General features: G+C 34.4%; 2 protein-coding genes across 4 annotated transcripts in view; one reads left to right on the top strand and one right to left on the bottom strand.

Annotated features, from left to right (window-relative positions):
- LOC101898011 (probable cytochrome P450 28d1) overlaps positions 1 to 4,559 on the bottom strand; it is a 9,465-nt gene extending 4,906 nt beyond the window's left edge. The window contains exons 1-5 of one of the 2 annotated variants that reach the window (XM_011292925.3): positions 4,299 to 4,559; positions 4,004 to 4,142; positions 766 to 966; positions 289 to 699; positions 94 to 217 (exon numbers count right to left, since the gene is read on the bottom strand). In XM_011292925.3, the coding sequence (XP_011291227.1) occupies positions 94 to 217; positions 289 to 699; positions 766 to 966; positions 4,004 to 4,142; positions 4,299 to 4,486 (1,063 nt within the window). In that variant the 5' untranslated portion in view covers positions 4,487 to 4,559. Of the gene's footprint in view, positions 1 to 93; positions 218 to 288; positions 700 to 765; positions 967 to 4,003; positions 4,143 to 4,278 lie in introns of both variants that reach the window. The other variant, XM_059119159.1, reaches the window with a different exon arrangement.
- A 12,529-nt stretch (positions 4,560 to 17,088) lies between these two features.
- Positions 17,089 to 47,876, top strand: LOC101897279 (probable cytochrome P450 28d1-like). Of its 2 annotated transcripts, XM_059118992.1 has the most exons (16): positions 17,089 to 17,501; positions 22,670 to 22,808; positions 22,876 to 22,983; positions 23,050 to 23,154; positions 28,136 to 28,549; positions 28,621 to 28,744; positions 30,829 to 31,098; positions 31,166 to 31,326; positions 38,296 to 38,507; positions 40,902 to 41,040; positions 41,110 to 41,217; positions 41,283 to 41,387; positions 44,217 to 44,633; positions 44,764 to 44,887; positions 47,356 to 47,625; positions 47,692 to 47,876. In XM_059118992.1, the coding sequence occupies exons 1-16, from the start codon at positions 17,308 to 17,310 to the stop codon at positions 47,859 to 47,861; spliced, it is 3,060 nt and encodes a 1,019-aa protein (XP_058974975.1). In that variant the 5' UTR covers positions 17,089 to 17,307; the 3' UTR covers positions 47,862 to 47,876.
- The last annotated feature ends 24,213 nt before the right edge of the window (positions 47,877 to 72,089 follow it).

Here is a 72,089-nt window from a genome sequence, read left to right as displayed (position 1 = left end):
ATCAACCACTTTTGCTATATACCTTTTTGGGAAGGATAGTAAAAAGTCAAGCGGTCAAGTCGTACCGAACGTATTTTTACTGATTTTACTTACCATGAATGCATGCGTCCAAATATGGCATTTCATTTAATGTTGTAAAAGGTAAATCACCCTTATTGTCGGCAGATCGACAAACTTCTTGAAATAATTTGTCCTGGCACAGGGGTTCCAAAGCTAACTGCAATTGTAGAAAAAAAAAAAAACAAAAATTATATTTTTTTCAAAATTCCAACTCCTTCCACAACTTACCATAAGCAAACAATGACTTATTACAGTTGCCGTTGTATCCAGACCATCTATTAAAAATGTCATTGTATGCGAATATACATCCAGATTGCTGAGATTTTCTATTTCTTTTGCCTTTATCAAATGATCCAGAATATCATTTCTGGCAAAATGTTCGGAGGCGCGATATTTATAAGCACGCTCCATGAGATCTATGAAAAAATTCTCACAATCTTTGGGAAAGAATTTCATTCGGTAATATTTTAAAATCTCCGGTGCCAAACCGGCAAGTAGAGTAAAAATTGTAAAAGCAACATTTTCGGAGGCAAACTTATTAACATTTTCCGAAATTGGTAGGCGGCTAGGGGTGAAACTGTTTGCTTTTATACCCAAAACACAGCTACTTAGGCTTTCCGATGTAAAGCGCAAAGCTAGCTATGATATATGAACATATATATTTTGATGACAACAGTCCTGAATATTATTTGAGATGATACATACGTCTTTTCCATTGATCCCCAGGCAACCATATTCAATAATAAATTTAGCCATTTCTCGACATATCTCCGGAATATCTTGATAGGACTGCTTTATACGAGAGCTGGTTAACGCTGGTGTTACAAAGGAACGCTGCAAAATCCATTCTTTGCCGCTCAATATGAAGGGGTTCTTGGCTATCAGTGGGTCCTTTGATGTGTCTATCTGAAAAGAAATAAATTAAGTTAGGAATTTAAGAAATGACAGAACATCTTCTTTATCAGAAATATCAATAATATGCAATGCGACTCTTTATTGAAATATAGGATGAGATAATAAACTAAACTATAACAAAGTCAAACGCCATAATTTTTAAATTTATTTTATTTTATTTTTTTTTTTTTTTGAAATTAAAGCAAACAAGTAAACGAACATTAAGTTCGGCCGGGCCAAACTTTTAATACCCTCCACCTTACGTTAAATTAAACATTAGAGCCCATTATAACCCACATATACCAATTTTTAGACATATTCATGGGAAAATGTGCCAAAAATCATCAAAATTTCGAATATCGGGAAATACGGCTATATGAGGCTATACAAAAACCCGGAACTATATATACAGTGTTTCGCCAAAAGAGCTAGAACCCATTAAGACCAACAAATACCAATTTCTAGACAAATCCGTGAATAAATGTGGCAAAAACCATTAAAATGCCGAATATCGGGAGGTACCAATATATATGGGGGCTATACCAAATCGTGGACCTATACATGCAATGTTTCGCCAAAAGGAACTAGCACCCATTATTACCTACAAATGCCAATTTTCAGACAAATCTGTGAAAAAAATGTGGCAAAAATCAACAAAATACCGAATATCGGGAGGTACCGTTGAACCGATATATCTCATTTTCAATACCAACCATCCTAGATCCAATACAAATTGCTGTGCTAAGTTTTGGCGCTCTACGTCAAATAATGTGGGCTGTATCGTGATTTCAACAGACAGACAGACGGACGGACACCGTTAAATCGACTTAGAATTTTATGCTGATTATGAATATATAAACTTTATGGGGTCTACGACGAATATTTAAGGATGTTACAAACGGAATGACAAAGTTAATATACCCTCCTTTCCAAGGTGGAGGGTATAAAAATGTCGGAAATAGCATTAAATTTTAGAATAAGTCTACATTTGTCCGAATTGGTCACCTTTGGCTCGAATTATATCCTTCAAACGGCCAATGAAACCGTCACACGCTGCCCGAATGTTGCTCTGCGGTATTTTGGCCCATTGCCGGCGAAGCGCTTGTTTGAGGTGATCGCCATTTTGGCATATTTTAGTGCCAACCCTGCTTTCCAAAATACTCCAGACACAATAGTCCAACGGATTGGTATTCGAAGATTTTGGTGGCCATTGTGCGCTATTCTGATGCCACGGTCGATTAATACGAGTGGAGAGCGACCAACGCCTGTTATGCCGGCCCACACCATCACCATGGCCGGCGCTTGAGTTCTGGTGGCCAACCGAAGGTGCACGTTTTCAGCTGACCTATTTGGCAAGTAAACACGATCATATTGTTTGTTTACAAACCTCTGGGCAACGAATATTTTCACATCGGAGAAAACCAAATTCGGCAGTTCACCACTTTCGGGCAAGCGAAGCAACTCTTTAGCTCTTCTGAGTCTTGTTTCTTTATGTTGCGGTGTAAGTTCTTTCACTTTCAACGGCCCGAGCTAATTTTTCAATATTTGCCGAATGGAATATTGCGATATGTTCAGCTCACGAGCCATTTTTCGGCCACTGCGACACGGGTTTCGATCAAGTAGCTTCTTTACTTTTCGAAGCATTTCTGCTGATGTTGCTGTTTTCTTCCGTCCACTTCCTTGACGTCGGGATACGCTACCAGCATCACGGTAACGAGCGATGGTACAAGACAGAAAAGATTTATTAACATTTAAATGCTGGATAACGATAGCCACTTGCGGTTTTCTAGCCAAATATAAATAAATCACACTATCACGCTTAAATTCCATCACGAATAACTTTTTTCTGGAAAATTCTCGCCAAAATGCTTTTATACGCTTGTAAACAATGTAATGATCTGTCACTGAAATAATTTTAACACCTGTCAGACGAGTAGCCTAGAAATGACAGCAGTCTGATGTTGGTTGCAGTTTTTTTTATCTCACCCTGTATATTAGTTCCTTATGAAACTAAATTATAACTCCTCTAAAGCAAAAGGTTGATACGTGGTACCATCTACTTCAAATAAATTCCCCCCATCAATTATTTTGTTACGTGAGCTCTACTAATTATGCATAGTTTTGTACTGTATCATGTAGTCAGCCCCGCCCGACTTTTAACTTTTCCTTACTGGTATTTTATTGGAAAAGGAAACCTCTGGCCGAGGTGACCGGTGAAAAAAAATGTTATAATGAAGAATGTTTCATTTGGATGACGGAATTCTTCATTTGTTACTCAGAAATTACATTTGATATTCAGAATATATAATTTGAAATTTAAAAGAAACTGTTTTGGAAATGTGCCGACATTAATAGTCATCAAATCTAAAATGCCAACCTCATTGTATTTACCTCCAACTGGACAAAATATTTACCACTGTTTTCAAATATATATCTTACAGATTGCTATAGACATTTGTTTTATTTAAAAAAAATATTTGGAATTATTTCAATTGAAGTTTTTTTAAATTTAAATTGATTATCTGAATTTTAAATGAAATTTCTGAACTTAAATAACATTATATCGAATTTTCCGAATTTTTTTATTGGTATTTTCCAAAGTTTTTGAAAATGCTTAGTGTTAAGTTATAAATAGGTATTTAAGCCTCCTCGAACAACTCAATATTTGTACGTACTTCGATGTAGCACCCATTAAATTATCACACCGTTTAATGTATTTTTAAACTTTGTAAAGCTAATTTGTACTATCGTTTTCTTTCAAATAAATTGTAGCTTGGGATTTCTGGTTGGCATTGGCAAGAACATTCTTCACCTTCTTATTTCAGTATACTGCATTAACGAGGGGTTAAAATATTCCTTCTAATCAAGCAAAACACTTATATTCAATAAAAATTTAACAATAAATATAAAAAAAAATATTTATAAAATTATATCCTGATCACGCAAATATTTCAATATATTCACAACTATAAAATAAATAATAAAACAATTGAAATAAAGTAACAGCCATGCTAAACGCAAAACGCTTATCCAATTATTTGTTACTCACCAATTTGCCTACATCATTATCGTCGAAATGCTTGAATGCCGTAACGAAAATTTCATGCACAATTTGTGGATCGGTAATCAGCAGAGTTGGCGTGCGCATCAAATAGGTTCCCACGTAGTTTTGAGACGTTTTGTAAAATCTAAAACACCAAACAAAAAAGGTATCCAGTGATGATATTATTAGGCGAATAAAATTAAGCACTCAATTGTAACAAATTCAATTGGACATTAATACAGATATCCAGATTCATTTGTTTGTTTATCAACACCTATCACACACATAGCTGCCACTCAACTTGTAAATATCTTGCAAATCATCACCAAAATGCTGACGACGTAACAACAGATTTGGATATGAGCCGAGCAGAGGGTAGGGTTTCGGACCGCATACATTTCTCTTTTGCCAATGATCGTAGTTCCAAATGAGAAAGTAATAAATGAGAGTGCCTAACACTAAGAGAGCTATTAAGAGATAGTATAACATTTTTATGGATCGTATTCTGATATTCTGGTAATAGATGTTCTTCCGTTACTGCGGCTTTGAACAGGGTTTTGCAGTAACTGTTTAGTTTTAGTGTTTGCATGCACTTTCCTATATTAAATGAAAATAAACCTGGCTATGAATACCCTACATTTGGTAATATGTGAATGAACGAAGAAGCTTCATAATTAGTAAACCAGTAAAGAATGTCCTAAAGTCGGGCGGGGCCGACTTTTTGATACCCTACACCACTTTGATAATTTAGTAGAGCTCCACATAACAATTAAAAGTTTTTATGGGAGAATTCAATCATACACGCTATGATTATAATTATAAATTAAAGTTCAAAGGAGTAAATATACCGAAGCATTTGTGTCTTTTAAATTCGGACTTGTATTGCCCATTTGGTGAACAATTAATTTGAAATCGGAAGAAGATATATATGGGAGATTTATCCCAATCTGAACCGATCTCGATAAAATTTGGCAAAGATATTCCTGAGCTGTATTTGATATATTTCCCTGAATATCGTTGTTACGGAGTGCATATTACGGTTGTGGGTAACAAATATAACAAATCGGATGAATAATATATATGAAAGCTATAGCTATATCTGAACCGATCTTCACCAAATTTGACATACTAGCTTCTAGACTCAATTCGTTCGTAAGTGCCAAATTCCATCCCATTTGGACATATATTAGACGTTTGGTGCACAATAAAAAGTAAATCGGACGAAGTTATATATGGAAGCTATATCCAAATCTGAACCGATCTCGATAAAATTTAGCAAATGTATTTCTGAGCTGTATTTGATATATTTCCCCAAATATTGTTGTTGCAGAGTGCATATTACGGCGGCGGTGGACAAAAATAACAAATCGGATGAACAATATATATGGGAGCTATAGCTATATCTGAACCGATTTCGATCAAATTTGGCATACTTATTTTAAGGCCTAATTTGGTTGTATGTGCAATAAAAGGCAAATCGGACGAACATATATATGGGAGCTATATCTAAAATTTGACCGATTATTTCCAATTTCAATAGGGTTCGTTCTTGGGTCAAACAAATGATATGTGCAAAATTTCATCTCAATCGGATAATAGATGCATTTTGTTCACAAGAATACATGGACAAACGGACGGATTGACATGCATAAATCAACTCAGAAAGTGATTCTATGGATATCCTCAAATGTAACTATGGGTCTATCTCGCTTCCTTCTCCATGTTACAAACAAATGCACAAAGACATAATACCCTTACCACTATGTGGTGTAGGGTATAAAAATAATGTAATCATAACAAGTAAAAAAGGAGTAAGCTCGGCCGGGCCGAACTTTGAATACCCTCCACCATTTGGAATGAATTTGGAAATTTTCAAAAAAGATAACATTTGCCAAAAATTCTGTTAACATCTTAAAAATACCGAATATAGCTGTTATATTAGGGTCTGTACGACGTGAACCTACATAGGCATTGTTTGTCATAAGCCATTACCATATTCAAATTCGAAAGTTGAAATAAACAGTGAATAATGTACCTAAAATCATCAAAATATCGTATATAGGGAGGTACCGTTATATCGGAGCTTTACGAAGACCTGGACCTGCATAAATAATTTTCTGTCACATGATGTAGCTTCTATTACTAACTTCTAATACGACATCTCAAACAATTTCGGTGAGTATTGTATCTAAAATCGTTAAAATACCCAATATAGGGAGGTACTGGTATATGGGGGCTATACAAAGACCTGGACCTTCATAGACAATTTGCTGTCACAGACTGTAGTTCCCATTACAACCTCTAAATGCGTAATTTGAAACTACTACAGTGAATAATGACGTTAAAATCATCAAATTACCAAATCTTGGGAGGTACCGTTATATGGGGGCTATACGAAGACGTGGACCTGCACAGAAAGTTTTCTGTCTTAGGCTGTAGTATCCATTACGAACTTCAAATACCAAATTTGAAACAATTCCGGTAAATAATGTCGCTAAAATCATCAAAATACCGACTATCGGGAGGTACCGTTATATGGCGGCTATACGAAGACGTGGAGCTGCACACACAATTCTCTGTCTTAGGCTGTAGCATCCATTTATTACTTCAAATACCAAATTTAAAACAATAATACACATTTGAGTAAAATTTTATCAAACTACTTCATTTCGTTCGGAAGCTAGAGTGATTTCCACAGAAGAACAGACGGATAGACGGACGGACATTGCTAAAGCGACATAGAATTTTATGCTGATCAAGAATATATATACTTTTTGGGTCTAAAATGTATATTTATCGGTGTTACAAACGGAATGACAAACTTAATATACCCTCCATACTATGGTGGAGGGTGTAATGATGTAATCATAAAAATGTGAAAATGGGTCCACGATTAGGCGAAGTCCCCATACACAATACTCTCCGACTTAATGAAATTTAAGGATTTTAGGTACATTTTTCATTGAAATGGAGTTTGATACCTGATTTCCTCACAGAAAAAATGTTAATATGGATCCACAACTTGATATAGCACGCATGGAATCCTAACCCCGATTTTAATTCTTTGAAGGTGGTTTACCGTATTTTTGTACCCCCTGGTACCTCCCCCACAAAAGGTCGAAATTTAAAAAAAAAAATATTTTTCTGCACATAATCCGATTTTACTCCAACTTTGCAAATCCTAATAATTGCATCATTCCTAGGTCAGGTGTGAAAATGGGCAATATCAAGTACCTCCCCCACAGAGGGTAAACATTTTGAATAATTATAGCTTTTCTAAAATAAGATGTGAGAGTCCGATTATCAAGAGTCAAATTATACACATCAGAATATTTTTATTAACCCACGTTCTGGTGTGAAGATGGGATATATCGGTTCGAATATGTGCGAAATTCATAAAACGCAAAATTTACATAAATCCATTCAGACTTGGCAAATATCAATATTTAAATCAATACAAGATCTGTTATAAAAATGGTAGAGATCGGACCACAAAGGGTCAAAGTTTTGAATAACCAAAACGATCATACAATAAGCATCCGGTTCTCTTCATATTTCAAACATCTTATTATTTCTACTAACACAAGATCTGCTGTAAAGATGGGCTATATCGGTCCACTCCTTCGGTACCTCCACCACAAAAGAGTGTAAATTTTGAATATCCATGACTCTCATAAAACGCGAAATTAACATCCGGTTCCATTCAGACTTGGTACACCTCAATATTTCCATCAACACAAGATCTGTTATAGAAATGGTACAGATCGGACCATTTCATCTTGTACCTCTCCCATACAGGATTCAGGATTTTGAAAAAAAAAAAACGGCAAAAGAAATTAAAATAAGCATCCAACACTCTTCAAATTTCACACATACAAACATTTTTGGTAAACCAAGATCTGTTGCGGAAATGATATATATCTGCCAACCCTTTCTGGTACCTCAACCAAAAAGGGTCACAATTTTCAGTACTTTTATCTGTCATAAATTGGGACTTCTTTAAAATTTGCTGTATGTCAATTTGGGCATCGTAACATTACGTTTGGTTCATCCAGCAGCGCCAGTTCTGCTTACCAAAAGTGGCCCACTGGCACAATATATTACAACTACACCTTCATACCAAGAAGGGTGTGGTTCTTACCCATTTAAAGTTTGAGAATAGGTTAAGGTGAATATGAAATTTGTCGGAATTTATGATTTTAAATTTAAATTAAATTTAAATTAGATATAAATGTTCAATTTTCTTGTAATTTTGTAGATACCAATATTTTTATTTGAATAAGATAAAGTATGAAAATGGAATACTTCGGTCGACTATATCTGGTACCTCACGAACATTTCAACATTTTCCAATATAGTCCAAACTTGACACGTTACAATATTTATATCATATTTATTTAGGTCCGATACGAATTGGACAATATAGGCCCATTACTTCGGAACCTACTCCATAGAGGGTCAATACTTTGAATAATAATAACAGAAGCCAAAATATATTTAAATAATCGAACATTGGCTGAGGGTATATATCTGTCGGTAAAACCTACCGGTTCTTTTTAATTTGTTTTTGGAAAATGTTGAAACTTTGTGATAGAGGTACCAGAAAAGTAGACCGATTTATTCCATATTCACACTTCATATAATACTGATAAAAATATCGGAAATGGTAAATTTTAAGAAAATCGGACACATATTTCGAACTTAATGTATTATTAAACAAAATATTGATTTTTTGTGCGGAGGTTCTAAAAGAAGTGGATCGACAATGTTGAGATATTCCATCGCTAATGTTGGTGAAATTATTTACTTGTGCAACATTAAAATACACTTCGGCTAATTATTTTCCTTTTTGCAAAATTTAACATTATTCAAAAGTAGTGGGCCATTTCAAATATTATATGGCCCGTTCCAGAACTGCAAGATTGTAAACATTTTTACTACGATAACCAATTTTCCCTTTATGACATCATAAACAATTTTCAAAAATAGTATACCCTGGTACCACGATTTTACCTCTCTAAGTTTTACACCATCAAATTCAACAACAATTTTCAATCGATTTACCCGTTCAAGGTATTTCGGATTAAACATTTTCATTTGTTTTAGTTTACTTTAGGGTGTGACAAAAGTTTGCTTATCATTCTGGCGTTGGTAAGGTTGCGTGTTTCCATGTATTTATAGTTTGATAACGCTAGCACTTAATGACCCCTTTCACTTTAACACTCCGCAAGAAAAAAAAAACGTGATAAATCAATCGGAAATGACATATTAGCGAACTGAGCGAACTAAGGTCGGTCTGATTACTTTACCTGCAGGAATTGTCCAGCAACTGATTTCTGTGAGTGTTAGGCAGTTTGATTCTATTTGGCAAGAAAATTGTAGAATGTAAAGATACTGAAAAAATCTGCAAGCAATCATCTGATTTGAGTGCTCAGAAAAACAAAAAAAGGGAGAATTTCGGATTTTGCATGCTTGATCTCAGAAAAAAAATTAAAATACAGTAAGTTTGGCTGCGCCGAACTTTCAATACCCTCCACCATTTGAAACGAATTTGAAAATTAAAAAAAAATAATAATAAAAAATGGAATGGGGCTATAGGGAGGTACCGATATTTACGGGCTATACGAAGACCTGGACCTGCATAGACAATTCTCTGTCATAGGTTGTAGTATCTATTACGAACTTCAATCACCAACTTTGAAACAATTCCTGTTAAAAATGTCGCTAAAATCATCAAAATACCGAATATCGGGAGGTACCATTATATGGGGGCTATACAAAAACCTGGACCTGCATTGCCAATTTTCTGTCACAGGCTGTAGTACCCATTACGAAATTTTAAACAATTCCGGTGAACAATGTCGCTAAAATCATCAAAATACCAAATATAGGTAGGTGCTAATATTTAGGGGCTCTACGAAGACCTTCTTATTATCCGGTCTTAGGCTGTAGTATTCATTACGAACTTCAAACACCAAATTTGAAACACTTCCGGTGAATAATGTCGCTAAAATCATCAAAATACCGAGTATCAGGGGCTATATGAAGGCGTGGGCCTGCCCAGACAAATTCCTGTCATAGGCTGTAGTATCCGTTACGAACTTCAAATGCCAAATTTGAAACAATTCCGGTGAATAATGTCGCTTAAATCACCAAAATACCGAAAAAAGGGAGGTACCATTATATGGGGGCTATACCAAAATGTGAACCTACATTATCCATTTTCAACACCAAAAGTCCTGCAGACATAATATACATTTGAGTGAAATTGTATCATACTACTTCATTTCGTTCGGAAGCTAGAGTAATTTCCACAGACGTACAGACGGATAGACTGGCAGATGGACGGAAATCTCTAAATCGACAAAAACTCCGGATACTCAAAAAGTAAGTAGTACGACAAAAACTCTCTGTAATACAAATTATTACAAATTTGTGGGTTACCAGTAAGACCTACTACTGGCTTAATGCTGACTTTGCCACCAGTGCCACTGACCAAGTATAGACAAGGAGAGTATATTGAATATGTCGTTCCGATTGTAACACCTCTTTATATTCGTCGGGTATGAATGTATATAAAAATCAGTTAAACAGCAAATTTTATATTTTGCAGTGCGTGTGCAAAGATTCAATTTGATTGGAAAAACGATTTTATGACTCAGCCCTAAAGTATGCACCAATTTTCGAAGTTAGTTTCATATGACTTCTGTTGTTTCAGCTATTCAGCAACAATTATTTAAACCTAGACAATAACCAAATTCCAGACACAAAACAAAATTAAATAAGACATTTCCCGGTAAATGTTAATAACAGATGGCGCAGTGTTGTATTACGATATGATAAAAATTTCAGGATAAAACGTAAGATTAATAAGCTCACACGGATGTAAAAATAACGAAGCTCTTTAAATGTTTTAAAAAATCTACGACTTATATAACAGGAACGTCCTGAAAAAATATTTATACCCTACACCACATAGTGGTGAGGGTATTATGTCTTTGTGCATTTGTTTGTAACATGGAGAAGAAAACGATGTAGAGCCATAGTTACTTTTGAGGATCTCTATAGAATCACTTTCTGAGTCGATTTATGCATGTCAGTCCGTCCGTCCATGTATTCTTGTGAACAAAATACAGGTCGCATTTATTATCCGATTGAGATGCAATTTTCCAAACAATATTTGTTTGGCCCACAGACTATTAAATTGGCCCTATTAAAATTGAAGATTGATGATCGGATCAGATTTATATATAGCTCCCATATATCTTCAACCGATTTCGGGTTAATTGTGCACCAAATGACCAATATCAGTTCAAAAGTCCTGAATTTTGGCATATCCATCCGAATTCAGTCTTAAAGCAAGTTAATCACATTTGGAGAAAATCGGTTCATGGAAATGGAAAGAATTTTGACTCTTCCGACGGATTTCGGCCTAAAAGCAAGTGCTTCAAATTTTGGTTAGAATCGGTTAAGATATAGCTATTGATCCTTTATATACGTTTCATCCGATTTGGTGTTAAAGTCCCTCAAATGCGTAATATGCACTCCAAAACAATGATATTTGATACCGGGCAGTATCTGATGCCCGGTACCAAATATCATTGTTTTGGAGTGCATATTTCGCATTTGAGGGACGAAAATACCTCTGCCAAATTTTATTGAGATCCGTTCAGATTTTTATATATCTTCGATATGCATTCGATTTTACGGATATTTTTTCATATTCAACCGAATTTTACCTAGGTCCGGAATATATATTGCTGCTATAAATATTTTTTAATATATTCCTTATCGAATTCACATCATGCACTATAGCACTGTTGATTGGTTCATAGTTCGTGTGATCTACCTCACATAAATTCACAATATAAAATTTTTTGTTGCGGGAGCTCTACTAAATACTTATAGTGGCCTTACTGGCTTTTTTATACCTTCCACCATAGTATGGAGGGTATATTAAGTTTGTCATTCCGTTTGTAACACCTCGAAATATACATTTTAGACCCCAGCATAAAATTCTATGTCGATTTAGCGATGTCCGTCCATCTGTCTGTCTGTGGAAATCACTCTATCTTCCGAACGAATTTAAGTAGATTGATAAAATTTTACTCAAATGTATATCATGTCTGCAGGACTTTTGGTATAGAAAATGGGCCATGTTGTTCCAAGTTTTGGTTTAGCCCCCATATAACGGTACCTACCGATATTCGGTATTTTGATGATTTTAGCGACATTATTCACCGTATTTGTTTCAAATTGGGTATTTGAAGTTTGTAATGGATACTAAAGCCTAACCCAGAAAATTTGCTGTGCAGGTCCACGTTCCAAACTTACAGCTTTTTTATATAAAGAATATATTTTAAAAAATATTTTTGAAATGGAAGTTCTTGAAAAATATTCCTTGAGAAATATTTTTTAAATTTATATAGAACGGAATTCCCTGAAAGGTATTTAAAGCATGCATGACTTATGTATTACATTTCTATAAAGTTTATGGCATATATATATAGGAGGTATGTTTTTATAAAGTATTTGTAAAAATGTCAATGTTATAAAGCAAGAAAGTCCTTCGAATATATTTTTATTAGAATCCCCTATTTATACCTATCAGAAAAGTCTCTTAAAAATATTTTAAAACTTCATAAGTTTTGTATAGCAATGAAGTCCTTTAAAAATATTTTTAAAACATTTACGAATCTTGGCCCGGATGTTTCAAAATTTTTTTCAAATTAACTGTTATTGATATGACTATTTTAAAATATTAGATTTTTAACTCGATTTGTAATGGATATTTTGGATGATAAGTCCTTTAAAAATCTTCAATTTTTGTCATTGGAAAAATATTATAAATATTGATGATTGTTCTCTATAACTATATCTATAGACAATATTCACTACGAACTACCAAATTTACTTATCTCGGCACCTGGTTGAGAAAAAAAGTATGATTTTACTGGCAAATGTTTGTCAAAGTATTCACCGATATCATTTAAGTGTTCACACTTTACGATCTAAATTAGCTGATTAAATTGTTAATTGTTTATAATATTTATCTCAAGAGTTATAAAAATGAAATTTTAGACCAGTATTGCATGAGCCTTTTTGGCTTGGTTTCTTATGGGTTAGTACGGAGAATTTGATTAATTTAAGTACGTATGTACTATGTACAATAGAGAATAGAAGAGTGACAAATAACCACATCAACGCCCAGACAAAGCGGCTGGGGTTGAAATCTTGATATTTAGCATACAGGGTGAGATGAAAAAACTGCAACCAACGTCAGACTGCTGTCATTTCTAAGCCACTAGTCCGACAACTTTTTAAATTATTCCAGTGACAGCTCATTATATTGCGTACAAAAGCTTTTTGGTGAGAATTTTCCAGAAAAAAGTTATTCGTGATGGAATTCAAGCGTGATAGTGTGATTTCTTTATATTTGGCTGAGCACTCCAGCATTTAAATGTGAATAAATCTTTTGTGTCTCGTACCATCGCTCGTTCCCGTGAATCTGGTAGCGTAGCCCGACGTTAAGGAAGTGGACGGAAGAAAACAGCAACATCAGCAGAAATGGTTCGAAAAGTAAACAAGCGACTCGATCAAAACCCGCGTTGCAGTGGCCGAAAAAATGGCTCGTGAGCTGAACATATCGCAATATTCCATTCGGCAAATATTGAAAAATGGGCTCGGGGTAAAGCCATTGAAATTCTAAAAAGTGCAAGAACTTACACCGCATCAGAAGGAAAATAGACTCAAAAGAGCTAAAGAGTTGCTTCGCTTGGCCGAAAATGGTGAACTGCCGAATTTGGTTTTCTCCGATGAGAAAACATTCGTTGTCCAGCAGGTTGTAAACAAACAAAATTGCTAAAGACGTCAGCTGAAAATGTGCACCTTCGGTGGGCTAACAGAACTCAAGCGCCGGCCATGGTGATGGTTTGGGCCGCCATAACAGTCGATGGTCGCTCTCCGCTCGTATTAATCGACCGTGGCATCAGAGTAAATGCCGAATATTATCGCGAAAATATTCTGGAGGGTGCGCTCAAGGGGGCACGCAAACTTTTTGGCCACAGACCTTGGACATTTCAACAGGACTCAGCACCTTCGCACTCAGCACGCGCCACCCAAGAATGGTTACAAAATGAGGTTCCTCGCTTCATTTCCAGCGCACAATGGCCATAAAAATCTTCGGATACCAATCCGGTGGACTATTGAGTCTGGAGTATTTTGGAAAGCAAGGTCGGCACTAAAAAATACCAAAGTGTCGATCACCTCAAGCAAGCGCTTCGCCGGGAATGGCCTGTGATGGTTTCATTGGTCGTTTTAATGCCATAATTCGTGTCAAAAGTGACCAATTCGAACATATCTAAACTTATTCTAAAATTTGATGCTATTTCCGACATTTTTTGCTTTCATTCAATAAAATTAAAAAAAAAATGTAAAACTTTGACCTTGTTGCAGTTTTTTATTTCACCCTGTATTACGGCTGTGAAGGAGAAATTTAACAAATCAGATGAAGAATATATATGGGAGCTAAAGCTTTATCTGTATCGATTTCCACCAAAATCCATCCATTCTATTTGAGCTAAGATTACACATAAAGGGCAAATCGGGCGAAGATATATATGGTAGCTATAGAACAGTGTTTTCTTGTTTGTTCGGGATACCATAGTATTTTGCTGTTGCAAAATGGTCAGGCTTAATCCCTTTATTGTTGTTTTTATAAAAACAACGTTTGTTTATTAGTGGAGAACGATGGTAATGTTTACCAGGGGGTAAAGCAGGGAATACCTAGGTTTCAGAAAGAGCCACCAATCCTCATCAGTTCCCTTGTTTTTTCCCTTGTTTATTCTCCCAGAAGTTATTTTAAAAATAACTTCTATGACAAAAAACATTTTTTACCCAAGTGACGAGATTGTAAGCTCAATAGAAGAGGAATCAAAGAATTAAATAAAACTAAAATTAATTTGGAAAACCTTCTAAATCTTACAACCGCACTTATAAACATTTACATCTTTCTCCACTTTTTATGCTTTCGTTCTACCTGTAGGAAGTAACATGACCATGTAATTATGATTGGTGGCTCTTTCCGAAACCTAGGTATTCCCTGCCTTACCCCCTGGTAAACATTACCATCGTTCTCCACTAAATTTACAAGCAAATGCGTAAACACATATTACCCTGACCACAGTGTGGCGTAGGGTATAAATATGAAAGAAAAACACATTACATCTGATTTTGAAAATCCGATGCAGCTCCTTATCTACGACATAGTAAATAGAAAGCACTCATCCATGACACAATAAATAGGAAGTTATCACAGCTGATCATTAGATTAGCTGTCAAAATGCACAAAAAAAAAAAACAATTACAAAAGCAGATAAGTTCGGCCGGGCCGAACTATTAATACCCTCCACCATTTGGAAGGAAATTGAAAATTTTCAAAAAAAATTGCGAAAACTACCACTTAAATGAAAACCGTTATATGGGGACTATACGAAGACGTGAACCTACATACGAAATTTTTGCCATAGGCTGTAGAGCCCATTATGAACTTCAAATACGAAACTTGTTACAGTTACGGTGAATAATGTCGCAAAAATTGTGAAAATTCGGAGTATCAAGAGAAACTGTAATATGGAGGATATACGAAGATGTGCACATGCATACGATGTTTTTGCCATAAATTATTGTACCCCTTAAGCTCTTTCAATACGAAGTTTGAAACGAATCCGGTGAATAATGTTGCTGAAATCGTCAACATACCGAATATCGGGAGGTACCGTTTTATGGGGCTATACGAAGACGTGGACCTGCATATAAAAATTGTTGTCATAGGCTGTAGTATCCGTTACGAACTTCAAATACGAAATTCGAAATAACTCCGATAAATAATGTCGTTAAAATCATGATAATACTGAATATCGGGAGGTACCGTTATATGGAGGCTATTCGAAGATCTGAACCGGCATACAAAAATTTTTGCCATATGCTGTACTACCCATTTCCATTTCTACCATTTCTTTCAGTACGGAATTTGAAACAATTCCGGTGAATAATGTCGCTAAAATCATCAAAATACCGAATATCGGGAGGTACCGTTATATGGGGGCTATACGAATACATGGACCTGCCCATACAACTTTCTGTCTTAGGTTGTAGTATCTATTACAAACTTCAAATACCAAATTTGAAACAATTCCGGTAGATAATGTCGCTAAAATCACCAAAGTACCGATTATCGGGAGGTACAGTTATATGTGGGCTATACGAAGACGTGGACCTGCATAGACAATTTTCTGTCATAGGCTGTAGTATACATTACGAACTTCAAATACCAAATTTGAAACAATTCCGGTAAATAATGTCGTTAAAATCATCAAAATACCGAATATCGGGAGGTACCGTCATAAGTGGGCTATATGAAGACGTGGACCTGCCCATACAACTTTCTGTCTTAGGCTGTAGTATCTATTACAAACTTCAAATACCAAATTTGAAACTATTCCGGTAGATAATGTCGCTAAAAATATCAAAATACCGCATATCGAGAGGTACCGTCATAAGGGGGCTATATGAAGACGTGGACCTATATGGCCCATTTTCAATACCAAAAGTCCTGCCGACATAATATACATTTGAGTAAAATTTTATCAATCTACTTCAATTTGTTCTGAAGCTGGAGTAATTCCCCCAGACGGAAAGATTAAATCTACATAGAATTTTATGCTGATTAAGAATATATATACTTTGTGAGGTCTAAAATGTGTATTTCGAGGTGTTACAAACGAAATGACAACCTTAATATACCCTCCATACTATGGTGGAGGGTATAATAAAGGCGCGTGTAGGCCTACTGTATCACAATCGATAGATTTTTGTAATCGCTTTCAATGTTCTAGTTTTCTCTCACCCCCATTTACCAAGGGTGCAAGTCATTCAATAACATTAGTTATCAACGGAATACCCCATATGTGTATATAGTATGTTCGTGTGGGACATAAATAAAAAACGTTGATACTTACCATAGCTCACTCAATAACAATTGATGAGAACGCAAAACAAGATAAGCATATAGAATCTCAGTACTAACCTAGTCCCCGCGCATGATAAGCGTTTAAATAGAACTACATTTTCGGGAGCAACTTTCATTGCATACAAAGTGTCCGAACTGGACGGTTAATTTAAAAAATAATAATTTTGTTTTCATTCAATTGAAAGTAATTGCATACGTTCGTGTGTGTGTGTGTGTGTGTGTGTGCGCTCGCGATTTATTTGAGTTCCAAACATAAACACTAAATCACCGGTGGGATACAATGGATTCCTGGATGATTACGTTAAGTTTAATCTTGGGTGCTTTGGGTGCATTTTATGTATTTTTGATATGGAACTTGGGCGGCTGGAAAAAACGAGGTGTTCCCGAGGCAAAAGCATATCCTGGTATTGGTACATTTCCAGCTTTGTTTACCCAGCAACGTCATGTCACTTACGATATTGATGATGTTTACAGGTATAGTACGGATGACAAGTGTTTACATATAAATCTGTAAAGAAAAATAATTCCCAAAATTCAAAATGTGCTGAATCATTAAAAGTTTCCAAAGAAAAAAAAACTACGATCGGCTGTTGAAACTATATGATAATATATGTCTGTGTGTGTGTCATACAGGTCAATAAATTACGCCAATCAGTTTTAATAAATTATATTAAACAATCGTAAATATTTTTTTAAAATTAAATGAACGAATAAAGTCAACAAGTAAAAAGCACATAAGTTCAGCCGGGCCGAACATTCAATACCCTCCAACATATAAGGAACTTGAAAAGCTTAAAAAATCGTCGAAAAATATAGTTCAAATGAAAACCGGTATATGGGGGCTATACAAAGATCAGAACCTGCAAAGGCATTTTTTTTGTCATAAACGGTAGTACCCATTAGGATCTTTAAATACGAAATTTAAAATAGCTTCGTTTGAATAATGTCGCTTATATAATCAAATAACCAAAAAAAGGAGGTACCGTTATATATGGGGTATAAGAAGATGTGGACCTGCATGGGCAATTTTTTGTCATAGGTAGAAATACGAAATTTGAAAAAAATTCCGTTCTATAAGTTCTCTAATAAAAATCAGAACGTGCAAAGGCAATTTTTTGTCATAGTCGGTAGTACCCATTAGGATCTTTAAATACGAAATTAAAAATAGCTCCGTTTGAATAATGTCGCTAATATAATCAAATAACCAAAAAAGGAGGTACCGTTATATAGGGGCTATACGAAGATGCGGACCTGCATGGGCAATTTTCTGTCATAGGTTGAAATGTCTATTACGAGCTTCAAGTACGAAATTTGAAACAATTCCGATCTATAAGTTCTCTAATATAAAAATACCGAATATTGGGAGGTAACGTTATATAGGGAGGTAACGTTATATAGACGTGGGCCTGCAAAGCCGAGTTTTAGTCATAGGCTGTAGTATCCATTGGGAGCTTCAAATACGAAATTTAAAACAAATACCAAAAAAGGAAGGTATTATTATATGTGGACGTGGATCTGCTGAGACAGTGTTCTGTCATAGGCTGAAGTATGCATTAAGATCTTCTTATCGTTAAAATTATGAAAATACCCAATATTTAGAGGTGCCGTATATGGAGGCTCTACGAAAACGTGGACTGATATGACCCATTTATTAACTTAACCTGTCTACTGTCAAAATATACAGCCTGCTATCTGAATTCCTTCGAAATACAGCGTGATTACAACAGACAAACAAACGGACAGAAAGACAGACAGACAGACAAACGGACATCGCTAAATCGACTTAAATTTTACGCTGATCAAAAATGGGTCTGGCATAAGTATTTCGAGGAGTTATAAACGGGCACGAAGTTAAAATATCACCACACAGTGGAGGGTATAAAAATAGAAGACGCGTGTAACGGCGTTTTGAAAGTTTCCGAAATTTTCCGATTATTCCTTGGATTCCTTGGAATTCTTACATTTTTTATATACAGGGTGAGATAAAAGAACTGCAATAGAGTGAAACACCGTAATTTTTACATTTTTTTTAAATTTTATTGAATAAAAGCAAAAAATGTCGGAAATAGCATCAAATTTTTAGAATGGGTTTAGATTTGTTCGAATTGGTCACCTTTGGCACGAATTATGGCCTTCAAACGGCCAATGAAACCGTCACACGCTGCCCGAATGTTGCTCTGCGGTATAAAACTTTCACAGTTTCAATTTTTGCCCATTCCCGGCGAAGCGCTTGCCTGAGGTGATCGACACTTTGGTATTTTTTAGTGCCAACCTTGCTTTCCAAAATACTCCAGACGCAATAGTGCAATGGATTGGTTGGGCTGGAAATGAAGCGAGGAACCTCATTTTGTAGCCATTTTTGCTGAGTGTGATGGTACTGAGTCCTGTTGGAATGTCCAAGGTCTGCGGCTAAAATGTTTGCGTGCCCAAGGCTTTAATACACCCTCCAGGATATTTTCGCGATAATATTCGGCATTTATTTTGCTGTTATGGTGGCCCACCCCATCACCATGGCCGGCGCTTGAGTTCTGGTGGCCAATCGAAGGTGCATATTTTCAGCTGAGCTCTTTGGCAAGTAAACACCATCATTTTGTTTGTTTACAAACTGCTGGACTACGAATTCTTCTCATCGGAGAACACCAAATTTGGCAGTTCACCACTTTCGGTCAAGTGAAGCAATTCTTTAGCTCCTTTGAGTCTATTTGTTTTCCGTTGCGGTGTAAGTTCTTGCCCTTTTTGGAATTTCAATGGCTTTACCCCAAGGTCTGCGGCCAAAATGTTTGCGTGCCCAAGGCTTCGAATATTTTCGCGATAATATTCGGCGTTTATTCTGATGCCACGGTCGATTAATAAGAACGGAGAGCGACCATCGGTCGTTATGGCGGCCCACACAATCACCATGGCAGGCGCTTGAGTTCTGGTGGCCAACCGAATGTGCACATTTTCAGCTGACCTCTTTAGCAAGTAAACACGATCAGTTTGTTTGTTTACAAACTGCTTGGCAATGTTTTCTCATCGAAGAAAACCAAATTGAGCAGTTCACCACTTTCGGCCAAGCGAAGCAACTCTTTACTTTCAATGGCTTACCCCGAGATATGTTCGGCTCGCGAGCCCCACTGCGACGCGGGTTTCGATCAAGTCGCTTCTCTACTTTTCGAACCATTTCTGCTGATGTTGCTGTTTTCTCCCGTTCACTTTCTTGACGTCGGGCTACGCTACCAGTATCACGGTAACGAGCGATGGTATGAGACACAAAAGATTTAATCACATTTAATTGCTGGAGTGCTCTACGATAGCCACTTGTGGTTTTCCAGCCAAATATTAAGAAATCACAATATCACGCTTAAATTCCATCACGAATAACTTTTTTTCGGGAAAATTCTCACCAAAATGCTTTTGTACGCTTGTAGATAGTATAATGAGCTGTCACTGGAATAATTTTAACATCTCTCGGACGAGTGGCTAAGAAATGACAGCAGTCTGAAGTTGGTTGCAGTTTTTTCATCTTAACCTGTATATCTGTATATCTTCAAACGATTTCGGATTAATTGTGCACGAAATAGCCAATATCAGTCTAAATGACTTGAATTTTGGCATATCCGACCGAATTCAGTCTAAAAGCAAGTACGTCAAATTTGGTGAAAATCGGTTCAGATTTAGCTATAGCTCCCATATATATGTTTAATCCAATTTGATTAAAGTACCTCATATTCTTAATGTGCATTCAACAACAATGATATTTGGTACCATATATCTTATAGAGGTCGGAAATACCTTTGCCAAATTTTATCAAGATCGGTTCAGATTTGGATAAGGCTCCCATATATATCTTCAAACGAATTCCGGTTAATTGTGCACGAAATGGTCAATATCTGTCAAAAATTCCTAAATGTTGGTACATCCGATCCGATCTAGTAGCAAATTTGGAGAAAATTGGTACATATATAACTGTAGGTCCCATATACAGGGTTGCCCATATTCGACGGACCTTTGGGCCCATTCCAATCGATGAGGCTTGTCCGCAGGCAACATTCTTTGCATCAATTGAATTTTGTAGGGGAACAAATGCAAATCAATGCGAATAATCCGTTGTAAAGTGGACCGAGCCATGCCCAACTGCTGAGAACGGCGTTTTTGGGATGTTCTTGGGGACCTCTCAACACTGGCTCGTACGGCAGCGATATTCTCGGCCGATCGCCTTGATCGACTTTTATATGGCCTCTTCTGATTAGAAAGAGCCTTACCAGTCGAAAATTTTTCGTATAAACGCTTAATGGTGTTCTTTGAAGGCGCACTTCTCACACTTTTTAATGTTTTAAAAGCACGTTGAGTTTTCACAATTGACTTCTTGTAAATTTCAACTATTTCAGAGTACTCGCGTGGCGTGTATTGGTTCATGGTAAAAATCTGCTTGGACTGACGCTTCAAACGCGGTATGTCAATAAGCGATGTGACATCTCTGTCAAAAGTTATGGCGTTGCCAGATGGGTCCGTCGAATATGGGCAACCCGAGAACGGCTAAGATTTGGATATAGCCCCCATATATATTCTTAATCCGATTTCAGGTTTATTGAGCAAATAATGGCTAATATCAGCCCAAATAGAGTGAATTTTGGGACATACGTTTCCATTTTGTGGACCTCGGCACCGATTTCTGCCCGTCTGTCTGTCGAAATCACGATACCGGTCTCATTATTTGACGTAGAGCGTCAAAATTTAGCAGAATAATTTGTATTGTGTCTAGGATGGTTGGTATTGAAAATGAGATATATCGGTCCACGTTTTGGTATAATCCCCATATAACGGTACCTCCCGATATTCGGTATTTTGATTATTTTGCCACATTTTTTCACGAATTTGTCTGAAATTTGGTATTTGTAGGTCATAGTGGGTCCTAATTCGTGTGGCGAAACATTGCATGTATAGGTCCACGCCTTGGTATTTCCACCATATAACGGTATCTCACGATATTCGGTATTTTGGTGATTTTTGCCACATTTTCCCACAAATATGTCTAAAATTTGGTATTAGTGGGTCATAATTGGTTCTAATGTTTCCATTACCCTAAGGTGGAGGGTATTAAAAGTTCGGCCCGGCCGAACTTAATGTTTTTTTACTTGTTTAATATAATACTTCTCGAAGTGATATCATGCACTCTATAGCAATGTTATTTGGTATGACAGATTGAAATGCCTCCGTCAAATTTAGTGAAAATCGATTCAGAACTGGATATACCTCCCATATATTAGTTCTCTCTGAAACCAAACTTTAACTGCCCTAAAGCCAAATGTTGATAGGTGGTATGATCTACTTGAAATAAATTATTTACGGAGCTCTTCTAAATGCGCATAGTGGTGTAGGGTATCATATAGTCGGCCCCGCCCGAATTTTGATTTTTTTAGCTCTAACCGTTCAAGTGATGCGAAATGGTAATAAATGTAGTACATTTTAGTACTTTTCGCACACTTACGGTGAAAAAAATTATATTTTCTTAGTAAGCCGTGAATCGGCATTTTATTTGTTTCAGTCATAATTTTGAAACTATTTGACTATGATTTGGCCTTTCAGGTTCTCATTTTTCGGAAAAAGGCCTTCTTCTCTGCTGCAACTTATAAGTAAAGCAAAAATATATTTCTTTCTAGAAAATATCGCAACAATAACAGATTTGTTGGGGTCTACAATGGCCGGGAACCTCAGTTGCTGATATTGGATCCAGATCTGGTGCATCGCATCCATGTCAATGACTTCAAGTATTTTCATGACAATGCCATAGGTGATACGGTAAGTTTTGCGGGATTCTCGGGTGTTTTTGAATACCACAATTGAATAATATTTTATTCGATTGCAGCTCGATGAAAAATCCGATGCAATTGTTGCAAATAATCCGTTTTTCTTAAGAGGCGAGGAATGGAAAGAGAGGCGCAATGAATTGGTACCAGGAATGTCACCAAATCGGGTATGTCAATTTGATGGAAGGATTTGAGAAGTGAATTTAAAATACCCTATTTTATTGATTTTTCAGATTAAAAACGTATATCCCGTAACATTGGAAATTTGTAAACGTCTATCGGATTTCATAAAGCAACAGATTAATACGCCGAACAAACAGGGAATCGATGCGTATGAGGTAAATATTTTTCTGTGTTTTTTTTAAGCGCGATTGAAATTTGCTTGCGAGCGAAAGTTCTCGAAGAGAGTTTACTACTACTACTACTATTTGGTTTTTGGTGGAAGTGCTCCTGTGTTAGCAATGTTGGAAAATCAGAGTGTGAGGCATCATGTACCGATGCAAGGAATATAAAGCATGTGCCCTGTGAATTTTTTTGTAAAAATGTGTGTCAAGCCTTTGATCTTTTATTGCAGAGGCTCCGAAAGGGTTGGCCAATATTGTCTACTATATCGTATCCGACCTAAGTCTGATATAAATATTTCAATGTGCCAGATTTGGCCTATATCGACTATTTCCTGTACTTTATATGGGATATGTGATAATTTTTAGAAAATATTAAAACGTGCGTGAGGTACCAGGCATATTCGACCGAAGTAGTCCACTTTTATACTTCATCTAATACAGATGAAAATCTGTGGTCACAAGCAATAACAGCCTAAGTCGAAAATCATGCTTTGGAGAAAAATCACTTTTTATATACAAAGGAGTTTCTGAAAAACTTAGGAAAGAGAATGAGGAAAAATGTTATGCTAAATTAAAGATTATTAAACAGGCAATGCTAAGAATAAAAACGGTAGTGGAAATCTCATGTACTTAGAAGATATTTAAAAAACAAAAACATATATGGTTATTGCAAATGGAAAATGGGAATTTGCAAAGAGTATCTCGACTTATGTCTTTATTGTAAAGTACTATTGCGTTTGTTGCCTGACATATATCGAATTAGGCGGGTACTGCATATTGAAAATTTCCTCGTACTGAACTTAGGCCTTTTGATTATTTAAGTGCATTATTTTTCCATAAATTTTATTTTAAGAAAACTTAACCTAATTACAGATGTACATACTTACCACTAAAACCGTTGGAAGGTTAAAAGAATATATAAAAAAAGAATATATAAAAAAAGAATATATAAAATCTATGTCTGGCTCATCTTCGACTAAGTCTGGATGTACATAAATACAGTCCTGTGTTTGTAAAATTTTATAAAAAGGATGAAAACATGTGTTTATAAATGGAAGTAAAGCAAGCAGATCTTTTTTCTTTTTTTCGCTGATTTTGACACACTCGTTTAGTAAATATAAGTAGTCTCTCTTCATTGAATTAATACCGCGTTTTACCAAATTTAAAGTTTGGAAGGGAGCATTTATATCTAATGTGGTTTTATATTCAATTCTTCCAAAATTAGTTTTTCTATATCTTAGCCATCTAATATTTTTCCAAACAAATCTCTCACCAATTTGATTAGTGTTTCTCCACATTAACTTTGTTTTTAATAATAGCGAAAAATTATAAAAATCTTCTGAATTCATTTCAACGACTTTAAATTTATGTTTAGTACCTACACATCTAACAAAATTGTACCAGTCGTGAGGATGTTGTGTTTGAGTGTCTGTCCTTTTCTTTTTCCTTTCTATTACAGTTTCTAAAAATTTATGATCTATTGTTTCTAAATTTTGATTGATTTGAAGAGCCAATATGAACATTGCGCATACGAATGAGTTCTTATTTTGTCCCACACAGGAATCGCTATAAAAAATAGTGTGATTAACTTATTCAAGATTGATTAAAAACTTGAACAAGCACGATGCAATTTGGTTGCCACCACGAGCAGATAACGCTTCATGCCACATAAAGCAATGTGGGGTACCAGTTATGCAGTCATGAATGGTTAAATTATACCTCCAAAGTTGCCTTTTTAAAAACTTATTGAGTTTCTTAAGAATGTTGTAGTCAAACACTGCTGTAAATCAAAAGTAAAGATTTTGATTGTTGAGTCATTGGCGGCTAAAACTTTGTGATTCCTTTTCGATTCGTACGCTAAATCTGCTTAACTTTGATGAGTTGTGAGATCATTTTCTAAATCGCCTAACAGAATAGCATCTGCTTCCTGTTTGCAAATACTAATATTAGCTTTAAGTTGATCGCAGTAAGAACAAGTGTCAAGTTGAGGTTTCTTGAATTTTATGTTCATGCCTGCAAAACATTCATCATGATTAGTTGACTTATCTTCTTCAGCTTTAGTATGTAGTTGGGTAGAAAAAAATTGATTGGCAATTCAGCATTACTGCTTTCTGAAAAAGACATGCGACTTTCATCGTTGTCTTGCAAAGAATTTTTTTTTCCAAAAAACTCATGCGACTGCCTTCATCACGATCTTTTTATGTAAAAAATTCAAACAACTAAGTAATACAGTTTTTTTTTTATTTTGTTCACCATTCTCTTACCTGTTACATAATCTATTTTCTGCTTCTTTTCACTGTTCTCCATATTATATTTGTTTATTTTTCGCCGAATTATATTTTAATATTTTTTTATAAACACTCTTATTCTCTTCTGTACGTTTAGACCAAATGGCTTAACTGAAATCAATTTGACACAATGCTTTTATTATAAAAGCCTAACTGCAATTTGTACAAAATCTGAGAGCATACGCCATGTGCAATTTTCGCTTATGTAGATATTGCTCTCTTTCTAGCATACTAAGCTATATGCAATAATATTTTATGTAGAGATAGAAGGTGTTCTTAATCATTCTCAATTTGCAATATCCATTTATCTCTACATAAGCTCTTATGCAAACTCTCTTGTTTATTGCAATACGATTTACAAAAAATATGCAAAAACAGCTTAACCCATTATAGGCTATTTATTAAAATTAATATATTATAGAAACACGGTCGGAAGTATATTTAGGCGGTTATTGTATATGTAATGGGGTTTCTTTACGACTTATGTCAATATGTTTTTACTTATATCTTTTTAAATAATTTTGCTAGAGAAATGGGGATTTCACGCACATGTTTAGTTTTGTTAGTTCAATAAGATAGCATACATATCTCAGATCTTTCTTAAGTCGACTTAGGCGGTTATTGCTTGTGACCACAGAAATATTGGTATGGCAATTTAAGAGAAATCATAACTTCGATATTCATCTCAGGTTTCTGGTTGAGAGAAATATTTAGACATAGTAAGTTGTAAAGAATCGCCGTGTGGATTCGCAAGTTATGACAGCTAAAAGTATTGAAAATTGTGTCCCTTTTTGGGTGAGGTAACAGAAGGGGCTCACAGATATATATCATCTTCACAACAGATCTTGTGTAAGTAAAAGTTCTTGGAAGTTCGAAATTTGAAGAGAGTTGGATGCTTAATTCGCTTACCCTACCCTATGTGGGGGAGGTACCAGAAAAAATAGTCCGATGTCTACCATCTTTATAGTAGATCTTATGTTAATGGAAATATTGAGATGTACCAAGTCTGAATGAAATCAAACGTAAATTTCGTGTTTTATGAGCTTGAAGGTTATTCAAAATTTTGACCCTTTTTGGGGAGGTACCAGAAGGAGTAGACCGATATATTCCATCTTCACTTGAGACCTTGGGTTAATAGAAATATTGAAATGTGCTGAGTTTAAAAGCAATCGAATGCTTATTTCGCGTTTTGTTTTTCAAAATTTTGACCCGTTGTGGAGGGGGTACTATAAGGAGTGGACCGATGTTTACCATCGTTTGTTTACAAACTGCTGGATAACGAATGTTTTCTCATCGGAGAAATCCAAATTCGACAGTTCACCACTTTCGGCCAAGCGAAGCAACTCTTTAGCTCTTTTGAGTCTATTTTTTTTCTGTTGCGGTGTAAGTTCTTACACTTTTTGGAATTTCAATGGCTGTACCCCGAGCTCATTTTTTTATATTTGCCGAATGGAATATTGCGATATCTTCAGCTCACGAGCCATTTTTCGGCCACTGCGACGCGGGTTTCGATCAATTCGCTTCTTTACTTTTCGAACAATTTCTGCTGATGTTGCTGTTTTCTTCTGTCCACTTCCTTGACGCCGGGCTACGCTACCAGTATCACGATAACGAACGATGGTACGAGACACAAACGATTTATTCACATTTAAATGCTGGAGTGCTCTAACGATAGCCACTTGTGGTTTTCCATCCAAATATAAAGAAGTCACACTATCACGCTTGAATTCCATCACGAACAATTGTTTTTCTGCAAAATTCTCAATAAAATGCTTTTGTACGCTTGTAAACAATATAATGAGCTGTCACTGGAATAATTTTAACAGCTGTCGGACGAGTGGCTTAGAAATGACAGCAGTCTGAAGTTGATTGCAGTTTCTTTATCTCACCCTGTATATTGTCCATTTTCGCACCTGACCTATCGCTGACAAAAATATTGGGATTTGCAAAGTTTGAATAAAATCGAATAATCGTTTCTCTTTCTATGAGGTAAATTATTTTCTTTGAAAGTTTTGACCATTTGTGGGGGAGGTACTATTGGACCGATTTTGCCCACTTCTAAAATCGAGCTTAGTTTGACAATAATATTACGGTATTCCAAGTTTGGGCCAAATTGGATGCTCCCCTTGAGTGTTATCGTGCGAACCATGGAAGCCAGACAGACAGACGGACGGACACCTTTCAATTGAATCCAAATGTCCTAAAACGGATTTGGTCCAAAGAGACCTAGGTTCTAAAAATTCGATGAGGATCGTTTTGGCCGTATCAAATGATATATACCCTATATCGCCATATGACAGAGGGTAACGAATTAGAGAGAATGTAATTCGAGGGCATTTTACTCCCAATCGAAATTGAGCAAAGCATTTTCTTTCTCTCTCTCTCTTAGTCGCATGACATGGGAAATGGAAATGGAGCGCTTCTGTTCGAATTTAAATAGAGAGTGAAACTCGCTCAGAGTTATGATTTTAAATAAACACCGGTCATTCCAAAATTTCTTCGTAAAACTCTTAAAGTAAAGGAAAGGTCGGTAAAACTTCGAAGCTTGTACAAATTCCTGGAAGTTAAAAAAAAATAATTTTGTGGCGATTTCTCCGGGCTGATTTTGGTCTGGAAAATTGTGAATGAATGATACCGCCGTATTTGATTCCATTTGAATTTATTCTTTATCTCTGTTTCTTCTACAGCTTTTCCTTCGCTACACCACCGAAGTTGTCAGCGATTGTGTGTTGGGAATTCACGTGGGAACGTTAAACGACAAACAATCCAGTTTTCTTGATAGAATCAAAAATCTATTCCGATTTTCGCCATCACAGATTATGTACCAGATCTTAGTTGCTTTTATGCCCAGCCTAAAGAAGGTGATGAAAACGCGGTTTTTCACCAAAGAAAATGCGAAATTTTTCTTCGATCTTATGTCGGATTCAATTGAATTGCGACAAAAAGAAGGTGCTACAAGCCGGGCAGATTTTTTGAACTTTTTGTTGCAGTTGAAAGAAAAGAAAAATTATCCAAATATTTTATTGACGGCACATGCTATGACATTTTTGACCGATGGTTTTTTGACGACATCGCATAGCATTACCCATTGTCTGCTGGGGGTAAGTTTCCGGCAAAGGAGGTGGAATTAAGTTTTTCGATTCGATGTGATTTATGTTTTTCCCCATTTCAGTTGGCAAGAAATCCTGAGGCCCAAGAAAAATTACGTAAGGAAATTCTCAGCAACATTAATGATGAGGGTATTGTGAGTTTTGAAAGTCTCTCGGAAATGAGTTATTTGGATGCATGCTTTAATGGTAAGTAAAGTAAAATTACATTGAAATGTCATTAAAGCCTCAGCCATAGGGTTGGAGGGAGTATACAGGGTGAGATAAAAAAACTGCAACAAAGTCAAACGCCATAATTTTTACATTTTTTTTTTAAATTTTATTGAATGAAAGCAAAAAATTTTGGAAATAGCATCAAATTTTAGAATAAGTTTAGATTTGTTCGAATTGGTCACCTTTGACACGAGTTATAGCCTTCAAACGGCCAATGAAACCGTTACACGCTGCCCGAATACTGCTCTGCGGTGTTTTGGCCCATTCACGGCGAAGCGTTTTTCTTGAGGTGATCGACACTTTGGTACTTTTTAGTGCAAACCTTGCTTTCCAAAATACTCCAGACACAATAGTCCAACGGATTGGTATCCGGAGATTTTGGTGGCCATTGTGCTCTGGAAATGAAGCGAGGAACCTAATTTTGTACTTACTCTTGGTTGGCGCGTGCTAAGTGCGATGGTACTGAGACCTGTTGGAATGTCCAAGGTCTGCGGCCAAAATGTTTGGGTGTCCAAGGTGTTAATACACCCTCCAGAATATTTTCGCGATAATAATCGGCATTTATTCTGATGCCACGGTCGATTAATACGAGTGGAGAACGACCATCGGCTGTTATGGCTGCCCACACCATTACCCTGGCCAGCGCCTGACTTCTGGTGGCCAACCGAAGGTGCACATTTTCGGCAGACCTCTTTGGCAAGTAAACACGATAATTTTGTTTGTTTACAAACTACTGGACAACAAATGTTTTCTCATCGGAGGAAACCAAATTCGGCAGTTCACCACTTTCGACCAAGCTAAGCAACTCTTTAGTTCTTTTGAGTCCATTTTCTTTCCGTTGCGGTGTAAGTTCTTTCACTTTTTGGAATTTCAATGGCTTTACCCCGGGCTCATTTTTCAATATTTGCCGAATGGAATATTGCGATTTGTTCAGCTCACAAGCCATTTTTCTGTCACTGCGACGCGGGTTTCGATCAAGTTGCTTCTTTACTTTTCGAATCATTTCTGCTGATGTTGTTGTTTTATTCCGTCCACTTCCTTGACGTCGGGCTACGCTACCAGTATGGCGAATAACTGTTTTTCTGGAAAATTCGCACGTAAATGCCTTTGTACGCTTGTAAACAATATAATCAGCTATCACTGGAATAATTTTAGCTGTCGGACGAGTGGCTTAGAAATGACAGCAGTCTGAAGTTGGTTGCAGTTTTTACACCTGGGTCTTTACGACGACGTGAACCCGCATAGGCAACTTTTGTCATAATTATAATATTCAGATGCGAAACTTGAAAATAATCGGTGACTAATGTAGCTAAAATCATCAAAATACCGAATATCGGGGCTATATCAAACGTGGACCTACACAGACAATTTTCTGTCATAGGCTGTAATATCCATTACGAACTTCAAATGCCAAGCTTGAAACAATTCCGGGGAATAATGGCGCTAAAATCATTAAAATGCCGAATATCTGGAGGTGCCGTTATATGGGGGCTATACGAAGGCGTGGACCTGCACAAACAATTTTCTGTTATAGGCTGTAGTATGCATTACACACTTCAAACACCAAGTTCGAAACATTTCCGGTAAATAATGTCTCTTATATCCCCAAAATACCGAAAATAGGGAGGACTATACCAAAACGTGGACCTCCATGGCCCATTTTCAATACCAAAAGTCCTATTTCATTTCGGTCGGAAGCTAGAGCGATTTCCACAGACGGACAGACGAATAGACGGACGTTCATAGCTAAATCGGCATAGAATTTTATGCTGATCAGGAATATATATACTTTGTGGCATCTGAAATGTATATTTCGAGTTGTTACAAACGGGATGACAAACTTAATATACCCTCCATACGATGCTATGGTGGAGGGTATAAAAAGAGCAATCGCTCCCACTCCGTTTTTTTCCGATTTTTTTTTAAGAGACAAGAGTTTTATGTATTTCTTCGTTCGGTCAAATTTACGAACGAAAACGAAATAAATTTAATAAATAAATCGAAATAAATCTCAATATGTACAAACTCGAGTATTTTATATATTTTCTCTTCACTTACAGAGGCCATACGTCTCTTCTCACCATTGTCCGCGAATACGAAATTATGCACCCAGCCGTACGAATTTGTAAATAGTGATGGCAAATCTTTCACGATGCAAAAGGGCGAAGTTGTCCTCATATCCTACTGCAGCTTACATCACGACGAAAGATATTTCGAGAAACCAGAAGAATTTAACCCCGAAAGATTTTCTCCCGAAAATGGTGGCCCAAAGAAATTCAGGGAAGAGGGAAAATATTTAGGTTTCGGAGATGGTCCTCGTATTTGTATGGGTAAGTCGTTCGTAATGATACATTTAATATCTAAATATTGTAAAACAATTTCATTATTATTTTATAGGAATGCGTTTTGGTTCGACTCAGGCTAAGGCCGCAATTGTGGAAATTATAAGAAATTTCCATGTGAAAGTGAATGGAAAAACTCGCAACGATAATTATTTGGACAAAAGTGAATTTCTAGCAATGTTGGATGGTCGTGTTTGGTTGGATTTTGTGCCAATTAAATAATTTTTTGATTAATAAAAAATGAAATTAAACATATTATAAATCCGTTGTAAATACACAAATCATCGATGGAAACCTAGTTTTTATGCAGTGAAATTTGACAAGGTAAATGCAGAGATGGGTATGCTTATTGGAAATGACTTTACCTTCTTAATTTTACCATAAATAGAGCTGAAAACTGGAAATCTGGTGTACGAAACAAGATTGGAAAGTAAGTTTGATATATGTGAACTAAAATTTGGAATGAGAGTGTACCAAAGGGTTATTGGAAATTCAAACTTTAGGGTTACGAGAAATACTAAACTTCAAAAATGTAACCATTTGGTATTATCTGAATGTATAGAGCCAAAAACTGGATATGTGGTATCCGAATCAAGGTTGTGTATGTGTACTAAGTGTGCAAATTGTACTAAATTTGGTATATTTCTATTTTGGGTGAATTAAAGAAGCTGTTATTCTGAAATTTTTTTATTGGGGTCTCTGATGGTGGTAGGCTTGAGTATTAATTAAAATTACTAAATTTGGTACGATTTGCTATTGGGTGAACAGAGAGTGCATTAGAAATGAAATATGGTTTTATGGTCGCTGTTCGTTTGTAGCCTGGACATATGGAGGTGGTTTTCGAAATGTGTACTGTAATTGTACGAAAAGTACAAATCGTACTAAATTTGGTATAGGGTGAAGGGATCCTCAACGTTAATATTGTGGTCTCTGTTGGCATTTAGAATTGAGATATGGAGGTGGTTTTGGAAATGTGTTCTATAATTGTACGAAAGGTATGATTTGGTATTCGGTGAACAGGTACGATTTGGTATTGGGTGAACCGATAGTGTATTAGAAATGAAATTTAGTATTAGGGTCGCTGTTCGTTTGTAGCCTGGACATGTGGTTTTGGAAATGTGTACTATAATTGTACGAAAAGTACAAACCGTACTTAAGTTGGTATTGGGTGAAGGGATAGGGCTGGAATCCTCAACATCAATATTGTGGTCTCTGTTGGCATTTCGAATTGAGATATGGAGGTGGTTTTGGAAATGTGTACTATAATTGTACGAAAGGTACTAAATGTTACTAAGGTTGGCATTTCAGGTACCTCCTCAAAAAATATCAACATTTTTATGGAAAATAATTTACCTCATAAAACATGAAAGGATCATCCTATTTTGTTTAAACTTTGCAAATCCTAATATTTGTATTAGTACTAGGGCGGGTGCGAAAATATCGGTTGACTGCATCAAATACCTCCCTCACAAAGGCCAAAGTTTTGCATAATTATAACTCTTATAAAATGTGATGTATGAGCCCGATTGTCGTGAAATTATACAAATTACAATATTTTTATTAATCCAAGGATGGTGTGAAGATGGAATATATCGGCTACTCCTTCTGGGTCAAAATTACGAATATCCATGAAGCTCATAAAACGCGAAATGAACATCCAATTCTATTCCGACTTGGCACATATTAATATTTGTATCAACACAAGATCTGTTATAAATATGATAGAGATCGGACCATTACTTCTGGTACCTCTCTCTCTCCCACAAAGGGCTAAATTTTTGAGTAACAAAAACGATTATAAAATTCGACATAAGCATCCGGTTCTCTTCATATTTCATGCATCCCATTATTTCTACTAATACAAGATCTGCTGTGAAGATGATATATCGGTCCACTCCTTCTGGTACCTCCCCCACAAAGGGTCGCGAAATTCACATTCGATTTCAATACTTCCATCGGCACAAGATCTGTTATAAAGATGGTGGATATCGGACCATTTCTTCTTGTACCTCTCCCGCAAAGAGTTCAAGATTTTGAAAAACAAAACGCTCAAAGAAAGCGAATAAGCGTCCAAGTCTCTTCAAATTTCACACATTCAAACATTTTGGCCAAGGCAAGATCTGAGGTACCTCACCCTCAAAAGGTCACAAATTTCAATAATTTTATCTGTCTTAACTTATTTATTTATTTCTCTTAACCAGAAACATGAAAAGAATATGGGACTTATGATGATTCGCATAAAATTAAATATAAGTGTTCGATGTTGTTGTAATTTTACCCATACCAATATTTTTATCTGTATTAGACATTAGGTTAACAATATCTGGCACCTCACACACATTTCAACATCTTCTAATAATTATCACATATGTCATATAAAGTGAAGCAAGTAACCAATAAAGTCCAATACTGTCACATGATAACATATGATATCGTATTTATTTAGGTCTAATACGATATGGACAATATTGGGCTATTCCTTCGGAACCTACGCCATAGAAGGTCAACAATTTGATTAAGCATAACTGAAGTCAAAATATGTTTAAATAATCGAACATTGTCTTAGGGTATACTTCTGTCGACAAAACAGACTGATACTTTTTATCTTGTTCTTTTTTAACCCTCCAACACAGTATGGAGGGTATATTAAGTTTATCATTCCGTTTGTAAAACCTCGAAATATACATTTTAGACCCCACAAAGTATATACATTCTTTATCAGCATAAAATTCTATGTCGATTTAGCAATGCCTGTCCGTCTGTGGAAATCACTCTAGCTTCCGAACGAAATGAAGTAATTTGATAAAAATTTACTCAAATGTGTATTATGTCTGCAGGTTTAGGTCCACATCTTCGTATAGCCCCCATATAACGGTACCTCCCGATATTCGGTATTTTGATGATTTTAGCGACATTATTCACCGGAATCCTTCAAATTTGGCATTTGAAGTTTTAAATGAATACTACAGCCCATGACAGAAAATTGTCTGTGCAGGTTCACGTCTTCGTATAGCCGCCATATAACGGTACCTCCCGATATTCGGTACTTTGATGATTCAAGCTACATTATTCACCGGAATTGTTTCAAATTTGGTATTTGATGTTCGTAATGGATACTACAGCCTATGGCAGAAAATTGTCTGTGCCGGTCCACGTCTTCGTATAGCCCCCATATAACGGTACCCCTCAATATTCGGTATTTTGATGATTTTAGCTACATTATTCACCGATTTTCTTTTATGTTTCGCATTTGAATATAGTAATGGCTTATGACAGAAGTTACCTATGCAGGTCCATGTCGTCGCATATACCCTAATGTAACAGCTACATTCGGTATTTTTAAGATTTTAACAGAATTTTTAACGGATTTTATTGTTGCCAAATTCGTTCCAAATGGTGGAGGGTATTCAAAGTTCGGCCCGGCCGAACTTACAGCTTTTTTACTTGTTTTTATAAAAACAGGCGGTGAATGTGGTTAAATAGACCAAATTTTATTATTTAGCCTTTTATTGTTTTTGAATTGTAATTAAACAATTTTCGATGGTTGCTATAAAAATTTACTTGTTTCTAAAGATACATAGGTCGATGTTCATATTTCTTTTTTATGGGAACTCTTTGGGAGACCAAACAAACATAATCGAAACGAAATGTTGTTGATAAAAATTTATGATTTATTTATTTAATGGCGCTTTGTTTGCAATATGACAGTTTATAAAAGTATTGCGTGAGACAATTGGAGGAGGGGCTAAACATTACCGCTAACTGGTTTTGTGTTAGTATTGTGATTTTTCCAAAGCTAGTTCAACTATTATATGCGATATATGCAAGTAATTTGCTGATATAATAATACTCAGTAGTTATGTAATAAATACAGCATCATCGTTATTATGAAACCAGTAAGGAAAAGTCAAAAGTCGGTGGGCGGGGCCGACTATATGATACCCTATACCACTATGCATATTTAGTAGAGCTCCCGTAACAAAAGGATTTTTTTGAAGTAGATCATACCACTTATCATTATTTGCACAATAACTCTGAAATCGGATTAAGGATATAAATGCGAGCTATATCCAAATCTTAGCCGTTCTTGATAAAATTTGGTAAAGGTATTTCCAAGCTCTATCAGATATCTCGTACCAAATATCATTGTTGTCGAATGCATATTACGAATATGGCTGATTTAAAAACCAAATCGGATGAAACATATATATGGGAGCTATAGCTATATCTGAACCGATTTTCACCAGATTTGGTGTACTTGCTTCTAGACTGAATTCGGTCGGATATTCCAAAATGCAGGTCATTTGGACTAATATTAGCTAGAAAAAAAAGGCCAATGCTTTAAGGCAGCTATAATTTAAAGCCGACAGCAACTATTATATTTGAACTGATATTATACTTTTTAGGCAGAAATCAGAAGAAGATATATATGGGAGCTATATCCAAATCTGAACCGATCTCTATAAAATATAGCACAAGCATAGAAATGCTGTATTTGGTACCAGACACTAAATAGTGTAAAATTAATTTTGGGGCTAAGAGGGACTTAAACACAAAATCCGATGAAACATATATATGGGACCTATAGCCATATCTGAATCGATTTTCGAATTTCGGTTGAATTCGGTCGTATGTGCAGAAATTCATTCAATTCGGGCCTATACTATATGTTTGGTGCACAATACAGGATGAGATAAAACAACTGCAACCAACTTTAGACTGCTGTCATTTCTAAGCCACTCGTCCGCCAGCTGTTAAAATTATTCCACTGACAACTCATTATATTGTTCCATTCGGCAAATATTGAAAAATGAGTTCGGGCCGATGAAATTCCAAAAAGTGCAAGAACTTACACCGCAACAGAAAGAAAATAGACTCAGAAAAGCTAAAGAGTTGCTTCTCTTGGCCGAAAGTGGTAAACTGCCGAATTTGGTTTTCTCCGGTGAGAAAATATTCGTTGTCCAGCAGTTTGTAAACAAACAAAATGATCGTGTTTACTTGCCAAAAAGGTCAGCTGAAAATGTGCAAGCGCCTGCCATGGTGATGATATGGGCCGCCATAACAGCCGATAGTCGCTCTCCGCTCGTATTAATCGACCGTGGCATCAGAATAAATGCCGATTTTATGGCGAAAATATTCTGGAGGGTGTACTAAAGCCTTGGGCACGCAAACATTTTGGCCGCAGTCCTTGGACATTGCAACAGGACTCAGCACCATCGCACTCAGCTCGCGCCACCCAAGAATGGTTACAAAATGAGGTTCCTCGCTTCATTTCCAGCGCACAATGGCCACCAAAATCAATCCGTTGTGCTATTGTGTCTGGAGTACTTTGGAAAGCAAGACTGGCACTAAAAAATACCAAAGTGTTGATCACCTCAAGCAATCGCTTCGCCTGGAATGGACCTAAATACTGCAGAGTAACATTCGGACAGTGTGTAACGGTTTCATTGGCCGAGCCAAGCCCATAATTCGTGCCAGAGGTGACCAATTCGAACAAATCTAAACTCATTCTGAAGTTTGATGCTATTTCCGACATTTTTGCTTTCATTCAATAAAATTTAAAGAAAAAATTTAAAAAAGTCAACGCCATGACTTTGTTGCAGTTTTTTTATCTCACTCTGTAATGTTGAAATCAGATAAAGAGATATGTGGGAGCTATATCCAAATCTGAGCCGATCTCGATAACATTTGGCAATGGTATTGCTAAGCTATATTTGATATATTTCCCCGAATATCGTTGTTATGTAGTGCATATTATGGCTGTGGAGGACAAAAATAACAAATCGCATGGACAATATATGTGGGAGTTATAGCAATATATAAACCGATTTTCACCGATTTTTTTCATTCTAGGTTAAGAGGTCATTGACCCCAGGTCAAGTGGTCATTGACCCCAGGTCAAGTGGTCATTGACCCCAGGTCAAAAGGTCATTGACCTTTTCTCTCTCTTCTTCTCTCTCTCTTCTTTTCTCTCTTCTTCTCTCTCTCTCCCTCTTTCTCTCTCTCTCCCTCCCTCTATCACCGGCTTCCTTTCTCCCCCTTGATCCCCGGGGGTCATTGACCTTTTCTCTCTCCCTCTCCCTCTCTCTCTTCTCTCTCTCTCGCTCTTTGGATTCATTTCGTATGGACCAACATATTAATTTAATTAATTAATTTTTTTTCCTTCTAAATTAGTAGACATTCATAGAAATCGGGTGTTATGATTTCTATGAAATGGCATGTACGCTCTCAGTCAATATTAGGAAAAACAGCAAGATGTGATGTTTATCATTCTGGTTGTAATAGAAATAATCTTTTAGGACCCAATACAGGATATATTAGATTTTGATCAGCGTAAAATTCTACGACTATGTGTGTATGCCTGTATGTCAGCCTGTAGTAATCGGTATTACTTTTTAAAGGGTCAAACTAAATGGGTAGCATCTTATGTCCGAAAGTATTAAACACAAATTTAATCAAAATTATATAAAATTTCTAAAAATCTCAACTCATAAATTTTGAAGGACATTTTATAATTTTTTTTCTTTTGAAATGAACCCTAATTGAAATAATTGTGTAAATATAGCTCCGAATTTCTACCAATGAATTCCTCTCACAAATTGACGTTAAGAACAAAGCAAACTTAAACAATAAATTATAAAAATTGGGGTTGTTTTGAAAAAAGAAAATTTATAACTGAAAACTTACAGATAACAAATTTTTTCGCACTGTGTAAAGAGAGGCAAAAACCACTTGCAATATTTTGTTAATTCAAAACACATACAATTACAAAAAAAATTTTTTTGAGGCTCTCTGCCTATCCCTGTCATAGAGGATAATCATCGAATCATATGTCTCTACCTTATCATTAGTTTCATCAGCTTTTTCTTGGTTAAGATTAGAAGTTTCGTTTGCTCTAATTTTTTTGTCAACTTAATGCATTTTTTATGTTCGGCCGACTTTGTTCTTTCCACATTGATTATGTATTACCCCATACTGTCAACAAAATACTATTTCTCTAATCTAATAATAGATAAGAATCATAGCATCAAGATAAGGCCAAATTATTAGTATTGTCCGATACCATCTCTCTCCCTCTCTTTGGAAATATATAAACATTTCCAAAAATTCTCGGCATTAGTTTATTTTCAAACCTCACAGTGTGTAGACCAAACGTCGGTTGTCGGATCGTAAAAATATAATTATTGTTGTTGCACAACAAATATGGACACTTGGCTTATCACGATTGTTTTCTTTGTGGCTAGTATTGGCCTCTTCTATTTATTTTTAATATGGAACTATGGTGGCTGGAGGAAAAGAGGTGTGCCGGAAACTAAATCATATCCAGGCATTGGATCATTTCCATCGTTGTTTACACAAAAACGTAATTTCATTTACGATCTAGACGAAGTTTACAGGTAAAAGCTGTCGGAGTAGTGGAAAACATGTATATATGGTATCGGCTATACTAAATTATGCACAAAGCTATTTTCGCGATTATCTGTAAGGAGTTAGTTGGTTACCTTTGCGAATATGAAATACATTAACTGCAGACCATTTCCTATTTATTTTTGGTATTTTGAACACCTATGAAGAATTTTTGAACTTTTTATAACCTACACCACACTTCTGATAAGGGTATTATGTCTGTCCATTTTTTTTCGTAAAAGGAAGAAGGAAGCGAGATAGACCCATAGTTACTTTTGAGAATATTTATAGAATCACTTTTTGAGTCGATTTATGCATGCCAGACCGTCCGTCCATGTATTCTTCAGAAAAAAAAAAATATTATCCGATTGAGATGAAATTTTGCAACAAATATTTGTTTGGCTCAAGGACGAACCCCATTGAAATTGGTAATAATCGGATCAGATTTAGCTCCCATATATTTTCAAACGATTTCGGGTTAATTGTGCACCAAATAACTAATATAAGTCCAAATGACCTGTATTTTGGTACATCCCAACGAATTCTGACTAGAAGCAAGTAGATCAAATTTGGAGCAAATCGGTTCAGATATAGCTATAGCTTCCATATTTATGTTTCATCGGATTTGGGGTTTTAAGTCCCTCACATGCGTAAAATTCCCTCCAGAAGAAAGATATTTCGTACCGGACATCAGATACTGCTCGGAAATACCTCTGTAAAATTTTATCGATATCGGTTCAGAAATAGGATATAGCTCCCATATATATCTTTATCCGATATAAGGTTTATTGTGCACCAAATGGCCAATATCTGTCAAACATTCCTAAATTTTGGTACATCCGACCGAATTCAGTTTAGAAGCTAATACATAAGATTTGGAGAAAATCGGTTCAGATATAGCTATAGAATGATATTTGGTAGCGGATATCAGATAGCGCTCGAAAATGCCTCAAATTTTCGGTTCAGATTACGATCCCATATATATCTTTATCCGATATCAGGTTTATTGTGTTCCAAAGGGCTAGTATCCGCCCAAATGAACTGCATTTTGGTAATTACGACTGAATTCATCCTAGAAACCAGTACTTTAAAGTTGTTGCAAATCGGTTCAGATATAGCTTTAGCTCCCATATATGTGTTTTATCCGATTATTAGATACAGCGCAGAAATGCCTCTGCCAAATTGTGTCAAGATCGGTTCAGATTTGGATATTGGTCTCATATATATCTTCAACCGATTTCGGGTTAATTGTGCACCAAATGGCCAATATCTGTCCCAAAGTCCTGAATTTTGGTACATCCGATCGAATTCAGTCTAGCACCAAGTACATCGAATTCGGAGAAAATTGGTTCAGATATAGCTATAGCTTCCATATATATGTTTCATCCGATACATAATATGCATTCGACAACATTCCGATTCTCTCTGTTGTAATCACGCTATCTTTCGAACGAATTGAGGTATAAGGGTACAATTTTGCACACATGTTTATTTTGCCAGTAGGCCAGTAGGTTAGGTTCGTAAATGGACCATGTAGATCCACGTTTTCATATAGTCCCCATATTACGGTACTTCCCGAAAAAATTGTATGTGTAGGTCCATGTCTTTGTATAGCCCTCATATAACTGTACCTCCCGATCGATATTTGGTATTTTGATTATTTTAGCATCATTATTCGCCGGAGTAGTTTCAAATTTCGTATTTAGAGTTCGTAATGGGAACTACAGTCTGTGACAGAAAATTGTATATGCAGGTCCAGTTCTTCGTATAGGCCCCATATAACATTATTCGGTATTTTGACGATTTTATGTACAATACTCACCGCAATTGTTTGAGATGTCGTATTTGAAGTTCGTAATGGATGCTGTGACAGAGAGTTGTCTATGCAGGTCCAGGTCAGCGCCCAGCTCCGATATAACGGTACCTCCCTGTATACGATATTTTAATGATTTTAGGTACAATACTCACCGCAATTGTTTGAGATGTCATATTTGAAGTTCGTAATGGATGCTACAGCCTGTGACAGAGAGTTTTCTATGCAGGTCCAGGTCCTCGTCAGTATTTTTAAAATTTTTAACAAATTTTATTTTTTTGAAAAATTCCAAATTCGTTCCAAATGGTGGAGGGTATTCCAAGTTCGGCCCGGCCGAACTTACTGCATTTTAACTTGTTTTAATATAATACTTCTGCAAGTGATATCATACACTCTATAGCTAACTATAACTGTTCTAAAGTCAATAGCCTATGCATAGTGGTGTAGGGTATCATATAGTCGGCCCCGCCCGACTTTTGACCTTTCCTTACTCGTTGTTTATGATTTAAGTTAAAGCCGAACTTAATGCCCTTTTTGATTTTTTTTTGATTTTCTTGTGTTCTTATTTAAGAAATCATCGGGACTCAAATAATTTCGTGGGTGCCTATAGTGGCCGTGCACCCACGTTGCTGATCCTAGATCCTGAATTAGTTCATCGAATTCATGTGAATGATTTTAAATATTTTCATGACAATGAATTTGGTGATTATGTAAGTGTATCGGAGCTGAAGAAATAATATCGACAATTTTCACATAAATGTTTGATATTTGATAAATAGGTAAATGAAAAATCTGATATAATTGCGGCCAATAATCCATTTTTCCTTCGTGGCGAAATGTGGAAAGAGCGACGAGCGGACTTGGTGCCTGGTATGTCACCAAATAAGGTAAATATTTTAAATTGTATATTGTTGCATATAGTAAATTTTGAACGTGATTGTCCTGATTTTAGATAAAAGCTATTTATCCCGTTACCTTGGAAAAATGCAAACGCTTAACAGATTTCATAAGGAACCATATGAAAGCTAAGGGCAAGGATGGTCTGGAATGCCATGAGGTAAGAAGAAGCAGAAACAAGTTAGAAAGCTCCAGAAGGTGTTTTGACTGATATACACCCTCCGCAGACGTATAATAAAGTTTGGGACTATATATATCCCATCTTTATACTATATATTAGTACTAGATACACTTGCTCTGATATAGACATTGTTTGAGAAGGGAACTTTTTTATATCTGAAACATGTTTAATTGTTCTGTGAATTTTAAACTCTTGCGTACCTCACCGATATTTTCCATTTTCACACTTGCTCTAGTATAAACAAAAATATTGACACATTCTAAGTTAGATAAAAATCGGAAACTCTTTTCAGATATAGAAAAAATTTTGACACATTCTAAGTCTGTTAAAAATCGGACACTCTTTTCACATTTTTACGAGAGGTGTTCGAGAAAGGAGTGGACCGATATACAGGGTGAGATGAAAAATCGGCAAATTCTGACTCCTGTCATTTCTAAGCAACTCGTCCGAAACCTGTTAAAATTATTCCAAAAGCATTTGGGTGAGAATTTTCCAGAAAAAAAGTTATTCGTGATGGAATTCAAGCGTGATAGTTTAATTTCTATATTCGGCTGGAAAACCACAAGTGGCTATCGTTAGAGCACTCCAGCATTTAAATGTGAATAAATCTTTTGTGTCTCGTACCATCGCTCGTTACCGTGATACTTGTAGCGTAGTGGTAGCCCGATGTCAAGAAAGTGGACGGAAGAAAACAGCTACATCAGCAGAAATAATTCGAAAAGTAAGGAAAATACTTCATCGAAACCCGCATCGCAGTGGCCGAAAAATGGCATGTTAGCTGAACATATCGCAATATTCCATTCGGCAAATATTGAAAAATGAGCTCGGTGTAAAGCCATTGCAAAGTGCAAGAACTTACACCGCAACAGAAAAAAAAATAGACTCAAAAGAGCTAAAGAATTGCTTCGCTTGGCCGAAAGTGGTGAACTGCCGAATTTGGTTTTCTCCGATGAGAAAACATTCGTTGTCCAGCAGTTTGTAAACAAACAAAATAATCGTGCACCTTCGGTTGGCCACCAGAACTCAAGCGCCGGCCATGGTGATGGTGTGGGCCGCCATAACAGCCGATGGTCGCTCTCCGTTCGTATTAATCGCTAATATTGGATATAATAAAGAGAAAAAAGGAGATAACTAAATAAAATTGTTTTATTGACCTTCAGCCGACCTATCATCAAACATATTCTAATCGCGAAAATATTGTGGAGGGTGTATTAGAGCCTTGGGCAAGCAAATTTTTTGGCCGCAAACCTTGGAAACTCCAACAGGATTCAGCACCATCGCACTTAGCATGCGCCACCCAAAAATGGTTACAAAATGAAGTTCTTCGCTTCATTTTCAGCGCACATTGGCCACCAAAATCTCCGGATACCAATCCGTTGGACTATTGTGTCTGGAGTATTTTGGAAATCAAGGTTGGCACTAAAAAATACCAAAATGTCGATCAACTCAAGTAAGTGCAGAGCAGAGCAACATTCGGGGAGCGTGTGACGTTTGAAGACCATAATGGCCGTTTGAAGGCCATAATTCGAGTCAAAGGTGACCAATTCGAACAAATCTAAACTTATTCTAAAATTTGATGCTATTTCCGACATTTTTTTCTTTCACTCGATAAAATTTAAAAAAAATAAAAAAAATGTAAAAATTATGGCTATTATCTATAAAGATCGGTTCAGATTATGATATGGCTCCCATGACATTGTTGCAGTTTTTTATCTCAACCGATATCATCCAATTTGAGGTTTAAAGTCCCTCGGATGCGTAATATTCACTCCAGAAGAATGATATTTGGTACAAGATATCAGACAATGCTCAAAAATACCTCTATCGAGATCGGTTCCGATGTCAGGTTCATTGTGCACCAAATGACTAATATCAGCCCAAATGGACCGAAATTTGGTAATTACGACTGAATTCATCCTAAAAACCAGTATTTCAAATTTGTCGGACAGATTTTTTGCTTTCATTCAAAAATATTTAAAGGAAAGAATGTAAAAATTATGTGGCTGCTGTTGCAGTTTTTTTTTTATCTCACCCTGTCATAATACCCTCAGCCATATGGCTAAAGGGTATACATAATTTAATACGGCCAAAAGTGTCTCATCGACGAAATCCGTTTCAGGACATTCGGAGTCGATCTACCGATGTCCATCCGTCCGTCTCTCTGTCTGGCTTGAGCGCACAATAACTCGCGAAGGGAGTATCTGATTTGGTTCAAAGTTGCTACATCGTAATAATATTATGAAACTTAGATCGAGTTCGGGCAATATCGGTCCACTCCTTTTGGTACCTCCCCACAAAAATATTTTATGGCACAGAAAGATAAATGATACTCCGAGTTTGCTCCAATTTTGTAAATCTTAATATTGGCATCAGTGCTAGATCAGGTGCGAAAATGGACAATATCGGTACACTACATCAAGTACCTCCTCACACAAAGGGTCAACATTTTGAATAATTATAACTCTTATAAAATGTGATCCGATTGCCTTTAAATCACACACATGTCAATATCTTTAATAAGAAAAGATCTGCTTTGAAGATGGAATATATCGGTCCACTTCTTCTGGTGATATAGTAGTCGTAGATATAGTCCAAAACTGGCACGTCGCAATATGTATATTTTTATGTCCTAGACGAAATGGACAATATTGGCCCACTCCCATAAAATGTCAAAAGTTTGAAAAATTATAACGCAAGTCAACATTTATTTTAACCGACCGATATTGGCGGAGGGTATACATCTGTCGGCAAAACCGACCGACCGACCGGTTTTTTAACTTGTTTATTTGTTCTTTCTCTCTTTTTCAGCTCTGTCTCCGCTATACAACTGAAGTTGTTAGCGATTGTGTCCTGGGCATTAATGTGGGCACCCTAAATGATGCACCATCTACCCTCTTGAATATGATCAAGAAACTGTTCACTTTGACGCCATCACAGATTGTCTATCAAATAATAATTGCTTTTCTGCCCAGCCTAAATAAATATTGGAAGGCAACATTTTTCTCGAAAACCAGTACAAAATATTTCTTCGATCTAATGGCTGATTCCATTAAATTACGACGACAGGAGCAGAGCAACAAAAATCGTGCTGATTTTTTAAATTTTCTGCTGCAATTGCAGGAAAAGAAGAATTTGTCAACTACGATTTTGACCGCAAATGCAATGACATTTTTAACCGATGGCTTTTTGACAACGGCACAAAGTATTAGCCATTGTTTATTGGGGGTAAGTCGAGGTGATGTAGGTTACGAAAGTGATCAATATTTTCAACAAAATATATTTATATATCTGGACCACCATTACCATTTTATGGCCGACAGACTGTTATGCTTAATTTTTTGTTATAATTTTACAGTTGGCACGAAACCCGGAGACCCAAGAGAAATTACGTGCAGAAATTATGGAAAATATTAGTGAGGATGGAGTTATTAACTATGATAGACTTTCGGAAATGTCCTATTTGGATGCCTGCTTTAATGGTAAATATCTAATTAGGACCAGTAAGGAAAAGTCAAAAGTCGGGCGGGACCGACTATACGATATCCTACACAACTATGCATATTTAGTAGAGCTCCCGTACCAAAATAATTTATACCACCTATCAACATTTGGCTTTAGAGCAGTTATAGTTTGCTATAGAGTGCATGATATCAATTGGAGGAGGATTATATTAAAAATATAAATAAATATCGGAACCGAGTTGCACAAAATGGAAACGTACGTCCCGAAATTCACTCCATTTAGGCTGATATTAGCCATTATTTGTACAATAAACTTGAAATCGGATTAAGAACATATATGGGAGATATATCCAAATCCGTTCTCGATAAAATTTGGTAAAGGTATTTCCGAGCTTTATAAGATATCTGGTACCAAATATCATTGTTGTCGAATGCATATTACGCATGTGAGGGGCTTAAGACCCAAATCCGATGAAACATATATATGGGAGCTATAGCTATATCTGAAACGATTTACACCAAATTTGAAATACTGGTTTTTAGGAGGAATTCAGTCCTAATTACCGAAATTCGGTCCATATGGTGCACAATAAACCTGATAAATCGGATAAAGATACATATTTGGGAGCTATATCATAATCTGAACCGATTTCAAGGTATTTTTGGGCATTATCTGATATCCGGTACCAAATATCATTCTTCTGGAGTCCATATTACGCATGCGAGGGACATTAAACCACAAATCCGATTAAATATATACAGGGTGAGATAAAAAACGAAAACAATGTCAAAAGCCATAATTTTAAATTTTTTTAATTTTATTGAACGAAACCAAAAAAATATCGGAAATAGCATCAAATTTTAGAATAAGTTTAGATTTGTTTGAATTGGTCATCTTTGGCACGAATTATGGCCTTCAAACGACCAATTAAACCGTCACACCATGCCCGAATGTCGCTCTGCTGTATTTTGGCCCATTCCCGGCGAAACGCTTGCTTGAGGTATTTTTTAGTGCCAACCTTGTTGGCACATGAAGCGAGGAACTTTATTTTGTAATCATTCTTGGGTGGCGCATGCTGAGTGCGATGATGGTGAGTCCTGTTGGAATGTTCAAGGTCTGCGGCCAAAAATATTTTCGTGATAAAATTCGGCATTTATTCTGATGCAACGGTCGATTAATACGAGCGGAGAGCGACCATCGGATGTTATGGTGGCCCACACCATCACCATGGCTGGCGCTTGAGTTCTGGTGGCCAACCGAAGGTGCGAATTTTCAGCTGACCTCTTTGGCAAGTAAACACGATCATTTTGTGTATTTACAAACTGCTGGACAAGGAACTATTTATCATCGGAGAAAACCAAATCCGGCAGTTCACCACTTTCGGCCAAGCGAAGCAACTCTTTAGCTCTTTTGAGTCTATTTTCTATCTATTGCGGTGTAAGTTCTTGCACTTTTTGGATTATCAGCTCACTTTTCAACGTTTGTCGAATAGAACATTGCGATATGTTCAGCTCACGAGCCATTTTTCGGCCACTGTGACGCGGGTTTCGATCAAGTTGTTTCTTTACTTTTCGAACCATTTCTGCTGATGTTGCTGTTTTCTTCCGTCCACTTCCTTGACGACGGGCTACGCTACCAGTATCACGGTAACGAGCGATGGTATGAGACACAAAAGATTTCTTCACATTTAAATGCTGGAGTGCTCTAACGATAGCCACTTGTGGTTTTCCATCCAAATATAAAGAAATCTCACTACCACGCTTGAATTCCATCACGAATAACTTTTTTTCTGGAAAATTCTTTCCAAAATGCTTTTGTACGCTTGTAAACAATATAATGGGCTGTGACTGGAATAATTTTAACTGCTATCGGAAATGACAGCAGTCTGAAGTTGGTTCCAGTGTTTTCATCCTACCCTGTATATGGGAGTTATAGCTATATCTTAGCCGATTTTCTCCAAATTTGATTTACTTGTTTCTAGACTTATTTCGGTGGGATGAATCAAAATATAAGTCATTTGGACCTATATTAGCCATTTGGGTCACAATTAACCCGAAATCTGTTGAAAATATATGGGAGCTATATTTAAATCTGATCCGATTTTCACCAATTTCAATTGGGTTCGTCCTTGGGCCAAACAAATATTGTTTGCAAAATTCCATCTCAATCGGATAATAAATGAGACCTGCTTTTTGTTCACAAGAATATATGGACAGACGGACTGACTGACGTACATAATTCGACTCAAAAAGTGATTCTATGTAGATCCTCAAAAGTAATTATGGGTCTATCTCGCTTCTTTTTCCCAGTTACAAATATATGCACAAAGACATTATACCCTTACCACTATGTGGCGTAGGGTATAAGCATCCATTGCCAATGACATAGACATATACGTCCGTATTCTTGTTATTCGCCGAGGGAAAATCTCACTACAGAGAAATTTCTCGTTGTTATAACATTTTCTAATGCTCTTTCTTTGCAGAGGCTCTACGTCTCTTCCCACCCGTGGCTGTGAACTCTAAACTCTGCACTCAGCCATATGAATTTGTGAACAAAAACGGCAGTTCATTTAGAATGGAGAAAGGCGAGGCTGCGTTTATTTGTTACTACAGCATACATCACGATGAACGATACTATGATGATCCAGAGGACTTTAAACCAGAAAGATTTCTACCTGAAAATGGGGGCGTTAAGAAATACCGAGAACAGGGCAAATTTATGGGCTTTGGTGATGGTCCTCGTATTTGTATGGGTAAGTGGAATTTTCAATAATAATATTTTTTTATAATATATGTTTTTCTTTCATATTTCTTTAAAGGAATGCGTTTTGGTTCAACTCAAGCGAAAGCTGCCATTGTCGAAATAATTAGAAATTTCTATGTGAAGTCTAACCCCAAGACACGCAGTGACAATTTATTGGATAAGAAGGAATTCGTACCAATTTTAGATGGTGGCGTCTGGTTAGATTTTGAGGCAATAAATTATTAAATTATATAGTTATATGTATTTGTACATAAATTTATTTATTTATTTAAATTTAAAATATACTTTAATATTCACGAATAAAACATAGATTTCTTAGAGACAAAAAGAAATTACGCCACACTCTGTTATGGGATATTCAGTATCCAGTTCAATAATACATAAAACAAGTAAAACAGTGTTAAGTTTGGTAAGGACATTTGTAAAAAAAAAACAAGTAAGCAAAGGCTATAGTCGTATGGGGCCGACCATGTGATACCCTACAACACTACAATATGTTAGAAGCCCCCTTATATCCAGATCGATTTTGGAAGATTACGCTTTTGAAATTATGCCACGACCAGGGACATATGCCCAATATTAAAGCACTCCGTCATACTGTTAGTTGTTGTGGTCCATTTTCCATGCAAAGTGATAGAATCCTTCCCTGTCCTTAACTCTCTTCTCAGACGTGTCGATTGGCTTCAATTGCGTGATCAGGATTTTTTTTTCTGTTTTTGGTTCAATTGAACCCCTAAATATTTTGCGATCATCTCCAAAAGCAAGAGGCCCCTCTGTATCTCTAAATTTAGACTCATCTATATGATTTGCTTGTTTACGATATTTGGGTATATTCGTCAATGAAATCAGCATAAAAAAGCCAGAAGTTCGCCTTTTGTGTATTTCGCATATCGCCTGTAAGTAATGCTGGTATTTTTTCACACAAAAGTAGTGGTCCATTCTACTCGCTGTCCTAAACTCTAACTTCATGCGAGATTTCGTGTCCTTTGGTTTCTATTTGTGACCTTTATAACGGCTGCAAAATCAGGAACATTTTTAGTTGTCGGTCCATTTCAACCCCCAAATATATTGCGGACATCTTTAAAACCAATAGGCCTAGCCCTTTTGAGCCTAACCCAGCACTTATGAAAATTTTCGTGAGGATTGGACGATAATTGCAATCTGTATATAATAACCCCAACCTGTGTTGTAAGGCGAAAAAATATTACAAAATGTAAACTTCAATATTATAAGTCAAATTGAAAAAATCGCATGCGATAAAAAATATGAAAAAATAAAAAATGTCACAAAATTTATAATAACATCATTATTGACATCTTTTTATGCGATTTTTTTTAGATTTTATTCTTTTATGCCAAGAGGATATTCTGAATTGACAAAATTTGTCAAAATCGGTCCAGCCATTCTTAAGATATAAGCATTATAGCTAACATCCCCTTCCTTATACACATTGTATATATTTCGCTATATATATCCGATATATTTACTATCGGCATTGACGTAACGGTCAGAATTGAACTGTTCGTCTGTTTGTGATTTCGTCAGGATTAACAAGTTAAAAAGCAGTAAGTTCAGCCGGGCCGAACTTTTAATACCCTCCACGATTTGCAACGAATTTGGAAATTTTCAAAAAATAAAATCCTTAAAAAATTCTGTTAAAATTTTAAAAATACCGAATATAGCCGTTATTTTGGGGTCTATACGACGTGGACATACATATGCATTACCATATTCAAATTCGAAACTTGAAATAAACGGTGAATAGTGTAGCTAAAATCATCAAAATACCGAATATAGGGAGGTACCGTTATATGGGGGCTATACGAAGACCTGGACCCGAACAGACAATTTTCTGTCACAGACTGCAGTTCCCATAACGAACTTCAAATACCAATTTTAAAACAATTCCGGTGAATAATGTCGCTAAAATCATCAAAATACCGAATATAGGGAGGTACCGTTATATGGGGGCTATATGAAGACGTGGACCTGCACAGACAATTTTCTGTCTTAGGGTGTAGTATCTATTTTGAACTTTAAATATTAAATTTGAAACAATTCCCGTGAATAATGTCGCTAAAATCATCAAAATACCGAATATCGGGAGGTACCGTTATATGGGGGCTATACGAAGACGTGGACCTGCACGGATAATTTTCCGTCTTAGGGTGTAGTATCCATTTTGAACTTCAAATACCAAATTTGAAACAATTCCCGTGAATAATGTCGCTAAAATCATCAAAATACCGAATATAGGGAGGTACCGTTATATGGGGGCTACATGAAAACGTGGACCTACATGGTCCATTTACGAACTTAACCTGCCTACTGGCAAAATATACATGTGTGCAAAATTTTAGCCACCTATCTCAATTCATTCGAAAGATAGCGTGATTACAACAGACAGACAGGCGGACAGACAGACAGACAGACAGACAGACAGACAGACGGACATCGCTAAATCGACTTAGAATTTTACGCTGATCAAGAATATATATACTTTGTTGGGTCTGATATGAGTATTTCGAGGAGTTACAAACGGAATGACAAAGTTAATATACCCTCCATAGTATGGTGGAGGGTATAAAAATATTCGCGGTTAAATGGAAAATATGACTTTTATTTAACACAAATGTTATGGCCTAATTCAACCACTAAATATTAATATTCACCCACTTAAATATTACAAAATTGGAAGACATCTAGCCACCCCTAAGCTCTAGCTCCATGCTAACTTCCGCTTCGATTGGTCCATAATTGCGACCTGTAGAGCAACTGCAAATTCAGGATTTTTTTCAGTTTTTTGTCCATTTCAACCCCAATCATCTCCAAAAGAAATAGGGTTCTATTCTGGCCCTATCCCCACCGTCATTCTAAATTTCGTGAAGATTGGGCCATAATTGCGACCTGTAGAGTGATTTTAAATTAACATGGACAGACGGACGGACGGACATACATAGTTAGATCGACTAAGCTCGGTGAGATAGGAAGATTCATACCAAAATCAATATTTCGAGGTGTTACATAATGTTTGGCCCAATCAAACTTACACATAGTGTTGCAGAGTATAAAAATAATAGCTAAAAACGCCGAAAACTCAATATTTAAGGAGTTATGGCCATTTTAAAGTTTTCGATAATTCATGTTTAAAAAATTGATCACAAATAATAGCTAAAAACGCCGAAAGTCAATATTTAAGGAGTTATTTCCATTTTAAAGTTTTCGATAATTCATGCTTAAAAAAGTGATCACAAATAATAGTTAAAAACGCCGAAAACATAATATTTAAGGAGTTATGGCCATTTTAAAGTTTTCAATAATTCATGCCTAAAAAAGTGGTCACAAATAATAGATAAAAACTCCGAAAACTCAATATTTAAGGAGTTATGGCCATTTTAAAGTTTTCGATAATTCATGCTTAAAAAAGTGATCACAAATAAGTGCTAAAAACGCGAAAAACTCAATATTTAAGGAGTTATGGCCATATTTGAGGAGTTATGGCCATTTTAAAATTTTCGATAATTCATGCTTAAAAAAGTGATCACAAATAATAGCTAAAAAAAAGAGTTATGGCCATTTAAAAGTTTTCGATAATTCATGCCTAAAAAAGTGATCACAAATAATAGCTAAAAACGCCGAAAACTCAATATTTAAGGAGTTATGGCCATTTTATAGTTTTCGATAATTCATGCCTAAAAAGTGATCACAAATAATAGCTAAAAACGCCGAAAACTCAATATTTAAGGAGTTATGGCCATTTTAAAGTTTTCGATAATTCATGCCCAAATAACTGATCACAAATAATAGCTAAAACGCCGAAAACTCAATATTTAAGGAGTTATGGCCATTTTATAGTTTTCGATAATTCATGCCTAAAAAAGTGATCACAAATAATAGCTAAAAACGCCGAAAACTCAATATTTAAGGAGTTATGACCATTTTAAAGTTTTCGATAATTCATGCCTAAAAAAGTGATCACAAATAATAGCTAAAAACGCCGAAAACTCAATATTTAAGGAGTTATGGCCATTTTAAAGTTTTCGATAATTCATGCCTAAAAAAGTGATCACAAATAATAGCTAAAAACGCCGAAAACTCAATATTTAAGGAGTTATGGCCATTTTAAAGTTTTCGATAATTCATGCTTAAAAAAGTGATCACAAATAATAGCTAAAAACTCCGAAAACTCAATATTTAAGGAGTTATGGCCATTTTAAAGTTTTCGATAATTCATGCCTAAAAAAGTGATCACAAATAATAGCTAAAAACGCCGAAAACTCAATATTTAAGGAGTTATGACCATTTTAAAGTTTTCGATAATTCATGCCTAAAAAAGTGATCACAAATAATAGCTAAAAACGCCGAAAACTCAATATTTAAGGAGTTATGACCATTTTAAAGTTTTCGATAATTCATGCCTAAAAAAGTGATCACAAATAATAGCTAAAAACGCCGAAAACTCAATATTTAAGGAGTTATGGCCATTTTAAAGTTTTCGATAATTCATGCCTAAAAAAGTGATCACAAATAATAGCTAAAAACGCCGAAAACTCAATATTTAAGGAGTTATGGCCATTTTAAAGTTTTCGATGATCACAACTAATAGCTAAAAACGCCGAAAACTCAATATTTAAAGAGTTATGGCCATTTTAAAGTTTTCGATAATTCATGCTTAAAAAAGTGATCACAAATAATAGATAAAAATGCAGAAAACTCAATATTTAAGGAGTTATGGCCATTTTAAAGTTTTCGATAATTTATGCCTAAAAAAGTGATCACAAATAATAGCTAAAAACGCCGAAAACTCAATATTTAAGGAGTTATGGCCATTTTAAAGTTTTCGATAATTCATGCTTAAAAAAGTGATCACAAATAATAGATAAAAATGCAGAAAACTCAATATTTAAGGAGTTATGGCCATTTTAAAGTTTTCGATAATTTATGCCTAAAAAAGTGATCACAAATAATAGCTAAAAACGCCGAAAACTCAATATTTAAGGAGTTATGGCCATTTTAAAGTTTTCGATAATTCATGCTTAAAAAAGTGAACACAAATAATAGCTAAAAACGCCGAAAACTCACTATTTAAGGAGTTATGGCCATTTTAAAGTTTTCGATAGTTCATGCCTAAAAAAGTGATCACAAATAATAGCTAAAAACGCCGAAAACTCACTATTTAAGGAGTTATGGCCATTTTAAGGTTTTCGATAATTCATGCTTAAAAAAGTGATCACAAATAAATGTCTAAAAAAGTGATCACAAATAATAGCTAAAATCGCCGAAAACTCAATATTTAAGGAGTTATGGCCATTTTAATGTTTTCAACAATTCATGCCCAAATAACTGATCACAAATAATAGCTAAAAACGCCGAAAACTCAATATTTAAGGAGTTATGGCCATTTTAAAGTTTTCGATAATTCATGCTTAAAAAAGTGATCACAAATAATAGCTAAAAACGCCGAAAACTCAATATTTAAGGAGTTATGGCCATTTTAAAGTTTTCGATAATTCATACTTAAAAAAGTGATCACAAATAATAGCTAAAAACGCCGAAAACTCAATATTTAAGGAGTTATGGCCATAATTTTTTTTTCGATAATTCATGCTTAAAAAAGTGATCACAAATAATAGCTAAAAACGCCGAAAAATCAATATTTAAGGAGTTATGGCCATTTTAAAGTTTTCGATAATTCATGCCCAAATAGGTGATCACAAATAATAGCTAAAAACACCGAAAACTCAATATTTAAGGAGTTATGGCCATTTTAAAGTTTTCGATAATTCATGCTTAAAAAAGTGATCACAAATAATAGCTAAAAACGCCGAAAAGTCAATATTTAAGGAGTTATGGCCATTTTAAAGTTTTCGATAATTCATGCCTAAAAAAGTGATCACAAATAATAGCTAAAAACGCCGAAAACTCAATATTTAAGGAGTTATGACCATTTTAAAGTTTTCGATAATTCATGCCTAAAAAAGTGATCACAAATAATAGCTAAAAACGCCGAAAACTCAATATTTAAGGATTTATGGCCATTTTAAAGTTTTCGATAATTCATGCCTAAAAAAGTGATCACAAATAATAGCTAAAAACGCCGAAAACTCAATATTTAAGGAGTTATGGCCATTTTAAAGTTTTCGATAATTCATACTTAAAAAAGTGATCACAAATAATAGCTAAAAACGCCGAAAACTCAATATTTAAGGAGTTATGGCCATAATTTTTTTTCGATAATTCATGCTTAAAAAAGTGATCACAAATAATAGCTAAAAACGCCGAAAACTCAATATTTAAGGAGTTATGGCCATTTTAAAGTTTTCGATAATTCATGCCTAAAAAAGTGATCACAAATAATAGCTAAAAACGCCGAAAACTCAATATTTAAGGAGTTATGGCCATTTTAAAGTTTTCGATGATCACAACTAATAGCTAAAAACGCCGAAAACTCAATATTTAAAGAGTTATGGCCATTTTAAAGTTTTCGATAATTCATGCCCAAATAACTGATCACAAATAATAGCTAAAAACGCCGAAAACTCAATATTTAAGGAGTTATGGCCATTTTAAAGTTTTCGATAATTCATGCCTAAAAAGTGATCACAAATAATAGCTAAAAACGCCGAAAACTCAATATTTAAGGAGTTATGGCCATTTTAAAGTTTTCGATAATTTATGCCTAAAAAAGTGATCACAAATAATAGCTAAAAACGCCGAAAACTCAATATTTAAGGAGTTATGGCCATTTTAAAGTTTTCGATAATTCATGCTTAAAAAAGTGATCACAAATAATAGCTAAAAACGCCGAAAACTCAATATTTAAGGAGTTATGGCCATTTTAAAGTTTTCGATAATTCATGCCTAAAAAAGTGATCACAAATAATAGCTAAAAACGCCGAAAACTCAATATTTAAGGAGTTATGGCCATTTTAAAGTTTTCGATAATTCATGCCTAAAAAAGTGATCACAAATAATAGCTAAAAACGCCGAAAACTCAATATTTAAGGAGTTATGGCCATTTTAAAGTTTTCGATAATTCATGCCTAAAAAAGTGATCACAACTAATAGCTAAAAACGCCGAAAACTCAATATTTAAAGAGTTATGGCCATTTTAAAGTTTTCGATAATTCATGCCCAAATAACTGATCACAAATAATAGCTAAAAACGCCGAAAACTCAATATTTAAGGAGTTATGGCCATTTTAAAGTTTTCGATAATTCATGCCTAAAAAAGTGATCACAAATAATAGCTAAAAACGCCGAAAACTCAATATTTAAGGAGTTATGGCCATTTTAAAGATTTCGATAATTCATCCTAAAAAAGTGATCACAAACAATAGCTAAAAACGCCGAAAACGCAATATTTAAGGAGTTATGGCCATTTTAAAGTTTTCGATAATTTATGCCTAAAAAAGTGATCACAAATAATAGATAAAAATGCAGAAAACTCAAAAAAATTCATGCCCAAATAACTGATCACAAATAATAGCTAAAAACGCCGAAAACTCAATATTTAAGCAGTTATGGCCATTTTAAAGTTTTCGATAATTCATGCCTAAAAAGTGATCACAAATAATAGCTAAAAACGCCGAAAACTCAATATTTAAGGAGTTATGGCCATTTTAAAGTTTTCGATAATTTATGCCTAAAAAAGTGATCACAAATAATAGCTAAAAACGCCGAAAACTCAATATTTAAGGAGTTATGGCCATTTTAAAGTTTTCGATAATTCATGCTTAAAAAAGTGATCACAAATAATAGCTAAAAACGCCGAAAACTCAATATTTAAGGAGTTATGGCCATTTTAAAGTTTTCGATAATTCATACTTAAAAAAGTGATCACAAATAATAGCTAAAAACGCCGAAAACTCAATATTTAAGGAGTTATGGCCATAATTTTTTTTTCGATAATTCATGCTTAAAAAAGTGATCACAAATAATAGCTAAAAACGCCGAAAACTCAATATTTAAGGAGTTATGGCCATTTTAAAGTTTTCGATAATTCATGCCTAAAAAAGTGATCACAAATAATAGCTAAAAACGCCGAAAACTCAATATTTAAGGAGTTATGGCCATTTTAAAGTTTTCGATGATCACAACTAATAGCTAAAAACGCCGAAAACTCAATATTTAAAGAGTTATGGCCATTTTAAAGTTTTCGATAATTCATGCCCAAATAACTGATCACAAATAATAGCTAAAAACGCCGAAAACTCAATATTTAAGGAGTTATGGCCATTTTAAAGTTTTCGATAATTCATGCCTAAAAAGTGATCACAAATAATAGCTAAAAACGCCGAAAACTCAATATTTAAGGAGTTATGGCCATTTTAAAGTTTTCGATAATTCATGCCTAAAAAAGTGATCACAAATAATAGCTAAAAACGCCGAAAACTCAATATTTAAGGAGTTATGGCCATTTTAAAGTTTTCGATAATTCATCCTAAAAAAGTGATCACAAACAATAGCTAAAAACGCCGAAAACGCAATATTTAAGGAGTTATGGCCATTTTAAAGTTTTCGATAATTTATGCCTAAAAAAGTGATCACAAATAATAGATAAAAATGCAGAAAACTCAAAAAAATTCATGCCCAAATAACTGATCACAAATAATAGCTAAAAACGCCGAAAACTCAATATTTAAGGAGTTATGGCCATTTTAAAGTTTTCGATAATTCATGCCTAAAAAGTGATCACAAATAATAGCTAAAAACGCCGAAAACTCAATATTTAAGGAGTTATGGCCATTTTAAAGTTTTCGATAATTCTTGCCTAAAAAAGTGATCACAAATAATAGCTAAAAACGCCGAAAACTCAATATTTAAGGAGTTATGGCCATTTTAAAGTTTTCGATAATTCATCCTAAAAAAGTGATCACAAACAATAGCTAAAAACGCCGAAAACGCAATATTTAAGGAGTTATGGCCATTTTAAAGTTTTCGATAATTTATGCTTAAAAAAGTGATCACAAATAATATATAAAAATGCAGAAAACTCAATATTTAAGGAGTTATGGCCATTTTAAAGTTTTCGATAATTTATGCCTAAAAAAGTGATCACAAATAATAGCTAAAAACGCCGAAAACTCACTATTTAAGGAGTTATGGCCATTTTAAAGTTTTCGATAGTTCATGCCTAAAAAAGTGATCACAAATAATAGCTAAAAACGCCGAAAACTCACTATTTAAGGAGTTATGGCCATTTTAAGGTTTTCGATAATTCATGCTTAAAAAAGTGATCACAAATAAATGCCTAAAAAAGTGATCACAAATAATAGCTAAAAACGCCGAAAACTCAATATTTAAGGAGTTATGGCCATTTTAATGTTTTCAACAATTCATGCCCAAATAACTGATCACAAATAATAGCTAAAAACGCCGAAAACTCAATATTTAAGGAGTTATGGCCATTTTAAAGTTTTCGATAATTCATGCTTAAAAAAGTGATCACAAATAATAGCTAAAAACGCCGAAAACTCAATATTTAAGGAGTTATGGCCATTTTAAAGTTTTCGATAATTCATGCCTAAAAAAGTGATCACAAATAATAGCTAAAAACGCCGAAAACTCAATATTTAAGGAGTTATGGCATAATTTTTTTTTCGATAATTCATGCTTAAAAAAGTGATCACAAATAATAGCTAAAAACGCCGAAAACTCAATATTTAAGGAGTTATGGCCATTTTAAAGTTTTCGATAATTCATGCCTAAAAAAGTGATCACAAATAATAGCTAAAAACGCCGAAAACTCAATATTTAAGGAGTTATGGCCATTTTAAAGTTTTCGATAATTCATGCCTAAAAAAGTGATCACAAATAATAGCTAAAAACGCCGAAAACTCAATATTTAAGGAGTTATGGCCATTTTAAAGTTTTCGATAATTCATGCCTAAAAAGTGATCACAAATAATAGCTAAAAACGCCGAAAACTCAATATTTAAGGAGTTATGGCCATTTTAAAGTTTTCGATAATTCATGCCTAAAAAAGTGATCACAAATAATAGCTAAAAACGCCGAAAACTCAATATTTAAGGAGTTATGGCCATTTTAAAGTTTTCGATAATTCATCCTAAAAAAGTGATCACAAACAATAGCTAAAAACGCTAAAAACGCAATAAAGTTTTCGATAATTCATGCCTAAAAAAGTGATCACAAATAATAGCTAAAAACGCCGAAAACTCACTATTTAAGGAGTTATGGCCATTTTAAGGTTTTCGATAATTCATGCTTAAAAAAGTGATCACAAATAAATGCCTAAAAAAGTGATCACAAATAATAGCTAAAAACGCCGAAAACTCAATATTTAAGGAGTTATGGCCATTTTAATGTTTTCAACAATTCATGCCCAAATAACTGATCACAAATAATAGCTAAAAACGCCGAAAACTCAATATTTAAGGAGTTATGGCCATTTTAAAGTTTTCGATAATTCATGCTTAAAAAAGTGATCACAAATAATAGCTAAAAACGCCGAAAACTCAATATTTAAGGAGTTATGGCCATTTTAAAGTTTTCGATAATTCATACTTAAAAAAGTGATCACAAATAATAGCTAAAAACGCCGAAAACTCAATATTTAAGGAGTTATGGCCATTTTAAAGTTTTCGATAATTCATGCCTAAAAAAGTGATCACAAATAATAGCTAAAAACGCCGAAAACTCAATATTTAAGGAGTTATGGCCATTTTAAAGTTTTCGATAATTCATGCCTAAAAAGTGATCACAAATAATAGCTAAAAACGCCGAAAACTCAATATTTAAGGAGTTATGGCCATTTTAAAGTTTTCGATAATTCATGCCTAAAAAAGTGATCACAAATAATAGCTAAAAACGCCGAAAACTCGATATTTAAGGAGTTATGGCCATTTTAAAGTTTTCGATAATTCATCCTAAAAAAGTGATCACAAATAATAGCTAAAAACGCCGAAAACGCAATATTTAAGGAGTTATGGCCATTTTGAAGTTTTCGATAATTCATGCTTAAAAAAGTGATCACAAATAATTGCTAGAAACGCCGAAAACTCAATATTTAAGGAGTTATGGCCATTTTAAAGTTTTCAATAATTCATGCCTAAACAAGTGATCACAAATAATAGCTAAAAACGCCGAAAACTCAATATTTAAGGAGTTATGGCCATTTTAAAGTTTTCAATAATTCATGCCTAAACAAGTGATCACAAATAATAGCTAAAAACGCCGAAAACTCAATATTTAAGGAGTTATGGCCATTTTGAAGTTTTCGATAATTCATGCTTAAAAAAGTGATCACAAGTAATTGCTAGAAACGCCGAAAACTCAATATTTAAGGAGTTATGGCCATTTTAAAATTTTCGATAATTCATGCTTAAAAAAGTGATCACAAATAATAGCTAAAAAAAAGAGTTATGGCCATTTAAAAGTTTTCGATAATTCATGCCTAAAAAAGTGATCACAAATAATAGCTAAAAACGCCGAAAACTCAATATTTAAGGAGTTATGGCCATTTTAAAGTTTTCAATAATTCATGCCTAAACAAGTGATCACAAATAATAGCTAAAAACGCCGAAAACTCAATATTTAAGGAGTTATGGCCATTTTGAAGTTTTCGATAATTCATGCTTAAAAAAGTGATCACAAATTATTGCTAGAAACGCCGAAAACTCAATATTTAAGGAGTTATGGCCATATTTGAGGAGTTATGGCCATTTTAAAATTTTCGATAATTCATGCTTAAAAAAGTGATCACAAATAATAGCTAAAAAAAAGAGTTATGGCCATTTAAAAGTTTTCGATAATTCATGCCTAAAAAAGTGATCACAAATAATAGCTAAAAACGCCGAAAACTCAATATTTAAGGAGTTATGGCCATTTTAAAGTTTTCGATAATTCATGCCTAAAAAAGTGATCACAAATAATAGCTAAAAACGCCGAAAACTCAATATTTAAGCAGTTATGGCCATTTTAAAGTTTTCGATAATTCATACTTAAAAAAGTGATCACAAATAATAGCTAAAAACGCCGAAAACTCAATATTTAAGGAGTTATGGCCATATTTGAGGAGTTATGGCCATTTTAAAATTTTCGATAATTCATGCTTAAAAAAGTGATCACAAATAATAGCTAAAAAAAAGAGTTATGGCCATTTAAAAGTTTTCGATAATTCATGCCTAAAAAAGTGATCACAAATAATAGCTAAAAACGCCGAAAACTCAATATTTAAGGAGTTATGGCCATTTTAAAGTTTTCAATAATTCATGCCTAAACAAGTGATCACAAATAATAGCTAAAAACGCCGAAAACTCAATATTTAAGGAGTTATGGCCATTTTGAAGTTTTCGATAATTCATGCTTAAAAAAGTGATCACAAATAATTGCTAGAAACGCCGAAAACTCAATATTTAAGGAGTTATGGCCATATTTGAGGAGTTATGGCCATTTTAAAATTTTCGATAATTCATGCTTAAAAAAGTGATCACAAATAATAGCTAAAAAAAAGAGTTATGGCCATTTAAAAGTTTTCGATAATTCATGCCTAAAAAAGTGATCACAAATAATAGCTAAAAACGCCGAAAACTCAATATTTAAGGAGTTATGGCCATTTTAAAGTTTTCGATAATTCATGCCTAAAAAAGTGATCACAAATAATAGCTAAAAACGCCGAAAACTCAATATTTAAGCAGTTATGGCCATTTTAAAGTTTTCGATAATTCATACTTAAAAAAGTGATCACAAATAATAGCTAAAAACGCCGAAAACTCAATATTTAAGGAGTTATGGCCATTTTAAAGTTTTCGATAATTCATGCCCAAATAACTGATCACAAATAATAGCTAAAAACGCCGAAAACTCAATATTTAAGGAGTTATGGCCATTTTAAAGTTTTCGATAATTCATTCCCAAATAACTGATCACATATAATAGCTAAAAACGCCGAAAACTCAATATTTAAGGAGTTATGTCCATTTTAAAGTTTTCAATAATTCATGCCCAAATAACTGATCACAAATAATAGCTAAAAACGCCGAAAACTCAATATTTAAGGAGTTATGGCCATTTTAAAGTTTTCGATAATTCATGCTTAAAAAAGTGAAAGCTAAAAACTCCGAAAACTCAATATTTAAGGAGTTATGACCATTTTAAAGTTTTCAATAATTCATGCCCAAATAACTGATCACAAATAATAGCTAAAAACGCCGAAAACTCAATATTTAAAGAGTTATGGCCATTTTAAAGTTTTCGATAATTCATGCTTAAAAGAGTGATCACAAATAATAGCTAAAAACGCCGAAAATTCAATATTTAAGGAGTTATGGCCATTTTAAAGTTTTCAATAATTCATGCCCAAATAACTGATCACAAATAATAGCTATAAACGCCGAAAACTCAATATTTAAGGAGTTATGGCCATTTTAAAGTTTTCAATAATTCATGCCCAAATAACCGATCACAAATAATAGCTAAAAACGCCGAAAACTCAATATTTAAGGAGTTATGGCCATTTTAATGTTTTCAACAATTCATGCATAAATAACTGATCACAAATAATAACTAAAAACGCCGAAAACTCAATATTTAAGAAGTTATGGCCATTTTAAAGTTTTCGATAATTCATGCTTAAAAAAGTGATCACAAATAATAGCTAAAAACGCCGAAAACTCAATATTTAAGGAGTTATGTCCCTTTTAAAGTTTTCAATAATTCATGCCCAAATAACTGATCACAAATAATAGCTAAAAACGCCGAAAACTCAATATTTAAGGAATTATGGCCATTTTAAAGTTTTCGATAATTCATGCTTAAAAAAGTGATCACAAATAATAGCTAAAAACGCCGAAAACTCAATATTTAAGGAATTATGGTCATTTTAAAGTTTTCGATAATTCATGCTTAAAAAAGTGATCACAAATAATAGCTAAAACGCCGAAAACTCAATATTTAAGGAGTTATGGCCATTTTAAAGTTTTCGATAATTCATGCTTAAAAAAGTGATCACAAATAATAGCTAAAAACGCCGAAAACTCAATATTTAAGGAGTTATGGCCATTTTAAAGTTTTCGATAATTCATGCTTAAAAAAGTGATCACAAATAATAGCTAAAAACGCCAAAAACTCAATATTTAAGGAGTTATGGCCATTTTAAAGTTTCCGAAAATTCATGCTTAAAAAAGTGATCACAAATAATAGCTAAAAAGGCCGAAAACTCAATATTTAAGGAGTTATGGCCATTTTAAAGTTTTCAATAATTCATGCCCAAATAACTGATGACAAATAATAGCTAAAAACGCCGAAAACTCAATATTTAAGAAGTTATGGCCATTTTAAAGTTTTCGATAATTCATGCTTAAAAAAGTGATCACAAATAATAGCTAAAAACGCCGAAAACTCAATATTTAAGGAATTATGGTCATTTTAAAGTTTTCGATAATTCATGCTTAAAAAAGTGATCACAAATAATAGCTAAAACGCCGAAAACTCAATATTTAAGGAGTTATGGCCATTTTAAAGTTTTCGATAATTCATGCTTAAAAAAGTGATCACAAATAATAGCTAAAAACGCCGAAAACTCAATATTTAAGGAATTATGGCCATTTTAAAGTTTTCGATAATTCATGCTTAAAAAAGTGATCACAAATAATAGCTAAAAACGCCAAAAACTCAATATTTAAGGAGTTATGGCCATTTTAAAGTTTCCGAAAATTCATGCTTAAAAAAGTGATCACAAATAATAGCTAAAAAGGCCGAAAACTCAATATTTAAGGAGTTATGGCCATTTTAAAGTTTTCAATAATTCATGCCCAAGTAACTGATCACAAATAATAGCTAAAAACGCCGAAAACTCAATATTTAAGAAGTTATGGCCATTTTAAAGTTTTCGATAATTCATGCTTAAAAAAGTGATCACAAATAATAGCTAAAAACGCCGAAAACTCAATATTTAAGGAATTATGGTCATTTTAAAGTTTTCGATAATTCATGCTTAAAAAAGTGATCACAAATAATAGCTAAAACGCCGAAAACTCAATATTTAAGGAGTTATGGCCATTTTAAAGTTTTCGATAATTCATGCTTAAAAAAGTGATCACAAATAATAGCTAAAAACGCCGAAAACTCAATATTTAAGGAGTTATGGCCATTTTAAAGTTTTCGATAATTCATGCTTAAAAAAGTGATCACAAATAATAGCTAAAAACGCCAAAAACTCAATATTTAAGGAGTTATGGCCATTTTAAAGTTTCCGAAAATTCATGCTTAAAAAAGTGATCACAAATAATAGCTAAAAAGGCCGAAAACTCAATATTTAAGGAGTTATGGCCATTTTAAAGTTTTCAATAATTCATGCCCAAATAACTGATGACAAATAATAGCTAAAAACGCCGAAAACTCAATATTTAAGAAGTTATGGCCATTTTAAAGTTTTCGATAATTCATGCTTAAAAAAGTGATCACAAATAATAGCTAAAAACGCCGAAAACTCAATATTTAAGGAATTATGGTCATTTTAAAGTTTTCGATAATTCATGCTTAAAAAAGTGATCACAAATAATAGCTAAAACGCCGAAAACTCAATATTTAAGGAGTTATGGCCATTTTAAAGTTTTCGATAATTCATGCTTAAAAAAGTGATCACAAATAATAGCTAAAAACGCCGAAAACTCAATATTTAAGGAATTATGGCCATTTTAAAGTTTTCGATAATTCATGCTTAAAAAAGTGATCACAAATAATAGCTAAAAACGCCAAAAACTCAATATTTAAGGAGTTATGGCCATTTTAAAGTTTCCGAAAATTCATGCTTAAAAAAGTGATCACAAATAATAGCTAAAAAGGCCGAAAACTCAATATTTAAGGAGTTATGGCCATTTTAAAGTTTTCAATAATTCATGCCCAAGTAACTGATCACAAATAATAGCTAAAAACGCCGAAAACTCAATATTTAAGAAGTTATGGCCATTTTAAAGTTTTCGATAATTCATGCTTAAAAAAGTGATCACAAATAATAGCTAAAAACGCCGAAAACTCAATATTTAAGGAATTATGGTCATTTTAAAGTTTTCGATAATTCATGCTTAAAAAAGTGATCACAAATAATAGCTAAAACGCCGAAAACTCAATATTTAAGGAGTTATGGCCATTTTAAAGTTTTCGATAATTCATGCTTAAAAAAGTGATCACAAATAATAGCTAAAAACGCCGAAAACTCAATATTTAAGGAGTTATGGCCATTTTAAAGTTTCCGAAAATTCATGCTTAAAAAAGTGATCAAAAAAAAAAAAACAGCTAAAAAGGCCGAAAACTCAATATTTAAGGAGTTATGGCCATTTTAAAGTTTTCGATAATTCATGCTTAAAAAAGTGATCACAAATAATAGCTAAAAACGCCGAAAACTCAATATTTAAGGAGTTATGGCCATTTTAATGTTTTCAACAATTCAGCTAAAAACGCCGAAAACTCAATATTTAAGGAGTTATGTCCCTTTTAAAGTTTTCAATAATTCATGCCCAAATAACTGATCACAAATAATAGCTAAAAACGCCGAAAACTCAATATTTAAGGAATTATGGCCATTTTAAAGTTTTCGATAATTCATGCTTAAAAAAGTGATCACAAATAATAGCTAAAACGCCGAAAACTCAATATTTAAGGAGTTATGGCCATTTTAAAGTTTTCGATAATTCATGCTTAAAAAAGTGATCACAAATAATAGCTAAAAACGCCGAGAACTCAATATTTAAGGAGTTATGGCCATTTTAATGTTTTCAACAATTCATGCCCAAATAACTGATCACAAATAATAGCTAAAAACGCCGAAAACTCAATATTTAAGAAGTTATGGCCATTTTAAAGTTTACGATAATTCATGCTTAAAAAAGTGATCACAAATAATAGCTAAAAACGCCGAAAACTCAATATTTAAGGAATTATGGCCATTTTAAAGTTTTCGATAATTCATGCCCAAATAACTGATCACAAATAATAGCTAAAAACGCCGAAAACTCAATATTTAAGGAGTTATGGCCATTTTAAAGTTTCCGAAAATTCATGCTTAAAAAAGTGATCACAAATAATAGCTAAAAAGGCCGAAAACTCAATATTTAAGGAGTTATGGCCATTTTAAAGTTTTCAATAATTCATGCCCAAATAACTGATCACAAATAATAGCTAAAAACGCCGAAAACTCAATATTTAAGGAGTTATGGTCATTTTAAAGTTTTCGATAATTCATGCTTAAAAAAGTGATCACAAATAATAGCTAAAAACGTCGAAAACTCAATATTTAAGGAGTTATGGCCATTTTAATGTTTTCAACAATTCATGCCCAAATAACTGATCACAAATAATAGCTAAAAACGCCGAAAACTCAATATTTAAGGAGTTATGGCCATTTTAAAGTTTCCGAAAATTCATGCTTAAAAAAGTGATCACAAATAATAGCTAAAAAGGCCGAAAACTCAATATTTAAGGAGTTATGGCCATTTTAAAGTTTTCGATAATTCATGCTTAAAAAAGTGATCACAAATAATACCTAAAAAGGCCGAAAACTCAATATTTAAGGGGTTATGGCCATTTTAAAGTTTTCAATAATTCATGCCCAAATAACTGATCACAAATAATAGCTAAAAACGCCGAAAACTCAATATTTAAGGAGTTATGGCCATTTTAAAGTTTTCAACAATTCATTCCCAAATAACTGATCACAAATAATAGCTAAAAACGCCGAAAACTCAATATTTAAGGAGTTGTGGCCATTTTAATGTTTTCAACAATTCATGCCCAAATAACTGATCACAAATAATAGCTAAAAACGCCATTTTAAAGTTTCCGAAAATGCATGCTTAAAAAAGTGATCACAAATAATAGCTAAAAAGGCCGAAAACTCAATATTTAAGGAGTTATGGCCATTTTAAAGTTTTCGATAATTCATGCTTAAAAAAGTGAAAGCTAAAAACGCCGAAAACTCAATATTTAAGGAGTTATGGCCATTTTAAAGTTTTCAATAATTCATGCCCAAATAACTGATCACAAATAATAGCTAAAAACGCCGAAAACTCAATATTTAAGGAGTTATGTCCATTTTAAAGTTTTCAATAATTCATGCCCAAATAACCGATCACAAATAATAGCTAAAAACGCCGAAAACTCAATATTTAAGGAGTTATGGCCATTTTAATGTTTTCAACAATTCATGCCCAAATAACTGATCACAAATAATAGCTAAAAACGCCAAAAACTCAATATTTAAGGAGTTATGGCCATTTTAAAGTTTCCGAAAATTCATGCTTAAAAAAGTGATCACAAATAATAGCTAAAAAGGCCGAAAACTCAATATTTAAGGAGTTATGGCCATTTTAAAGTTTTCGATAATTCATGCTTAAAAAAGTGATCACAAATAATAGCTAAAAAGGCCGAAGACTCAATATTTAAGGAGTTATGGCCATTTTAAAGTTTTCAATAATTCATGCCCAAATAACTGATCACAAATAATAGCTAAAAACGCCGAAAACTCAATATTAGTAGTGTGCTTATGGGGATGTTGGGAATTCACCACGATTTATCACGGCAAATTCTATTGGGGATGTTGATTTGGGTAAATTCACCACGGTGAATTTTAATGGGGATGTTGTCTTGGGAATTGTACCACGGCAAATTCTATTGGGGATGTTGATTAGGGTAAATTCTCCACGGTGAAATATATTGGGGATGTTGTCTTGGGAATTGTACCACGGCAAATTCTATTGGGGATGTTGATTGGGGGAAATTCAGCACGGTGAAATATATTGGGGATGTTGTCTTTTGAAATGTACCACGGTGAAATATATTGGGGATGTTGTCTTTTGAAATGTACCACGGTGAATTATATTGGGGATGTTGTCGTTTGAATTGTACCACGGCAAATTATATTGGGGATGTTGTCTTTTGAATTGTACCACGTCAAATTTTATTGGGGCTGTTGGCGTTGGCGTTGCTAGTTTTAATATGAACTACTAGATGGCGCTAAGTTTAGCGCAGACACAATCCAAAACTGTGTATGGGATGGTGAAATTTCAAGTTTTAATATTCACCACTAGCAGAGACACCCTCCGAAAAAAAAAATGTATTATGATCATATCGAGTGGGGCTAAAGAGATTCAACATGTGAGAAGTGAATATAGCAGAAACACATCTGAAAGAGGTAAGTATCGAAGAAAATCATTTTATCTAGATGGCTCTCAGAATGCTTTTACATAGTCAACATGCTGATTACTGCAGTCAAATGTGCTTATTAATTTATTTGAAAACATATATTTCAAGAAATCGACTTCAATAAATGTGATATATTATAGAAGAGTTTCAATTGACAAATATGCTGCAATTATTGATATTTCAGGGGTTTTAATTTCAGCATAGATGAAAATATAAATGAAAATATAGACAAAGAAATGACATCGAAAAATTCCGGAATAATCAAGTGAAATTCTTGAAAAACGATAACGAAGTCGAGTGGGTTGAACACGAAAATCAGCATGTTGGCTATGCAAAACATGATGAGATAAAAAGACAAAACTAACTTTTCGTTGTACTTGTTTTAATTTGTCTATAATTTTAGCGACTCAAAAATGTTCAGTTATTCCCATCGAAACGATATAGGCGACATCTAACGGTGAGTTCTATCTATACTATCCATAAATTATGTTGTAGCATAGACACACTCCAAAACTATTGAAATATGATCATATCAAATGGGATTAGAGAGATCCACCATATGAGAAGTGAATATAGCAGAGACAAATTTGGTTAGTATCATAGTCAACAAGAAGATGTGTGTTCTATTATTTTGTCCAGATGGCTCTCCAGTCATTTCCCTCGAAACGATATAGGCGACATCTAACCACCAATTAATGTTGTAGCATATACACACTAAAAAAATGCTGCTGTAGCCAATCAAAGCAAATTCTTCTTGTGTGGACAGGCATTTTGGTACATTATATCGATCGCTTTTTGATAGTTTTGTCGATGAAGAATTTGTTTACATTATGTAGCAATTTGAGAGAATTGAAACTGAAAGAGTTTCATGACAAACCCTGCATCAATTCGGTATTGAAGATTGAAGGGATTTGAAGAAGGAAACACCATTGTTTACATTAACTAACAATTGGATTTCTGTGAAATGGATATGAGAATTTGGGGGGAAGCGTTGTTGCAGAGTTTCATGACAAATTCTGCTTCAACGATAGATTGGAGCATGAATGAGAACATGCTTAACTATGCTCAAAATTAAAAACTCTAGTAACTCTGTAATATTGTGAAATTCGCGTTAAATATTCGTATATATAGAAGACAATTTCAAGTAAGGCTCACAGTATAAAATTAAACATTGAACGTGATATTATGGCGAACGCAGATTTAATAAACTTATTCAATTCTTTCAGTTATAAAAAAATAATAACTTTGAAAGAAATGGAGGATAACAAAGAATACAACATCCATGGCGCCTTTAGAACAAATACAAAATATGGGGAAAGAATTGTGCTGAAAATTAATGATGCTATCCTCTATTTGCCGTCAAGATTCCTCTCGCTGGCGGATGAATACATAAAAGAAATAGCTGGTGGGGGTTATTCTGTGACGAAAACTGTGTTGAAAGATGGAAGCGGAAAGAGTCTTTACAAACTAGAATTAAAACATTTGGATCAACCAGATTATTTTTATCAACCATATTTAACATAAACTGAAAAGTAAATAAATATTTTGTTTGAAACTAAAAATTGCAAGCTGTTTTCATTTTAATGTGTGCAGAGAAATATTTCAGTTTATTAGTGAAGCTTTAGAAAGGAAGATGTCTCTTCTTAATAAGGAAGACGAACGCTTAAAAACCTTTGCTCGCTGGCCTTTAAATTATCCAGATCCCAAGACAATGGCTGCAGTAGGACTTTATTATACTGGAGTAGGAGATATTACCAGATGTTATTTTTGTAAAGTAAACATTCATAGTTGGGATCAAACTGATTGTCCTGTTACTGAGCATTCAAGGTTGACATATCGTTGCCCATTACTGGAAGGGCGTGAAACAACTAATGTCCCAACTATTTCAAAAAATTGGAATTGTACACCTTCTGAAATTGGTGTAGATGTTTGTGGTCGTGGAGCGAGTAAATGTTCACCCATTTTCTTATTATTGTTCACTTTCATTACCTTTAATGCTTTAAATAAAGTTTTATGCAAATAATACAGTTGCTTGTTTTTATTTATTAACTTTATTAATTTCATCGTCTAGTATGTAGCCAAGTTCTTTCCAGTTTTGTTCAATGAATACAAATATCTTAAATATATTATTTACGGCACACTTAAATCTAGTGTCCAAATGTATAGGACAGTTTGTAAAATAATTTTGGCAAGCTCGAAGTTTCATATTATTTTCTAAATTTATAATGGTAGAATGAATATATTTCTGTAAAAAGATTTTCTTTTCTTGTCCAACAACAAAAATATATTGATAATTGTTCAATGGTGTAAGAGCTTTCTCGACATCATTATAATTTTTTTCTCCATCTGTCCAATCTAAGCCATTCACATGTGTCTTGGTGTAGGCATTTGTTCTGCATGCTTCCCCAGTAAGTTCTTTTATATTAAAAGGTGGACGAAACAAAAAATAATCTGGAACAACAGAAGCACCACACATATATGATAGTTCCTTCACGAAAATACTCTTGTGGTTTCCATGGCAATATTGAAAATCAACCAGTGCAATATCCGATCTATTGATTTCAATCATCTTCTTAGGAAAGTTGAATTTGAATGGAGGGGATATCATCGATGTTGGAGTATTTATAAAATTTTGTTCATGTCCAATAAAAACTTTAAACAAAGATGTCCACAATTGTATGTATGAAATCGTTGATCTCTTTTATAATTGTATGTAATAGCTGGTCCCAAATAGCGTAAAACTTCTATCGGGGGTTGAAGATTACCGAAACTGTCGTAATAGTCGATATTATTATTGATTTTATTATATGCCACCCAATGCGTGCCAGGTCCACTGCTAACATCCAAATTTATGATACCACATTCAATTCGATGTGGTTTCTTAGGTAGATTATCACGCATATAAACACCTCTAAAGTGAGGTATATATTTTTTCCCAAAAAAACTAATATTTACATCGGTTAGAGGACCTTTGGGTAGCTGCTTAATTAGTTTTTTGGAGTTTTATTTTCATCAACATAAATTCCATAGCCCTTTTTATATGGTTTGAGATAGAGACCTTTACCCATAGCTATAGCTTCTATTGTTTTGTTATGTCTGGTTTGTTCATCCAACTCTTGTTTGGCTTTTTTTGCATTTAAAACGGCATTGGTAATTGCTGAACTACCCGATGCTAAGGCTCCCAATGCTCCTAATCCAGTTAGAATGGGAATGAGAGGAAGAAATCCACCTCTTTTGGGCACGCTTATTACTCGCGGTATAGCGACCTTTGATTTTTTTCCTCGAAACGTCTTTTGTATTTCATGTCTGGCTATTTTTATGGCTTCATCAATATCAGTTGGTTTTTTGCTTTTAAGGGAACTTGTAGCTTTTTTTAAAGCGTTTTTAAAAAGTTGTTGACCCAATATTTGTTTGGGGTTTTTATTACCCATGCCTAGCTTTGTCTTAGCCTTCATTATGTTAGTTACAAGATATGCGCTAATTTTTTCTCCAATGTTACTATTTTTCGATTTTACTCGCTCCCAAGCCCGTTCAGTTAGTTCACGATCAGCAATGTGACGTTGTTCAATATCTTTATTTTGTGAATAGGCAATATCGTGTGCTCTACACGCTGCATCTAATGGATTAATACCTTGATCTCCTCTTTGAATACGTTTTTCTAGCTTTGTTCCAGGTCCACAAAATTGATATCCTGGTAAATGAAGTTCAACGGGTAAAGAGTTAATCAACTTATTTACCAGTCCTCCTCCTTGAACGTGTTTCTTTCTAATAAATCGCTTCGTGTTGTAAACAATCATTTTATACTTTTTAGCGGGACGCTGAACGAAAGAAATATCGATATTTGATTATATTATAAATATGAATGTTTTCTTAAAACTACTCATTAGTTTAAATCATGAGATTACTGGAACAACAAGCTAAAATAATTGTTCAAAATGTGGATTTTATGCAAAGAAAGACCCCTCGACATAGTACTTTGCTGCCTGATTCTATACGAGCCTTAATAGTAGGACCATCAAATTGTGGAAAGACTAATGTGATGCTTAGTTTGATAGAAAGCCCCAATGGATTAAAATTTGAAAATGTTTACATTTACTCAAAATCGCTGTATCAGACAAAATATGAGTACCTAAAGAAACTGATATCCACTATAAAGGGGATGAGATTGTATACATTTAATAACAATGACGATGTTATACAAACGGACGAAATAAAGCCAAACTCAATCATGATTTTGATGATGTTGCATGCGATAAACAAAACAACATTAAAAATTACTTCAGTATGGGGCGACATAAGAATGTTGATTCGTTTTATTTGTGTCAAACATACACACGTATACCAAAACATTTATTGCGTGATAATGCGAATTTTATAATCGTGTTTAAACAAGATGATCTGAATTTAAGACATATATTTAATGATCACGTTGGATGTGACATTAGTTTTGAAGATTTCAAAAAAATTTGTCATGAATGCTGGAAGGAAAAGTATGGATTTCTAACGATTTCCAAGGATGACGAAATTCACTCTGGAAGATACAGAAAAGGCTTTCATATATTTATTCAACCTTAATATTATTTAATGTATTTGCAAATGTTAATTTATATTAGTGCACCTACAGCCATGGAGGAGGAAATGCTGAAACGGCTTGTTAAGTCCAGAAATGTCTTGAAAAAGAAATTTCAAAGCATTAAAATGGGTGAAGAAGCTAAAACTACAGAATTGAAAAATACTTTCAAACCAATAACGGAGCCAATAAACAAACTACTAAAGCTTTCAACTGAAAATACTTCCAAAATGATTATGCCTAAGAAAGAGAAAATGGAAATGTACAGAGATTCTATTATTACAAGTACACCCCTTAAGAATTATAAACCAGATGTTAAGTTAGATTCCAATGCATTGGAGGGGTTAAAGCATAAAGTAGATTACACACAAAATTTCGATTCCTTTAATACATCACAAGACGACGACAAATTTTATTCCAACAATGAGGAACCTATGAATCTATCATTCTTGAAGAAAATTAAAAAACTAGATGTAGTCTATGGTCCACACAAAGATAACAATGGAGAATGGAGATTTGGGGACCAACCACTCAAAATAAGCAATGAAAAGATTATGATTGGAAATAAAAATTGGGCATTAACACCCGGTTTGTTTGAACTGTTGTTTTATCAAGACCCCAAGAACTATGATCATACAGAACTCGATATTTACAAAACAATATTATTAGACACAAATGCGCATAAAATAAACTATGAATCTAATGGACGAACAAAGTCCAAC

Source organism: Musca domestica, unplaced genomic scaffold (assembly GCF_030504385.1).
Source record: "Musca domestica strain aabys unplaced genomic scaffold, Musca_domestica.polishedcontigs.V.1.1 14, whole genome shotgun sequence".
Taxonomy (NCBI): Eukaryota; Metazoa; Arthropoda; class Insecta; order Diptera; family Muscidae; genus Musca; species Musca domestica.
This window is presented reverse-complemented; position numbering and strand designations above follow the sequence as displayed.

Coding starts and splice junctions, on each gene's coding strand:
- LOC101897279 (XM_059118992.1), top strand. CDS start 17,308: ATGGATTCCTGGATGATTACGTTAAGTTTAATCTTGGGTGCTTTGGGT. Junction 23,155..28,135: donor AGGGAATCGATGCGTATGAG/GTAAATATTTTT, acceptor TTTCTTCTACAG/CTTTTCCTTCGCTACACCAC. Junction 28,550..28,620: donor TTACCCATTGTCTGCTGGGG/GTAAGTTTCCGG, acceptor TCCCCATTTCAG/TTGGCAAGAAATCCTGAGGC.